The sequence below is a fragment of the Haemaphysalis longicornis genome, unplaced genomic scaffold (genome assembly GCF_048455015.1).
Source record: "Haemaphysalis longicornis isolate Haplotype H1 unplaced genomic scaffold, Haemaphysalis longicornis Haplotype H1 scaffold_8, whole genome shotgun sequence".
Lineage (NCBI taxonomy): Eukaryota > Metazoa > Arthropoda > Arachnida > Ixodida > Ixodidae > Haemaphysalis > Haemaphysalis longicornis.
Window position 1 is genome coordinate 82,948,895 of NW_027526445.1, and position 72,089 is coordinate 83,020,983.

Here is a 72,089-nt window from a genome sequence, read left to right on the forward strand (position 1 = left end):
AGGTGGCGTTTTAGAAAACCTAAACATCTGTTTGCAGGTGATATAAGGTTAGTAATTTGCATGTGCCAGTTAAGATCGTTCCATACGGTGATAGTCATATGAATATACGTGTTCTAGGGCAACATTATAAATTACGTACGGGAACAGAAAATGGTTGTAGTGGCGGTGAAATGACACTGTTTTGCATTTCTTAGGATTGAGTTTCTTAAGCCAGCGGTCACACCATTCGTGTACGTGCTTCAGGGCATCAGGGTATTTTGGAAAGCGGTGTTATGAGTGGGGTTAGTTATTCAGCAATAGATTACACAATCGGGAGCAAGCAAACTGATTCTGGAGTGTAATGATGTACATTTAAGGATCTAAGTTTTATTAGCTGTCAACTATGAGGGACCCTGTCAAAGGCTTTCAAGGATTGAACAATATTGCGTAAGCCTGCTGGGTATTGTCAAGACTTGTCAAAAGTGCAAATTGGATTTCGCAAGAGCAACATTTACGGAACCCATAGTGATCTGGATAGAAGAACTTCTTCGCGTCAAGAAAGTTTACAAGTGAGGAGTAGCTGACATGTTTCATGACTTCGCAGGGTACACTTGTTAGAGCGATGGGACGACACTCCTGACTCCGTACTTTGTACTGACACCCGCAACGTTGGTATTCGTGCCATCCATGTGCAGTAGCGAAACGTTGCGAAGAAAATATTAGCATACACTAGTCGCACTCATTCCGAAGCTGAAAGTTATTGTTCCGCGACACAGATAGAATGGGAGGGGAGGGGGGGTGTATGAGCGAGTTTTGCTCGTACATGTACGGCACACAGTTCCAAGCTATTATCGGCCCCCTATAAATCTGCTTGCTCGCAATCCTCGAATATCTCTCTGGGAGACTTGCTCAATAGACCTTACGGCTGCTGCAGCAGGGTAACACGCTGGTATAGAAGTCGGGCAGAAAACATTGCGACGCTGATTTTTTGGTGCGAGCTGCTATTAAAGCTGGTTTGTCTGGGATCAACACTGACCGTTGGTTCATCGCAGTCATTGATACTATGGATATGGCAGCCCAGCTTAAGGCCGGTGCGGAACAGCGACGACTTTTCGAGTACCTTGGGGGAATAGTGTCACTGCTCGACGCACCTGTCTTTGCGGACTAACTTTGTACTGCCTATAGGTCAATGTCCTTTACAAAAAAACCAGGGCAACACCAACGAGAAATTTCTCTTTGCATTCAGCCTTACGAACCAAAATGTTAGAGTGCTGCCAGAATTACCCAACCGCAGGTCACGTAAGTGTCATCGCACGTTTTCTAGAATTCTTCAGCAACACAACTGATCAAAACAACTAATTACACTGCAGCAGTACCTGAAAACCTAGCATGACTACCAGCACCGCAAGAGAACAGTAGCGAAACCCGCAGGCATACTATATTCCCCAGATCTGCCTGACGCACAATTTCGCCAAATTGGGATTGATGTGCACAGATGGGCAAAAGGAAATCATTGCCGCAATGGAGCATTTAAAGCGGTAAGCTGAGACGTGGTAATTCCATAAGCAGCTAAAGAAAAGATGTTGATTTTTTTCTCTACAACTTCGTCTTCCACCAAGGCACCCCCATGGGTACTAAAACGGGCAGCGGTAAAGCTTTCCCAACACATTTTGTGTAAAAGGTCTTCTGCTTGAAGCACAGCCCTCACAGCTAAGGAACCGCCTTGCCCTCCAAAAAGGGCTTGGGAGAACACCGTAATGGACCTTTACCAGATATGATGACTAAGAAAATAAACTCTAACCAGAAGACATAGGATGAAATTCTTATACACGTGGTGGTTTGAGAGGAAAAACGCATTGTGTTATCGGATACGTGAAGCTCGCCCAGAAGGTGTTTATGTCACAGGTCTGAAATTGTTTTCCTCCTGGTGACGCTGTGCGTGATGCTTCTGCGCTCGGAACTTGTGCCTTCCGTTGTTGATCTCGTAGCTACGTAGTTCTGAGCCTCCACATCTTCTTTTTTACCGAGTACCAACATGTCGGTGCCACGCACAAAGGGGAACAGTGCCACCGCTCGTAATGTGCTTGAAATTTAGCACCCCGTCCCCGGGCGCGCATCAGACAGCTGCTGCTGTTTCTGCCCTGGCCTAAGTGGAAGGGACAAAGTGAATAACGTATCAAAACGAGGATGTTGCTTAGAAAAGATGAAGGACAAAACGTTTGAGAGTTCGGCCACGGCTAAATTTTGCGGCTGGCCTGTCGGCATTACTTCGTTTACGTTAACAAATGTAATTGCGAAGTGTGTTGTTTTTATTGTGACGATGTTCTGTCAAAGGATGTATAATATATCCTAAACCGTAGAGGACCCTTTGTATAATAAACAAACCATCGTACCGCCTGCGCCTCAACCACATATCTGTCGTTAAACTTGCGTTTTCTTTCTTAACGTTGTAGGTTCTTCAGCGTGAGTTATTTCGAAAAATTCAGCATCATTACACGAGACTCAAAAGTGTAGCTTTTTACGAGCCGTCGTAAATACTCAGTTACTCATCAGGAATGCAAATTGGTGCCTTCTTCGTGCATAGCAACCTAATATATTACTTTTTTGCTTCTAAGACATCTAAAGAGCTGAATGACGTGCCGTCCCTATTTGCAACTTTTGCGAATATCCGTGCTTATCTGCTTTCAAACCCGCTGTCGAGAATACTATTGAGTTTGATTGACTGTATGTTTAAGTAGTATCCGATATTGTTCTGTTTTCGTGGGGTGTTTGCGGTTTTTAATTTGATTTTATATGTATTGCTTTCATTACAATTGCATCTTTTGCACATAAAAACTTTAGTTTTGATATGTTTTTACCCCAAACACTCCTTAAATAATCCCCTAAGCAGATTAAAGGGGAATAAATATTTAATGATGATATAAATAATACTACGATGGTTGTTCGTCAGCCACAACACACTAACAATACAACAGTGTCTAAGAGTTTCCAAAAAAATAAGAAAAAGGGTTTGAAACAGAGGAGGTAAAGGCCGTCGGTGAAGCCGGGTGCTTTTCGTTTGTAAGCGTGGAGAGCTCTCTGTTGCATGGCGATGCCTAGACACAGCGATAACCCGGAGCCTTTGGCGAATACCTAAATTCAGAGTGGCGTGCTGATTCTTCTTTCCGCGGCATGATCCTCAACCTCCCATTAGAGGCGCACGTTTCGGTGCCAGGTCTATCCCACCGTACTGCAAAAAAGCGGAAGGACACCCCGACACTCACTGTGTCCGGGCGTCTTCCCAGACCCCATGGCCCTCAGCCCCTGGGCCCACAGCACTCAGCCCAAGGTTTTAGACCAGGACACTCACGGCCCTAAAAAGAAACATATTCCTTTTCCCTCGTCCTTTCTTCACTATATAACAAGGTCCCTAGCAGGGCGGGTATTATGGCGTGAAGCACGACACCCCGCTCCGTTCTTACTCTTGGTCACTGTTTCCGCGTACGAATAAAACTTGTCACGGTGATGAAATTCCCAGATCTGCTTGTAATATTTTTTTGGTCAAAGGCACTGTGGTGGACTCCTGTACGCAGTTATGCAGGCGCGTGCATGTACATTTGTACTGTGATTGCGGTCGTAGATGACCTTCGGATTTGTTACATTCGTGTTCCTATATATACTAAAGGTCCTCCTTAGATATTTTTTGCGATTTTAATTTTTAATTTTTCATTCCACCAAGCTGATTTTTGGAAGTTCCTATTTACTGTGTCTTTTAGGGTCACACACCAGGAGGATAGTCACCTTTGTACCTACGCAATTTGGCGTCCCCTCTAGGAAAACTCAACAGCAATCCCGAATACATTGATATGGCAAGTATCTGTTAAATACAAAACTGGTTTCGAACGGCTGTACCCTTCTGTGTGGCCGTATTCTTTTGTGGACCTGCACTTAAAACTATATTGACAAAGACCTCTGATTTGAGAAGGAGAAGCCCGGAGTACCACGTGAGGCTAGCCCCGCAAGAATCAAAAATACAAGTCTACTCTTGAAGCCAAGGAGACGGAACTAAATAAAATGCAGTTTCTAAGAAAGGAGTTGCCAGAGCGACGACGGGAAACTCATAAACTGCCATCAAAGTCTGCCCCGCGGGATTCTTATGACAGCGACAATGAGGAGCCTAAAGAAATGAGGTCGCGGGGCATGAACCAAAGAAGAGCGCTGGAAAAGATACATAAAGGCGTGCGATGCATGTCACTTTGGCCGTAGCTAGAAGGCTTATTGCGCAACAAAGTTGTTTACGCAGCCTCTAATGTAAGCACTTACGCAATGACGAAGGCAAAACATTTCGCGAGGTATTTTGAGGGTCACACAGGTCCTAAAGGGTCACCGCCTTTCGTGTTGTCTAGCTTAAAATGCTCTCTTAAGCAAAGGAATTGCTAAACACCAGTCCAACAATACTGCAACCAGGGACAACTGTTCTAGTAGTGGAAGTGCCTTTGCCTGCCCCTTTGCGGTTACCCTGCAACTTTACATTACCCACGTTTTGGTTTCGAGCACATGGGTGTTTCACGCACGAGCAGGGGCATAGAACATTTAGATCATGCTAAATATATATAATTAAGATGTGCGGAGGAGGCACGGCTAACAATGTAAACGCACTTGTGCATTCAGAGCAAGTTTAATTTTTCCTGGCTGCCATCAGTGATTCTCATCTTACCAGGACAGAAACTATCCTGTTCGTCATCAACGTCTAGAAATATTGCTGCAGAGCACCCTTTCACCTTTCGCGTGCTAAAAACAAGTAAAAAAGAAGGGACAACAACAAGTTGAGGTAAAATGCCCTTGCGAGCGCGTCGTTTTAATGAATGAACGGCGTGATGCATTGGAAAGCGGGCTATTAGAGAACTATTTCACCCAGTCTAGTAGAAGAGTTCTGCGGTGCCTCTTCAGAGAGAGGGAACTATCATTTAAACTTAACTTGTTTGGATGCTAAACATGCCTGATCGTCACTGAAACACACAGTGACCATGTGACCTTTGAAGCCTGCAGCCAAAAACCTGCCAACGCTTTTTTCTGGAGCAAAAGTCGGTAGTCACTCTGTAACCATTTTTTCAAAAAGAAGTGAAAATGAATGTCATTGCTTGTAAACATGCTTAACCTTGGCGTGAAGTTGTACCTTCTTAAAGTAAACAACACGACAAAAGCACGTGTGTACTTAGCTTAACCTCTTTTCTCTATCCCTGCATTGGGGTGCAAATTGTCTCCGCCGCACCTAGAAGCCTCATCGTGGAAAGCACGAGACGGCGGTCACATGTCTCAATGCCCTGATAACAATTGTCCCACGCCATAATCGCCGCATATTGAAACACCGACACCAGTTTTACCAAGAGAGAGGGACGCAATATTCTTATTTGTTTGCCGGTAACATAGGAGTTTTCTAGATCCGTTCTGGCATGGTGGTGATGCATGTGAACGCCATTGTATGTGGCTTTGGTCCTTAAAAATATGAAGATAATTTTCGCTTACTATCCCAAGAAAAAGTTAAAAATCCAATAGGGTGAAACAAAGGTTGAGAGGGAAGAGAGATCTCTTCCCAACCGCTCTGATCGGGTGGATATAAAACTTCCTTTCTCTGCAGCACCAAACTAACTTTTGGAAGAGCCTGCACTCCTTTTTTAGAATCGTAAAAGTGAATGCGTGGGCAAAGTAGGGTGCGTGACGCGACACAGAGAAGCATTGCAGCTACTTTGCCATGTTTCTCATTCAGGCTGAACAACGGAATGTCCTCCTTATGCGGGGGTATACTTATGGCATGCCAAAAAGTGTAATTCACAATAACAATTCATACGCAAAATGTAAGTTGCGAACCCACATAGGGAGAACGCATTCACACCTAGAGGCGCCAGCAGCATTGTCAAATGTTTTCCTTTTTTTGCATTTATCTCGTCCTTACGTCTTCATAACGAGCAGCACAAAAAAATTGCACATGAGAAATGAAAGCAAACGGAATAACGTGAAAATAAATAGGGAGTGCGTGGCGAAAGCAGCAGAAATTATGGTGTTGGGAAATAGTGGCTGGGCCACTTTGCAAGGAGCGTACGATAGCGGGGCTCAGATAAATTACGATAAAAATGTGGGCTGAGGATGCGGAAAATTTGTTACTGGGATGTTGAAATTGCGGGCGTTAGTGCACCACACACTACATTGGCTAGACGACTGTTTTAAAATTTTATTCACGTCTGTGAAATTATGTTCGAGATTACCTTGAGGGCATTACCAGCCTACGGCGACGGGAGTTGTAATGTCAACAGACGAGATATTGTGATTAATGTAGCTAGATGTTTAGGTCACACAATTTGTGAGTACACGGCTAGCGAACCTAGCTCGTAGCTGAAGCGGCATAGGATGCCACATTCTGAGAATAACTGCTCTTTGCACTGCTATACCATGCCAACATTATTATATACATCTCCGAATGGCGCAATTGCAAGTGTTGGTACCTGCTTGAAATTGCGCTATTGCGGCCCGTCACACCGATCCGCGCACGCAGGAAGTTGTCGAAGCAGCGTAAATGTCATGAGAGGGTGACACTGACGTCAGCACAACGTTCGTAGAATGGCCTGAAGACCACGCGTGCGAGTTTACTTTAGATACAGTGCGGTACTTTTTTAGTCATGTTGCAATAACCTACTCCTGTGTTCTTTAAAAATAAAAATCTTGGAGTGAAGCTAGCGCTTTTCGGACCCTTCAAGATCTCCATTCAATTTTTCCGCGCTTAGACTCATTTTCTTTCTTTTGCAGATCACCGCCGTCGATAATACTGAAACGGACTGGTAGCCTAGTGGGGTATTTTTAGCAAAACGACCTTTTCAAGCGGCTAGTGGTGACCATGGGGATTTGGGACGAAGCGGAAGGGGGTATGCGACAATGACTAGGACATTTCTCGTCGGGCGCAAGAAACAGGTGCTGGTGCAGGGGTGGTATAAGCCGTCGGTGACGCCGGTTGTGTCTCATTGGAAGAGGTGGAAGACACATATTCTCAGGGTAATGCCTGAAGCCAAACCAGACCCCGGCCCTTCAGTGGACGCTTGGACCCTCAATCGCGAGTGGCTCCAGCACACTGTTACATATAGCTGCAACTTTGGTGCATTGTCCAAATTTTCAGGACCAGGCCTAACTCATTGCTCTGCAAGGGTCCCATGGTAACGTAGACACGGACTGCCTGTTGGCCGGGAGGAACCTAGACGAAGAGACTTCATTTCTTGCAGAATTCTTAAAGCCATCATCGCTTCTTCGCTTGGAAGCAACCTCGGTTGTATATGTCGCATGACCGCACACTTCGATTCTGCGTTTCATTACTCTATTCTTTCTGTGGTTAATCAGTAGAGCAAAATATTAAAAATTGAAAAAATGCTCGTTTATGCATTTAAAATATGGAGGCAATACCGCGTTTTAGGCTTCCAACTTCGAAAATGTACGTACCAAAAATTTTCACAAATTTTATATAATTTCAAACGAATACGTAAGCGACCTGTATCTTCGAAAGGAAAATCCAAACTGATATTCATAATGATGGCACAAAGGTTCACGCAGTTGAAAATAGCTGGTCGGTTAAAAACCGCAAACCTGATGGTGACGCATAACCGCAATTCAACAAGGCAACTTCTCAGACTTGTGTTGGGAGGCCACTGTAGCTTGCTTGGGAGTGCGCTTAATAGACAAAATACATAAAATAAAATACTTGGGAAATGGGAATACTGATTAAGGAAGCACTACCTAATGTCTCCCTGAGGGAATTTACTTACGATGCCACAGAAACATACACAAGTAATAAACGCTAATGAGAATACAATTTATCATCAAATTAATATTCTTTTTCTTAGGACTGTTGGGTACATTTGTAGCAATTTTTGTATTTACAATTATATCCTAATTAAACAATGAAGATTTCCCAACATTTCCCAATATACTTCCACACACTAAAAAAGCATTTTGGAAAACATGTTTGGCAGACGAAAGGATTTGTGGGGGAAACGCGCGTTTCAGAGCCTATCGGCAGTTTGAATTTTATTGTGGAGGAAAATGCATCTGTTCAGCTATATTTCGCCGTCGGGTCTTCAATATGAAAGTGATCTCTTAACAAAAGCATCCTCGGTGCTGAAGCGCTGGGTTGAAACTAGAGTTAGACTTGAGTACGCTTCTATTTACGATGCTGCTACTTCTGATTGAAGAAATCCTTTTGGAGAGTACGAGGAATGTAGTCTAAAAACAATATGAAAATTGTGGAAACAATAGCGAACACCACCTCCACATTTTTTCATTGAGAATGGCGCCTCTTGTCCTGACAATGAGCGTCCCGTGCTACTTGTCTCTGCTGTTGTTCTCCGGGAGTTGGTTGAACTTTAATTATAGGTTGATTGCAATAGAGTTCTGAACAGTCAATGCTGCCCGATATCGTGAATAAAGATCTCTGAGTGCACCCCAACTAGTGTTCTTCGTCACCTGCAAAGCGGTGACACGGTTACTACGCGCCCAAAAATACCTTTTCTGGGCGTTACAGGATGCGCCCTTTGCCCAAACCCAAAAAATAACGCTTCTATGGTAAAATGAGAGGGTCACAAAGGGTGTGTACGTCGTGCGCGTGGAAACAAGGCCCCATGTAACACACACAAAAAATGTGCAGTCGGTAAGAAAGCTTTACACGCTGGCTAAAACCGTGTGTGCAGCGCTTTTGCTTGGGATAATGGCCGTCTAAGAAAAACGAAATATAATAAGAAACAGAAGAACGAATGAACGAAGGCCATCGAGCACACTTCCGTATTACCTGGTGAGCATCGGCATTAGTTTACGAATCGCGATGACGTACCACTATACCTGTGGGCAGCAATGGAAAAGTTAACTCCCTCTAATACTTAACTGTCACGGCAATTGTTCGGCCATTAGAAAGATATTTAACAGGACAAGTTTCAATGGACAGTTTGTGGTCAAAATGAGAAGGCATTTTTTTGCTTATGCAAACTGGTACAGATATCGGTGTAATAATTAATACGGGCATTAAGCATATACAATTTACAAACGTTGAAATAGTCATTTCGAAAGTGATACCCGTTGAAAATAACCATAGTTATCCTGGGTATTTATTAAGAGCAGCAATACGCGATGCTTATAAGAGAAATTTAGCTCTGAGAAACTGAACTTTTTGTCATATTAGCTCTACACATGTTCAAAGGCACATCTGGCAAGAAGAGGTATTGAATACCAATATGGGTTTCCTAGAAATTTTTCGGGAGCAACAGCGTACTGTAACTGATATATTCCTTTGGCTCGGTTTTAAAGAATCAGTGTACTTACAACCACCGCAAAAGTGCTCGCATGCGCTCATTGAAGCAAAGCCATTCTTGCTTAATGAACAAAGGCCAGGCAAGTGTTCTTTGCAACGCCAAGAAGTTCTACTGAAGTAAAACCTTGTATTTCTCTTTCCACACAACCAAGGGAAAGGATATCTGAGGCACTCCTTTCTTATTTCTGAAAAAAGTACACAACAAAAAATTCGCAATTTTGGAATATTTCAGGTAAAACTACCGGCGCATTGAACACACTTCGTTGAAGCTATTGAAGGCCGCGAAGTTAGCCTCAATCATCCTTAGGAGCAACATTTTCCCATCACAAAATAAGTGAAGCGTGGGTAACTTCGACATTTCAGTGTCTAAAAGTTTTGCGAGAGGTGGTTGGAAATTGCGGGCGTCTTTTTTAGTCTTTTAGTTGTGTTGTTTCTGTAAATTACACATAGAACTATATTCTAGTTTCTTTTTATCGCCTCTTAAAGTCTTTTTTGAATGCGTAGTAATTGTTGTATTATCATTCGCACAAACAAAGAAAACATGAATTGTTGTGTAACGTAGTGCACTTTCTGGGTGTTACAAAATGACTCGCCCAAACTATGACCAAGGTTATTTTTGAACTGCAAAACGAGGACATCTGGAGCCACAGCAAGAATGATTTAATCAACGGTAAGATCAAACCTATTTTGTATACATTTCCAGGCATTTGATCAGCTTTGCGTCGCCGCTTAATAAAGAATAAAGTGAGAAACTAGAATTGGTGACCGACCAGAATTTTCGCATCCGAAGAAAGTCTGTAAGGTGGAATGTACCAATGAAGTGCAAAAATAATGCGCTTCTAGTTTAACCTGCGTAAAGTTGTGCACTCAAAATATACCTAGAAAGCAATTTTTACTACTTTAGGTGCCAAAAACTACCTGCATATACAGACCTCGCATAGTATCAAACGATGGCTAGTTCGATTTGTTATTATTGTTGTTAAAGTACCTTCAACAGTTCCTTGTATTAGGGCAACAGCTGCAGTATACCTTTATACCCTGGCAGTCTATCTTGCCACCCTTGAAGTATAGCAGCTGCAGTGCATCTTTATACCCTTGAGCTGATTACCTTAAGGGTATAAAGATGGATTCCGCTAATACTCCAATTAGTCGTTACACCTAATTGGAGTATTAGCGGAATCCATCTTTATACCCTTGAGCTGATTAGCTCAAGGGTATAAAGATAGATTCCGCTAATACTCCAATTAGGTGTGACGATTTTTTAACCGGAGAGCTGAAGCCAGGCAAAAGACGGATTCTGTGCCTGGCATGTTCCCTAGTTTAAGTTCGTTGTTGCAAAACCTATTCAGTTTATTCTAATTGAAGGCAATACAGTAAACGAAAGGTGACAAAATCCTTTTTCACAGCCTCGGAGTGAACTGAGCCAATAGTTACGATAGGGTCCTGTCGAAAAATGAACGTCCATGGAGATTTTTCGTCCTTTTTCACACAGGCCCATTTAGTGACCGGTGGCTACAATGAGGTGAAAAAATACAACACCGAAACTGCCTCTTACACTAAACGTGTTCCAGATTTAGAGACCGGTGGCTACAATGAGGTGAAAAAAATAGAACCCTAAAACTCTCTCTTGTTGCTTCTTAGAAATGGATATCAATTAACTTGTCACCATTCACCATTTTTTTATTGCTTGGCAAACATTAAACCCAATATCCACTTCCTATGAATTTCTGCGCCACCTGCTTATAAGGTTTTACAGTAATGACGGAGAAAGTTTTTTCTCCAATCAGCCCTTAGGTATCATTACGCGGGCACAAGATCCCCAATTAAGTGCGCAAAACAAAGTACGCGACACAGCTTTGTGCGAACTTTAAGTGTCTTGAACACTTAGGAGTGAATTTATTTGAGGTGGGAACATATCCTTCTTAGTGTTTGTCTTTACTGAAACTCAGCGTGCATGGTGTCTTTCGCTTTCTAGTGTGTATTACTGCAATATTGAACGAATGATTTAGTGGAAAGTTCAGTCCTTTTTTTCCCACATTTTCCTTTGGGTAAAATCTTCAGCACAAGAGATGTAGGCGCTACTTAGATCCATATTTTTGACTGGACACATACGAATGCAGGCTAGACCGCTCCCCACAAGCTATTGTTTGCTGGATAAGTGGGAGGCGCTCCTGACATCACAAAAATGAAAACAGCCGTCGTGTTCTGAGATTTCGCGCTGAGGCTCTAATCGTTTCTGTATAAGATCCGATATCTAACAAAGTTTGGACTAGGGACAGATGAGAAGCAAAGCAATAGGATTAGGTCGTGTATTTTTCTTTAATGTTGTAGAAAGAATACAGATATTTTTAATGTATCAAACGGCCAGGTCATAATCAGTGCCGGTCATAACGTGCGGGGTGTCGCCTGACATGCTGTGTTTTCCTGTCGTCGCCATCTTTTCAATTGAATACCGGCGTATTATTGGGGCTTTGCAACTCTTGGTCTGAGTCTATTCTTGCATTTTCTGCCGATATCTGTAGGAATGCCGTCATACATTTCGGAATCCTCTCAATTTTTTCCTCATGAGGAAGCCCCTATTTGTGGCGAAGCACGCAAAAAATAGTTGTGATAGACCAAAACACGGTGGTGCCACCACAGTCTACCGACGCAAAGGAGTAACGGGACGCCGAGTTACCCTCATGTCCGAAGATTTCCCTTGTTTAGTAGAATAGCCATTCCGTAAACGACGAGAGAATTGCCGCAGAGAATCTCGAAATGAGAGGCGGGCTACCTCGGCATCGCTATTTGAGTTTTTCTCTCTTTATGATGCGCATTCAGAAACTAAAGAAAAAAAGAAAAAAAAATACTATCGCGCAAGGCCTGTACACGGATGCAAAAATATTCTGGGGCTCCTTCGTAGTGCCACGTGACGCATGCGATGTACGAAAAAGTGAAGTTGAATTGATTTGATGGAAAGAAATTTGAACCTTTTATTGTTATCGAAGACTGAGACCAGACATTTGCCGCCAAACGGATGCCAAAAACGATTTTTTATCTTGAACTATTGCCCTATGAATTATCAACACAAACGTGTGACACCATACAACAAGGCCGACATTTTTGGAGTTTTTAAACTCCAAGTTGCAGTACCAGTTCATGACGTTGCAGAACTACCACCGGGGTAATATAAAAATCCCTGTGAAACCGGTCATCCTGTCTGATACGTATTCTCTGTCAGATTTCTCAATGCAAGCAGAACGTGAGCAGGCGAACCCTCGTTTCTCGCGCTTCTCTTTCGAACTGAAGAGGGGTTACTGCTGTGTCCATTTGAAGGGTTTGCTGAGGCAACCACAAGCAAGAAAGGCTGCTCGTGAAAACCCATAACAGTGCCCCTAGCACTGTTTAGAGGATGTCTCGAGCATTAGGTGACGAATGTATTATTTCTAATACTGAAAATTGAGAACGAGACACAAGTTCTTCAGATAATCGACAAATGATGCACAACTGGAAGTTCGGGATACAGAAGATTTTGAGTTACATCCAAAGAAGGTGGCTGTTGCCCTCAGACGAGAAGGCATTCTAAGAAAATTATGGGACAGAAAACGTGGGAAGAACCAGAATTGCAGTCCCCCTACAAAAGTTCAAACGCTCACAAGGAAACACGAAGGAGCTTAGACGCTCGCTAAGACGTAACGTACCTGCATTCCACGAATACAACGCTTCTATTTATTTACTTCTTTACGATTTTTATTTATTTTTTATTTATTTATTTACGTATTTATTTATTTATTTACTTATTTATTCATATATTCATTTATTCAATTATTTATTTATTATTCATTCATTCACTCATTCATTCATTCATTCATTCCTTCATTCATTCATTCATTCATTCATTCATTCATTCATTCATTTATTTATTTATTTATTTATTTATTTATTTATTTATTTATGGTGTTACCTAATCATAGAGAAGGTAGCAATAAGCTTTTATATGTATTGTATTGAATCATTAAAGTCAATAATTTGTGATTGGGACTACTACTAACTGTTCAACACATTCAAGGTGCTAAACAGTGCTTTTATCAAAAATAAAAAGTTACCATTCATTAAGTAAAAATATATACTCGCTACTCGACGCGCGTCGTGAGAGGTGGCAGATGTAGTAAATTACCATGGTAGTAAACGAATCTTATGACGTGTATTTATATAGAATAAAGCTCGTGGCCCTCATTTGATTATCACAAAAATGTCAATTTGGTATTTCTTCGAAGGACCCGACACGATTCAGGCGTATTGTCACAGCGGGCGAAAAATGGTCATGTGGACCGTCAACTTAGATTTCATAGTTGCTTGAATAAGACTCCTTCTAAAGCACCACAATTTCGAATCAGCAGCGCAGCCTAATTTATTTTTAGGCATTTTCTATTTTTGCTTTCAGAAATACTTGACCACAGAGACTTGAGGTGAGCTACCTGTTTAAATCTCGTAAATAAAGGAGAGGGCCCACCTTGTTTTCTTTATCTTTTCAAAACTGTTTTGTCATAAGTAGTTAGCATATCTCAGTTTGCTCACCATTAGTAAATTGTTTGCAACCCCGATTTAAAGTATATTTGGTCATTCTGACTGGATATCTTAGAATAAATTGGGAAGCCGTCCAAAAAAGGCGAAACGTGACGTTTTTGATAATGCTGTCTTCAAATCCCTGATAGAAAACATACGCAAAACGGGGACAGGGTCACTACGCTGTGGTCACCTTGGACGGGCGTCCAGATACTTTGATTTCTCTTTTAATCTCAACATAGTGCGATCTTATGTTGAGGTATGATTGAATCCAGTTATCGGGATTTTAATAACATCCAAGTGAGTTTAGGAATTGGCAAACCATGACAATCTCCACCCAGCTTGCAAAATAGAACTAGTGGAGCTTTCGAAGTTAATCAATAGGCGTAACACTGACAAAAGGAAGTATAATATGGAGAACATCGAATACGCTGCAAAGAACGGAGGTAGACTGAAATCACTGAACAGGCGTCTTGGCGTGGGGAAAAATTAGATGTATGCACCTAAAGATAAGCAAGGCACTGTCATCAAAAATAGGGATAAAAAAATCACAGCGGCTGAGGAGGTCTATAGGGATCTTACAGTAGCCCGGCATCCAGAATAATGTCGAACAAGAAAGTACTTCAGAGGAGATAGACATCCCACTTGTAAAGACCGAAGAAGTAAGGAAGGCTTTGAAAGGAATGAAATTCGGAAAGCAGCCGATGAGGATCAGATAACAGCAGACCTCTTGAAGGCGGGCGGAGAAATTTTACTTGAAAAACTGGAAAACCTGTATAGGCAATGCCTAATTACAGCAAGCGCACCGGAATTTTGGAAGAACGCGAACATCATCCTAATTCATAAGAAAGGTGACATGAAAGACTTGAAAAATTACCGGACGCTCAGCCTATTGTCAGTCGTCTACAAGGTACTTACCAAGGTAATCGCTAACAGAATTTATGCAACCTTGGATTTCTGTCAACCCAAATAACAAGCAGGGTTCAGTAAGGGTTATTCAAAAATGAACCATATTCACAGAATCAATCAGGGGATACAGAAGTGTGCTGAGTATACTAAACCCCTATATGTAGCCTTCATAGAATATGGGAAAGTATTTGACTCGGTTGAAACCCAATCAGTCATTCAGGCACTACGGAACCAGAGGGTAGACGGGCATTATGTAAACATACATGAGAATATCTACAATGGGTCCACAGCTACCATCATCCTGCATAAGGAGAACAGTAAAATATCTATAAAAGGGCGTCTGACAAGGAGACACAATCACTCCAATGTTTTTCACAACGTGTTTACAAGAAGTATTCGGAACGTTAGATTGGGAACTGATGGAAGTAAAGGTTAATGGAGAATGCCTCAGTAACCTCCGATTTGCTGATGACATTGCCTTGCTAAGTAACTCGGGGGATGAATTGCAAAGCATGCTTTCCGCACTAGACGAACGGACTAGAACCGTGGGCCTGAAAATTTTTATGCAGAAAAATAAAGTAATGATCAATAACCTCGAGACAGCACAGCAGTTTGGGATAGGGGCGAAGTAGAAGAGTGGTAAAATATTATATCCACTTAGGGGAAGTTGCGGCCCTGGATCCCAACCATGAGGAAGAGATAATTAGAAGGGTCAGAATGGGGTGGAGTGCATACGGCAGACATTCTCAGATAAAGAATAGCAGCATACCATTGTCCCTGAAGAAGACAGTGTATGACAGCTCCATCTTAAGGGTTCTCACCTACTGGGCCGAAACTTGGAGGCTCACTAAGAAGGTTCAACTTATATTGAGAAGGACTCAGAGGGCAATGGAGCGGAAAATGATATGTGTAACATTGAAAGACAAGAAGAGAGTGGAGTGGGACAGGGAACAAACGCGTGTTAAGGACATACTAGTAGAAATTAAGAAGAAATGAACGTGGGCAGGGCAAGTAATGCGGAGACAAGGTAACCGTTGTTCATTAAATGTAACAGAGTGGATCCCTAGATAAGGCAAGAGTAGCAGGTGGCGGCAGAATGTTAGACGAGCAGATGAGATCAAGAAGTTTGAAAGGATAAACTGGTCACAGTTGGAACAGGACCGGGGAGAAAAATGGGAGAGGCCTTTGCCCTGCAGTGGTCGTAGATAGGCTGGGGCTGCTGCTGCTGCTGCTGGTGATGATGAGTAAGTTGAAATGATCTAATGAATTCGATATATATAATCAAACTGCGCGTACTTGACCAGATTTATCTATTCCGCTAGCGCAATCATCTGAGATCCTTCGTTCACTGCTGACAACCTTTGCCTGAAGCCACGCTTATTCGAAAAAAAGTAACGTGGAGCTTTTGAGGGGTTAGAAAAGTTTCCATATATTATCCTCTAATAATTAGCAACAAGCAGAGGTAGTTGATGCTGGTCTTTAAGTTTAAATATCATACTTACTGCCACCTTTGTGTACAGGTGGAAATTTAACACTTAGCCAGTCGTTGCAGTTGGCTTCGGGTAACTGTCGCCCCGAAAATAATCCATTAGTGCTTAGACATAATCTTTGAACACCGCTTCAAATATTCGTTTGTAATACCATGTGGTCCTACTGACTCTTTGAAATCAAGGTTCAATAAAACCAAAAAAAGCCTTGTTGGGTTTCGGCAAAAACCACTCTAACAGGTGATCCGTAAGAGCTAAGTGTGGAACAAGGGCTTACAGAGGGTTGTTCGGAATTAGTGAACACCGAGAGGGAGTATTCGTCAAATTTTCAAATATATTTCTGATTCGTCAGTTGTAATGTGGCCGTCGACGAAATGTATTGGACGGCGTTTTACGCGTGCATATATCACGCCAAAAGCAATCAGGCCAGTTAATCATAAAGTGGGTACGATTTTCAGAATGACATTTGTTTCTGTCTAGCTGAGAGTTATGTTTTAGCGTACGTAAAAGACCCCCATGGCCAGATAATCGCTCGCTCGATTTCTTCTGGTATTTTTCTCGTATTAATTGGATTGTTTCTCTTTTAATGCAGGGACTGAATTTTCGAATGGGTTTCACTTGTACAGGAACCAATAAATGCAATCGTTGAATTGGCTCGAACACACAATAACATGAGACGTCCATTCGTAGGAGTACGAAGACATGTTTAAATAATCTACAAAGCTAAGGCCGTCAGCACTGAGAAACGTTTTGCAATTTATGGTTTCTTTCCAGCTAATTTGTGGTGAGAAATGGCCTAATCAATTGAGGTATGATATTTCAACAGCCGGCTATTAGAAATGCAAGATCAAGTGCAGATTTTATGCAGAACCTACTCAAATTACACCATAAACAAACTGCGTAAATCGCGTACGTCTAGACTATTTGCTATATCAAACAAAAACTTAACAATTTTGGAAATTTCCGCAGTTTATGGAAAATTTATTTCATTGCAGAACGAGAATATTTAAATCAGCTGGGATAATTTACCGAGTAATATCACAAGTGTTTACACACAGAACGTCCTGGATTTATTTTAAAAAGAAACAAGGAACATATGGTCATGGGTAAACTACTCCCACAATGCAAGGCCTTCGGACAAGTCCTGTTTTGTACCGCATACTCCATTAATCATGGCTGTTGTGCGTTTGTTGAAGCTCTAGTGTTTCTTGAGAAATAATGGTGACGCAACGACCCATGTATCCTTCTCTTGGCGTATCGTGTTATGTGCGGCAGAAAGAATTTCACAGTGATTTCTGGTTTCAACCAGGTTTTGGCTTCCATGACCGTATCCCTGTTCTAATAATTGATTATGAAGTTTAAAGCACCGACGCAACGCAAGCGATGAATTGCGCCGTAGTGGAGGGCTCCGGATTAATTTTGACCACTTGGGGATCTTTGACGTGCACCGAAATGTCGTACACCCGGGCGTTTTTGCTTTTTGCCTCCATAAGAAAAGCGGCCGCCGCGGCCGGCAATCGAAACCGCGACCTCGTAATCAGCACAACAGATAATTTTCAGCTCGTTGGCTCTGTTTTCTTAGATTAGTATTTAAAGATATTTAATCGTTCGCCAGGTATAAGCGTTCGCGCGAAAGAACAGGGAGCCTGGTTTTGTGTGTATCAAACGTAATTAAGGTAATTTTGGGTCCCCCCAAACGTAATTAAGGTAATTTTGGGTCCCCCTCTTTACTAATATGCTAGGTACGAATTAAGAAAATGGTTCTGCGTTGGGGACGATAACGGTGCCACTTGATTGATTTTACAAGCCGTCTGCGACGCAGGTCCTGATCAAAACATTTTGAGCGCACAGGCACTTTCTTTTCTTCATAAACGTCCACACATTACCTAATAGTAGAGAAACCCTCTAAATGTTTGTCAACAGGTCGCATTCACGGCAGTGAGATGTTTATGGAAACATCCTATAGGCAAGTGTGCACCGCTGGGTGTTGATATTACTCGCAACAGTACAAATATTTTGAGGGTTTTTTACCCCGTCACCAGCGATGAACACGGACTGAAGTCTTTGAAAGAAAAAAACAAGCGAGAACGATACTCAGACTCGCCTTCATCGGTTCAGAATCGCTACAATTGGACGGCAGTGTTCCCTTTGCACTACGGGCATTCTTTCTGCTAGAGCGTTGCCATGCAGGTTATTCCCATTGCGGCCATTCAAGCGGTGCAGGTTGCGCCTTCATCCCGTTCCGTACTTACCCACTCCTACTCTTGAAGTTTGGCTCAGGTTGCTGCCTTGAGCAGCAGCCCATGAGCGTAAAGATATAACCGTTCAATGCTGTAACGCCGGTCACAGCGCTGTCCATTGCCACGATCCCCGAGCGCACTCCACCGAAGTTTAGTTGTTTTTGGGAAGATAATATTCAAGACTAGCCTACAGCGATGGAAAGGCCAGTTCGTTCAATCGTTGCTACTACAAATAAAGCTGCACAATAGCATTTTTACATCTCGGAGTTGCCGCAACGTGGAATTTATTCATTAACGAACCATGCCCAGCCGGGTCGAATCAGTGCTCAGCTGCTTGTAATTTTCGTGTCCACGTATACCGTTGCGATGATGGGAAGTTCCGTAGGGTACTCGGTGACATTCGCACGCGACGTATGATTCGTACATTGAAGACCACCTTGCATTTCTTTATTGGTTAAAGAGGACTTGCAAGAAACGTTTCGGTTGCCTCACGGTCTGAAAGAACCGGAATGTTGCATTCTCCGCGCTCGTCTTCCAAAAACTTATACAACCGTTTCGGATGCGGCCGCTATATTAATACCTCTTGCCAAAAACAAAAAAATGTATCTCCAAAGGTAGGAATACACAGTGCGCTATAGTCCTTGCATGAAGCCAGACTCTTTGTTCGCTATGATTTCTTTCTTCCTCTGGGGAACTTTCCATACGTGTGTCTCAAATAGGAGGCGCCGTTCGGCACTGCCGAGGGCTTGACAAGTTTACTAATTGGTTATTACAGCGTACCACTGTTCACTCCAACTTTTAGCGGATGGCTTGCGAGGTAAGAAATATAAAGTTGTTCTGTAACTCGACAACATAATTTGGTGCCCCAACGCGGGAAACTTCCTATAGTGACAAACTTCACTTTCGACGTCAACTGAAAGAGCTTGGTAGTTTTAAGGGCAAGCGTTGTATTTACCACACTCATCGGTTTACTTTCGCTAGTCGGTTAATAGGGAGCATTGGGGGTTGAGGAGAAATGTGTTGCATACGCTCTCAGCCACCTTCTGAACTCAGGCACATGTTATGTAAGGTAGGGTAAGCACCATCATTTATTGGACGCTCTTAAATCTGCCATCCCGTATGGACAAGGGCTCCATGTTTTTGAAAAGACAAAGCCCGTGATGCTCTACTCAGACGCAAGTGGGCATAAAATAGCGGTACCATTGTTCATCACTGAGGAAAAAATGAAGGGCTGCGGCTTTCAGCGGCGGCTGACAAGCGCTGGCATAAAGAAATAACATAAAAGCGTAGGAGGAGAGTGTCTCCGCCTTGCGCAAAGTACGTATGTTTCGAGCTCATTTTCTGGGTCATATTTTGCTGCTGTATGCCCCTCATGTGATTTGTTGGCTCACCCTCACTGGCAATAGACCGCGTATCTGCTCCCTCCTCTATAAATGTCGTCGAACGACGATAGCCTTCTTCCGCCCTTCCACGTAAATCCCGGTGGCGGTGCTTCTTCACTTCTATCGCGGTGCCCGTTCACCTCCCCTGCTTCACTGCTGTTCTTCTACTCCAAACACAAATTTTTTATGGCATCCGTTGCCTCTTCTGACACCGTCGAGCTTCTCGGTTTGGTGCCTTCTGCAATGGGCCTAAGCCTACACTCGACCCATAACCAATCGTAATGCGGTACGCGTCTTGCCTGCACACAGCTCAGAACCGTGCTATACCTTAAACTGAACGTAAAAAAACCTATGAGAGATAGAAAATAAGAAGATAAACAATGCTCCCTAGAGGGAGTCATGATCCCACGACCTACGGGATCTTCAAGACCCCTGTGCAGCAGGTGCGGAGAGGCTCTATCCGTAGTTCACCTACTCATTCAATGCAATGCACTCAACACCACACGACGTAAACGTTTTCCTGAACTGTACAGAACATCCCGCTACACCCATCACACTTCTTGGCCGACCACCCAATGTTTTCTAACGAGCATGTTTTTCAGTTTTTACGGCATGTCAAGTTTTTACAGCTTCTTTCATATCATGCATAATCACACTGGCCGTCTCCACCAGCCATCTTCATGCATTCGCTTCACTTTTGTTTTTACTCGACAATTTAGGATGTTATTGCAAATCAATCCTTTTCAAATAACTTTATCTCTGGCGCTGTTAGCCCTTGTCCGCATTGCGCCATTCCACTGAAACCATCATCATCATCATCAACAACGATCCCACGACCTTCGCAATACCGTTTCGATGGCAAAATAACTATGTCAAAGCGGAGGCTGGGCTCAGCGATGGGCGTAAAAAAGGAAGGAGAATATATATTAACTCTTTCAAACGGGTACCTAAGACTTCACGAGTGCTCGGTGATATCAGGCGGACTTTTGGGCACGTGTCGCCATTTCTTATCTGCTTTCATTTGTGCATTAGCTGTGCGTCGCACCGTTAAGTATTTGTGTGTGTTGTCCGGTTGTGTTCAGAAAATGTAAACTTGTCCACTTGGAAGATAAAGTTAAAGGCTGTCATGGAGCCACCTAAATATAGTCTTGTAATGGTTGGCATTCTCATCCTCGCGGTTGGCATTCTCATCGCTTATCTCATTCTCATCTCTCATCCTCGCAGTATACCATAATGCAACACCTAGCTTCCACAGGCTCCCACGGGCGGCGCTGCATGTACCGGCGGCCACACGCTCGCATGGTCGCGTTTCAATTCGTGAGCAGTGTACACTTTCCTTCTTATTACTTGCAAGCAAAACGGTACAATATATAAAAAAACAGTAAGGCCAGGGGGCAACCTTACTTCTGAGACGATGTGACTTGGATGGGTTCAGATAGGGACATGCGAACAATAAATTCGTGCGCTGCAATCTGTTTACATCCTTGTCACCCCCTGCAGGATCACGTCACCAACGTTGACATACTCTAATATACGCAAGAATCTGTGGTGTGTCACTCGGGCGAAGGCCTTCGCCAGGTCAAACTATTGCATCGCTACTCGACCCGCGAATCCATCAAAACATTTTAAAACTATTCGTGCGACATGAATGTTGGTGCTTAAGATCGATTTTGTATCCCACAGGCTTTGATGATGCCCAACCAATTCCTTAATCCCACTTAGCATCTGTTTAGCTGGATTGTTTATAAAATTCTGTAGTCGACGTTGATAAGGCTAACGGGTCGATATGCCTCAACGGACTGCAGCTTCTCCTGAACATCTGTCTGGCATGAGGACGATGTGCGCAGCCTAAAAAGAAAAGGACACTTATTTTGAGACACAAGCTCCAACAAAACCTCGGTTTAGAATAATGGCAGGTGAACATAAAACATCATATAAAATGACGCCCCGAACCCGCCTCGCCCAGGCGATTTTCCTGATGTCAACTCGTTTGTCGAGGGCTATTCTCCGCTTCGTTTTCTCAGGAATTTTCGATAAAGTAGGAAGTGCCATAATCGAATAGAGTCATTGCAGGACAATGAAAAGCGATCTGGTTCGCGAAGCAGCAAGCAAAAAAACTGTTTACAAAAGCAGGGAGGAATAGAATACATCACAGGTGCCAGGAGGTAGTGGCCGAAAACACTAGTATGGCCGAACAATACATAGGCTGTAAACACATAAGCAACATTGCCCAATTTAACACCTCTTAGGGCTGCTTTATTTGGGTATTTTGAGTCGCAAGCACCTGTATTTTGCAAGCGTGTAGCCAATATCAAGTTCACCAATTTACTGATTCCGTCTGAATAGAACGGTGGCCCTATCGCTTGTCCACTGCATAGTGAAGATTGAAAAGGTGTTCGGTGGGCGGACAGACGTTTACGCTGAGAAGCACTTAAGTAGGAAGACACGAGGAAAGCACAAATATCTCGTGTCCTCGTAGGCGTTGCATCAACCTTGGCCGAACCAGGAAGCGTCACTGCGGCTCCTTGACTTTCCGATGAACCGTAAGCTCGCTTTGTACCTTCCTCATCCGCTGGACAGGCTCCTCTCCTTGGTTCTCCAAGACAAGAGCGGAGTGGGGGAGAGAAAGTGGCTGCACGGCAAGCCGTCATCAGCAAAAATTACGGAAGCATTTCCAAATCTACCGTGATAGTCTACGTGAGGCGCATCGTCCCCAATGCTTCAGGCAGCGATAACTCTTTGGGCTTCAATGTGCAAACCAGAGATGCCTAGATACCACTCCGGAATCGTAATGACTCCGTATGCAGTCACCCTTTTAGAGGTACCGGAATGAAATGGGAATGGAAACAGGGCTAATCTTAGAGGAATGGAATGGGAAGGGAAATGGGGGTGTATTGTTCATAATGGAATCACCATTAAATGGTGTTTTTTAAGCGACAGCGTCGCCATCGCTGACGCCCTTCTGCTACTTAATTAGCCTGTGGCGACGTCTGCTTTGCTAGGTCTAAAAAGGAGCACCGGCGATGAAAACAAGAATGCAAACCCGGTATTTCGCGTAACCCAACCCTCGCAGCAGGCGGCAGCGCGTGTGAAAGGTAATATAGAGATTCGCGAACGCGCGGTGCTAACATTCCTCTACAAGAGACGACTATGTACAGGCCTCAGAAGCGGCAGTTGCTGTAAGTGGCTTCAAGTAGAAGCCCTACAACATAGTACCCTAAGTCACAGGTTGCATTTTAAAAGCTCTTTCATACTCCAAAATATAAACTGTTCTTTGAGGTTTATCCTAGGACCCCACAGCACCCTTTTTTCTATCCTTAGGGGCCGTTTGCACAGTAGAAAAATGTGTTCTGTTGCTTACACTGGCTACTGCGCGTGTAGACAAATTGCGCGCGAAGAGGAACAGGGGTTTTGGAAGAGATGTGTATAAGCTAGACCAGAAAAATGTGTTCGACGTTTGTGGTTTCTCGAGCACCCGTTCTTTCATAATGTTGGTATATTGTTCTGGCTACTACGGCATTTCCCTACAATGCTGTAAGACTCTTGTACCTGATCCGATGCAAGTACTACATGTAACTGATTCGTTGCTTCAGATTCACGAAATTCTAATTTTCACACTTTTTACGTCTGCCCATATTGAGGAAAGGCTTATATTCATAATTCCGCTTGATAATTCTGTTCGTTCGCACCCTTAGGTGAGTCATTCCTGCTTTGGCGGCTTTGTAAGGTATACAGTTTTGTGCAGAACTGTCCGTGGCGCCTATGGCAGACGGGCGTCTCAGCGTCAAGCGCCGTGTGGCAAAGCCACCAGGCCGGCAATAGCCTCAAGAAGCATGGGGTGGGGAAGACGAACGGCACGCAACCGAGTGTCGTAGTGTTTCTCACCGGGAGCTTATACTGCGAGAGCTTGGAGCTTACAATATTATGACTCATTCGCGCATGAGGCATGAAACAACGAGTGTGATTAGCGTTCTCCTCCCTCCCTCCGCTTTCGGCGTGCACATAACAGGCAACAAAATCAAGGCAACAAAAGAAAATTGTGGGTGTTGTCCCGTCGTACTTGGCACCAACCATGACCGTAAAAAGCAAGCTTGGAATGTGTTACTGAGCTTTACACGTCCATGCTCTGGTACGGTAGTGGGCACCTGGGAATACCATTATATTAGGTATGGTATACATCCATGCAGAACAAGCAGCTGCGATAGGGTGTTTGCATGTAAATGTTCAGGCTCCCTCAGAGCCGTTGTTGTCGAGTGCTTTAACAGCTGTCAGCTGTGCGACACTGTGCTTTGTTTCCAACTAAATATGCGGTCTTCTCGTCGAGTTGAGCCAACCTTGATCGAAGTTTGACTTCTGTGTTTCTGTGCACGTGGTCTTTATGTGTGAGTAAAAACTTATCAGACTACTGAAGACTACTCAAGGCTTAGTCATCTTGTTGAAAGTTGAAGCAACGCCACTATTCAGGAAGCATGGTCTTATTTCAAAATTTTGATCCTGTCCTCTTGCGTATAGTTTCCCTCTTTATTGACACAAACTGCCGCAGCAATCTTGTTTACTTTAATAGGCCTCCCTTCAAGATATTCTTCTGTCACTTTACATGAGGGGACATAAATAATGTCCTATATTGAGCGGACTTGATTGAGGCTGTGCCGGGGCAATTAACCAGCGAAATAGAGGTCATCGTGGAGCGGTGGCTACATTTCTATTGTCATTGCAAGGTTGTTAACTCTGTTCCTTTACTTTGCCCTCCGATATCTCGCATTGCTGCCGTAGCGTTAGTGCGCAATGCTCCAAACTCTCTTGAGATCTTTCAAGTAAGCATGTTGAGAACGTGTACATGTGAGCAAGTTTTGCGTGACATGCCTGTGAGTTATCCACAACATAATAATGCCGCTGGTATGGCGGCTCATAAACCACTTTGCAAGATAGCACGCGACTTTCTGTGCAACGAAACAGAAAAAATAGTCATCAACGTAATAGCTGTTTCACCTCGCGTCGCGAAAGAACAAACTTCTATAGCATGCTAACCTTCAAATATTATAAAAGGTAGTGGAATCCCGCTACTTAAGCAAAAAGGGGCAGTGTGACACTGCATGTTTCAAAAGCGAACACTTTCATAGTAGAACCCATGTTGTCCTATGAAAAAACTGCCGCTTTTCTACAGAGACCTGATGCTCGACCCAATAGCTCAGATAAGATCCCTTGACACACGGCGCGTGCTTGAAGCCGGGGAGCGCAAATAGCCTTCCTCTTTTTCTCAATCTCGTAAAGAGGGCTTACGTTGTATCAAAACGCCTACTTGAATTTCGAAAGAGTTCATGTTCTATACAACACAACAGATGCATTGATTACGAAGAAGTGCAATAGCATACCGTTGTCTGATGAAACAGGTATCGACATGGATTAAGATCGCCCGTAGATGCGTGTACTTAGTGCCCGAGAAATCATCGCATGGGCTTGTCTGCAGGTGCTATTTCGGTGCTTGAATGTTTACGATCGGTAGGGTGCACTTTTTGCGAAATCTGGACGCACTTTTACCTTTCGCACTTCAATCTACTTTCGTTAAGAAATGGTGGTAAACTGTGCTTTAGAAGGGTGGTTCTGTTCTGCAAAAGATATGTATCCCAGGTGCTACCACCTTCGAACTTCAGTAACACATGACAGATTTTTCAGATGGTTGTAGTTTTCAACGCATATAATTACGACAGATTCACGTTGCGTTCTCAGGTACCTCCATAGAGCATGAGAGGCAATTTTTACGTTGAGGAATTAGGTGATTACACTTTAATTTTCCGCCCATCACAGGAGTGGGAGTGGGTAAACTCTGTCCATCTGAGGAATAGCAAGGAATGTAATCGCGATAAATTCTAACTCTTCGGATTGGAATTGGAACAGAATGGGGATGGCCATTTCGCAACTCTTCTCCGAACCCAAGTTTCCTGGCAAACCTAACAATCAACCAGAACTAACGCTACCTGCGAGCTCATGCAACGGGAATTCTCCGAGTGCACAGGTATACCTAGGCTCCGCAAATTGCGCCTACAATAGCTCAACACTGCGAAGAGTGACTGTGGATCTCTGCAGCCTCACGTGGCAGGGGAAGTGTCACATGACTACCACAGAAAAAGCACTGACATATAATGGTTCGTAAGCAGAATTGTCAGACTTAAAGAAACATTCAGCAGATCCAAATACAGCTGTTACAAGTAGTTTGTATGCTTATTTGGTTGATAGTACAATGCTTCCTCGCGACTTTCGAAACATTTAAAGGGGTACCGGCACATAAATTTGAAAGCGAGATGATACATTGCAGTGAACACACATATATCATCTGCCCAATATCAGGGGCAAGATCAGCCTCGAAAATATTTAAGATCAATTTTAAAGCGTGCGAAACTCCACCGAGCAGCAATCGGGAGACTTCGGGCAGTGGACATTTCCTGGATGTTGATTAAATGAACAACATCCAAGCACGTAGCGAGTTTGTGCTGGCCGTGTCCGCGCTACCGGTGTTCCTCGCCGGCTGGACGCTCCGATAGGAGGTCGGAACTTCTCCTCTCGAGCAACCACGAATCCAGTCGTCGGCGGTGGAGGCGCTGGGATTTCGTTGGCTCAACGGGCAGCTGGCCTCCAGCTGAGTTCTACAGAGATTTCAGGAAGTTCATACAAATTATTTTTATTATACTGAACGCGAAATCCCGCCTGGGATACGAAAACCCCACTGAGCGATGCGCGCGGCCGCCGCGCCGTCGGCGGTTGCTTCGGCGAAAAGGCGCAGGCCGGCGCAGGCAGTTCAAGCGACAACCTGTTACGGCTGCATGAAATGGGTCTAAAGCCCCAAAGAGGGAAGCAAATAGCAGAAAAAAGTTTAATCATGCAATTATGATTATTGTATTAAAATCGTTATCTGTACGGCTTCGCGAGCTGCAATTGAATATTCCCCACAGTGTTTATTCTGAAGCATCCGTAGGCGTACCTACAGGCAGACCGGCCGGCTGTTCCCGGAGCGCGTGTCTCCACCCACTGCCTCGGGCGTCGCGCGTGGTTCTCTAGCCTCGACAGCAGTTTGTACTCGCAGCGCCTGCGTCACGTCCACGATCGCTTTTTACTTATGCGGCTGATGAGACACAGTACGCAGGGGCATTCGCAGAAACCTCCGACGATTTAGAATCGAAAGTCTACGGCCGCTCTGCTCTGGGATGTCCGTTCGACGGTCACGTCGAGAGCTTTGCTTTCACAAAATCCCACGTTTCACGGCACCCGCTGAAAACTCAACTGCGACTGGCCGCATTAAAAACGTATCTTATTAAAGAGCCGTGGTGCGCAGAAGCAAATTATGTTGCCACACATGATAAGTATGTCATCATATACTTATCGCAACCACCAAAAAACACGATGCAAAATTTGTGTGTCAGTGCGCCTTTAACACTGTCGGTGTGGCTACTGATATGAACTACTTGAGATTGTGAAAAGATAAAGGTTTATTATACTAAAGAAAATGTGAACGCAGAACAAGCCAATACAACTGAAAATTTTTTACGACAGTTTATTGATGTGATTTTGTTCTGACTGTTTTTGAATGTGTAGTGCATACGCAAGTATTTTAGCAACAAGCGTATCTTTACTCCATTTTATTGCAACATACACTCTATGTTAATTTCGCGTGGTGCATTATTTGACATAAGGGGAGGCTTTTAAAAGGCGCAAGCACCTCGAGCGAGGACACTTTCATACCGCACCTGGGCACTTGACGCCTTACTCTACTACAAAGAGCGCGGGCTCGCAAATGCAAACCAAGTACTTGTGTTTTTCAGGTGTAAAGCATCTGGTGACGATGTAAACCACGTGCTTGTGTTGCTACTGCCAAAGACAGTTCCAATTGCACTCTCTAAACAGAGGTCTGTTCCAGAGTATTCAACAAGTTTTGGTGCCCCCAATTAGGCAGGTGGGCCAAATAAGAGTATGTGGAACAGTTAACAAACCAATGCTTGGTATTTTGTATTAGTTCTTGCATTTGAATGTTTTGAAGTTGTGTATGTAGCAAGGAAGACGCCGAGTAAATGAAACGTCTTGTGTAAAGAGAGCTGGTGCCTGGGGTGGGGGAGCAGTCCCCCCCCCTTCCAGAACACAGGCTGTCCTCTCACAGCTCAATTTATGTACCAAGAAGTGTACGTTATTTGCATTCGTGTTCATGCTGTGTTAGTTCTTGACTCATTTCGTATCTGCTTTGTTAAAAGCAAGCAGAGATGTCGTCCTGGAATGTAACGGACGGACCGAGTATGTGAACGTGGAAAAGCGTAACCACGAGTTTTTTGTACCTGCTTTTCTTACAGGAGAAAACTAAAAATGACTACAGAAACATTATACCATAAAAATTACTTTTCGAAAGGGAATACTTCTTTTATGTGTCATTAAAAAGTCGTTAGGATGCAGTAGTAGACTTACAATAGCATATCGTTCATTTAATGGTGTTTCTCCCTTATATCACTTTTTATGGACTGTTCTGAAGAAGGCGAAGATTAAAACTTGGAGGTGTAGTATTACAGTTTTGGTAAGTTTCATTTCTGTTCACAATAAACTACACTCACAAACTTTACAAAACGTTTTTATATAGCATAGAATATGAGGAAATGTTAACAAAGTGGGATACAATATGTGCAGAAAGTAAAATCGGGTGCATGGTACAATAATTACAGGCTTCAATTGATTGTAGTATTTAATTCTCACTTTAATCTAAAGTTTTTCAATGATGTGGCCCGGAAAGTACTTATTTTGCTTTCACAAGTATCTAGCTGACAAAACTGCTTCTTTAAAACCTACATAAGCGAAACGGCTTGAAATATAGAGAAGATTTGCTCTGAAATATTTAGAATGCGGAGTAAATACCCCTCCTTTTTTACCGTGGGTTATTTTAAGAATATCCAACTTACCATTGCTCGGCCTTAAAACGCTTTCCATCGGCTCTGTGAATTGACATAAACGATTGTTTTTTCAACAATATTTTACAACCTCCATCATTTCTTATAACCGGCAAATGTTGTGCATGCATTTATTTTCGTTCATCCAGTAACAAAATTTAACAATTTATCGGAGATTGTCAATGATAAATTGTTTAATATTGCTCTTAACGCCGAATTTCACTGCATACTGTAGGTGCCGTTTTATTACGATCACCTAGCTTTGCACTCACACCATATACGCCTTAAGTAGGCCGATAACCAAAGACCGCCAAATGTTGTTTCACAGCTTTTATCAAGTCATCATGATCATGATCAGCCAGCAGGTCCACTCCAGAACAAAGGCCACTCCCATAGACCTCCACAGCACAACCCTGTGCGCCTCGAGACCATTCGTTGTCTCTGTAATTGATAATTCGCCCCTTCATCCGCTTATCGAATTTGACCTTTTTCTCTACTCGTCTTTCGGTATACAATTCGCCACCCTCGTGGTCCCCCCTTATCATTTCACCTGACTTGCGAGATCATGTCCACATCTTTTTTTCTTTTTTTTTAAATGATGATATCTTCTACTCAAGTTTGTTCTGCAGATACAAAAAACTAGTCACCCTTCCCATAAAGTCATTCATATCATTCTTCTTTTCATGGTGCCCTCAGCCGACCTAAGTTTGCTTTCAAGTTTTTTTCTAAGGCTTAAAGGTTCCGTTACATAGTGCGAATTGGATGGGCTCTTTATATTTCAATTTTCGTATCACACGCATGATTTGTGTCTGCTTAGTCGAGCGGACAAAAGGTACTGGTAGTCCTTTTAGCTCAATCGTTTTGCCGTATCTGCGAATGCAAACCCAGTCTCGCTCTATTTCAAGCGCTGTTCTGACCAAAACGAAAATCTCTATTGTGCAACAGCATGAAGTTTGGAAAAAGTCCTACTCTTCTCCTGCGTTATAAAGGAGAATCGTTTGAAGTATTCTCTTTCCCGTTCTTTGTTATTTTCACAACGTACTTTGATCGATTTCGTCCTCGCGACCACCGCCTATTTCATTGTCTGAAGCAGTCTGCTTTTACTTTTCTTCATCCTCCTACCGTTCAGTGAGTTGGGCTGACGGACGTTGCACAATCGCGGTAACGGGTGCCTAAAGGTGAATTAGGAAGCATTCATGATGAGGATGGAAACAATTTTATTGAATGCTGGCAACCGACGGTTTAAACCGCCGTCACATTGGCGAGGCCTCGACCGTTGGCTGTACCTTACTCTGCAATACCCCAGATCGGCTAGCTTGTGGCGGGTCGTGACGCTTGCACGCGTGTGCATCTTGAGCGCACACCGTGCCTGCTGAACGGCCGATAGTTGAGTGTGCTTTTGTGTAGACGGTACTGCAACCTGAAGATCGCGCGGGTATTTCCTTTAGGGTAGCTTTGTTGGGGGACCCGGCACAGTCCTACATGATATGCCATTGTTCCCGCCGGACCCAATGCACCAATACGGCACACACCACTCGGACAGAGTTCCGGTTGAAGCATGTGCAGCACTACCGGGTGGGGAGTGACCCGGTCTTTAGCTGTTTTAGGATGTGGGCCTCCTTCCGACTGAGTGCCGAGTGGGGAAGCGCCATTGCCTGTTGAAGTGGGCGATAACATTTGGTAACTTCGCCGTAACTGGTCAGTCAGTTCTTGGTTTCGAACCGCCGCACGGAACGGTTACTCTCGGGGAGCAGAGGGTAAGCGCTCACGCCACCCATTGGGCCGTATTGTAGAGGTTTAATGAGGAGGCGCACTCGCCAGCACGAGCGTGGAACCACTTGATACGGATGGTGCAACAAGGTCGAGAACTGGGCTAGTTGGTATACATTCATGATTTACCAGCGCAAATTAAACGGGACGAGAGAGGAGTACACAACACGAGCGCTACTAACAAATGAAGGTTTATTGAAAAGAAGGAAAACATATAAAGAGTTCAGCCTGCGCACTAACCACAGCCGTGACGTAGACCACGCGCGATACACACTCTCCACAGCCCAGATAGCTGAAGCTGAAGTTCTGTTGAGATAAGCAACTTCACTATCCAGCAGTGACACCAAGGGCGAGCTAATGCACGAGTCAAAATTCTTTTTTATCAAGAAGGCTTCCCAAATTTCTCTCGTGCGTGTGTCATTGTGTGTAAAGAGAACGCTTGTAAGGTTAAACTTGAGGTAACAACCATTCTTACAGCAATGCGACGCAAGATAGAACTCGGGTGTGCCCTTTAGTGTATTGCGATGTTCCCGCAAGCGCTCATTAATGCACCGCCCCGTCTGCCCAATATATATCTTTTTACACGACAAGGGAATGCAATACACAACTTTGGTACACAGCTTCTATCTGAAGTCTACCCTCGTAGCCTATGGAGAAAGTGTTTACATTCAAAAATCGGGAATTTGTATTGGGTCTCCTGTGGCTCCCGTCTTGAATAACTTTTTTCTGAGTGTCATGAACATAATTCTTTAGAAAAATCTGGAAAACGTGACTGTGAAAGCCTTTAGGTACGTGGATGATTGCCTGCTGGTTGTTCATCACAGTAACTTCAAGCAAAAAAATGTCTGACATTCTTCTTGCTTTTGAGAGAATGCACACGGCCTGGTTTTCACCACAGAAGTCCCAAAACGAGGTGTTGTTCAGTTTTTGGATTTGTTGCTGAGGTTGCAGGGTGAGCATGTTTGTTGGACCTATTCCCCAAGGTCAAGGAAGCCTGTGTTAGGTTTTTCATCTTGCCACTCGAAGGTGGTAAAGTTGGGTATTGCGGTTAACAGCCTCAATTCGTCGTTAGCAAAGTCGTGTATTCACAGCATGGGTACCAGTTTCGCTTGCCAAGTTACCAGACTAAAACAGGCAGGTTTCCCGGAACATGTGCTCGTTTCTGTGGCTAACAAGGTTTTCTCAAAATTGAAAAATTCCGGAAGATCAAGGTGTCCAAAGGATGAACCACAGCGTTTTGCTGTTATCCCGTATATGCACGCAATTTCGCATAGGGTGAAAAAGATAGCTGGGAGGTTCAACGTGGGTGTGGTTTTTTCAGCAAAAAATAAGTTAGAAAAGCTTTGTCCTGCGATCGACAGGAAGTTAAATAGCAAAACAAGTGGGTCTTCGCACAAAAAGGGCTGTGGTGTGAAACACCAGTCACAGTTTGTTGAATGCAAAACCAAAGTTGTGTATTGCATTCCCTTGTCGTGTAAAAAGATATATATTGGGCAGACGGGGCGGTGCATTAATGAGCGCTTGCGGGAACATCGCAATACACTAAAGGGCACACCCAAGTTCTATCTTGCGTCGCATTGCTCTAAGCATGGTTGTTACCTCAAGTTTAACCTTACAAGCGTTCTGTTTACCCACAATGACACACGCACGAGAGAAATTTGGGAAGCCTTCTTGATAAAAAAGAATTTTGACTCGTGCATTAGCTCGCCCTCGGTGTCACTGTTGGATAGCGAAGTTGCTTATCTCAAAAGAACTTGAGTTTCAGCTATCTGGGCTGTGCAGAGTGTGTATCGCGCGTGGTCTACGTCACGGCTGTGGTTAGTGCGCAGGCTGAACTCTTTATATGTTTTCCTTCTTTTCAATAAACCTTCAGTTGTTAGTAGCGCTCGTGTTGTGTACTCCTCTCTCGTCCCGTGTAATTTGCGCTGGTAAAACATGAACGGATGGGGCTGCCACAGTCTTCGAGCTTGAGCTTGCCGATGATGGCGGCAGCAGGCGCGCTCACTCGCACCTTGGCAAAGTTGCTCACGGCGTTCCTCGAGTAGTTGAGCACGTTGCAACACTCGGCCTCGGAGGTCTCCCGAGCCATGGCAACCTCCTCGTAGTCTGTAGCGTCAGTGCACAGCACACTCACTGCCGTTCTGTTGGTGCTGGTAGCCGCCCCAACGACAACTGCCGCAAAGCCGTCTCGTTGGTGATTTGATGCGTGTACGTAGCGGGCGTGCTGGTCTTCGGCGTGTTGCTCCGTGAGGGCTTGACACGCGCCTGCCGCCGTTTTTGGTTGTACTGGGGCTGCACGTTTTTCGGGATGCGGACGTCGCGGATGAGGGCTCGCACGTCCTCGCTGATCTCGCATGGTTGCCCAGTGGGAGCTGCTCGGGGGATGTAACCTTGGGACGCCAAGATATTGCGGCCCATGTTGCTGTTAGAGAGGGACTCCATTTGTGCGGTGAGCTGCGCCTCGGCTGTTCCATCTAGGGTTTTATAGACACCGAGCTACAGTAGCCGAGCAATACTGGTAGTCTCCGTTAAGCCTAGCTCCGGCTTGTAAGCCCGTCTGATCAGAGTGTTGACCTGGGTCCTGTCGGAGGCATGAAGTTCAGGCGACCCACAATGTATGCGATGCGACTGGTCCCAAATTACTGGACGAGGCGCACGACACTGTCTTCACGCATGCCCAGCCGTCATGTCGAGACTCGGTTGATGAGAATGGCGTCCATTGCTTTGGTGATAAGCTTGTTGATGGTTTCATCATTGCGACCGTTCCTGTTAGCAACAGGCCCAGAACCCTCCTCTTGGTAATTCCTGGAATGCGTTGCCGCAATGCAGTCACGCTCCTAATGTGTTCGCACTTCCGTGGGGTAGCGCGTTTCTGTTCCGCTCGTTTAGATGCGAGGACGAACAGCTTCGATTTGGTGGGCGAGCACACTAGGCCGGGGACTTCAAGGTGCTACTCGATGGTGGAACCCCCCCCCTCCCCTTCCAGGTGTGGCTTGATGCTGTTGTCGGTGCCGCCGGCCGCCTATCGGGTAATGTCCTTGGCGTAAATAGGGTGCTGGTGATGGTGCTGGATGATGATGAGGTTGAAGAGCAACGGCGAGATCACTCAACCCTGCGGTGTACGCATGCTGCCGAGCATGCTTTCGGTGAGCTGGATGTCTCCGGCGTGCAGTTCCGCCGTGTGGTTCGTCAAGACGTCTTAGGGGTAATTGTAGCTGGCTACTCCCACGTTGAGTCTAGGTACTTTTGCTAATATGGCTGTATGTTTGTAGCTCGCTACGCCCATGTTGAGTCTAGATTCTTGTGCTAATATGGCTGTATGTTTTATTTGGTCGAATGTGCTTTGTATATCGACCCCGAGACTTACTTTGCTGTCGTGTGGCTTGATTTTGCTGATTTCTTGTTTGCGTTTTAACATAGCATCTTGTCTGCTGAGTCCTTAAGTGAAGCCAATCATTGGGTCTGGATAGAGGCCTTCCTTCTCCATGTAATTCTGCCATCGGGTGGCCGCCACGTGCAGCAGCACATTGCCCATTCAAGACGCGAGCGAGTTCAAACGTAGGTTGCCAATGTGGGATGGTTTGCCCGGTCTCGGGATAAGGATCGTCCTTGTCGTTTTTCACTTTCTGGGGAGCTTGCTCAAACGTTAGCATTTGTTAAAGTAACGGGTTGTGGGCCTCGATCGATGTATCATAGAGGTTGCGTAGCATCTCGTTGGTAAAGAGATGAGAGCCTGCTGCCGTGCGGGTATTGAGGCCGTGCAGCGCTACACGTACCTCTGACATGTTAATTTGTTGGTGGAACCACGCCTTGGGCAGCCCTTTTACGGCGGGTGGGTTTCCTTTGGCGTCTCCGACCGATACTTGGTTTCCAGACTCTTGACAACAGCTTCTCTTCTTTGATGTGGTGTAGTGGTATGCATAAGGGGATCCAGGTGGTTGCACTCGTGTCTCTTGCTCTTGGTTTCATCGAGGAGGTGCCAAATTAGATATCAGGTGAAACGGCGGTGCAGTTGCCCGTCAGATCGGCTCCATATTCCGTTCTGCTGCTGGCGGCACAGGACCTTGCAACGGTGTTCAATGGCCCCGTTCAAGTCGGCCACGTTCTTTTTCAATTTTCGGTTCAACCATTGCCGTTTCCAACGCGCCTGTATTGAACGTTTCTCTTCGATCAGATGGGCCAGACGGTTGTCCATGGCCAGGATGTCCTCGTCCGTTTCGATGGTCTAGGTCACCGATTGCACTGCATTGCAGAACTGTGCGGTTGATGTTTCGATGTCTGTGATGTCTTGTGCTGTAGTTGGATGTTCCTTACGGAAGCTGTCCCAGTCGGTCCACGTGGGTGCAATAATGTTGCCCCAGAATAGGTTGGGTACTATAATTTGGAGGATGTAGTGACCCCTGCCCATGTCGACACCCGTGTTGTGCCAGGCTACTTTGCCCATGTGGTCGTCATTGATAAATGTAAGGTCTTGTTTGATGTCCCGTGCTACGGAGTTGCCGATGCGGCTGTGGCCAGCATGATCTGCTATCAGGACACAGGTGCGGTCCAGGGCATCCTGTAACATGTCCCGTCCCTTGACCGTGTCCTTCACGTAACCTCACGCTCAATGGGCGGCGTTGAATTTCCCTTTGATCAGCAACATGTTGTTTTTGGTTTGGTTACTAGCTGTGTGTAGCACGGTTTTGAATTTCTGTGTTTGGTGCTTGGAGTAACTGTATATGCTGGGGATGAACAGGCTGCGTTTCCGTTGTTTACGGGGAGTTACTTTGGTGAAGTTGTATTCCTCCCTGCTGCGGCCGTGTTTGAGTTGGTGATTGATGAACGTTACCCCATAACTGACAAACTTGCAGACGCCTCGTCGCTCAGCCGGAAAAACGTGAGTGCAATACCTAGGGAGGGTTGAGGTTACCATCGCCCTTTCTTGCAGCAGGGAGACGTCGGGTTTCTTAGGTACTGTGGTGATGTATTACTGCAGCCCTGTTCTCATGTTCGAAATATGGCAGTTCCAATGCCGGATCGTAAGGTTCGACAGCGATACTATTGTGGATTGGGGCGGGACCATGGGTGTATCAGAATTGGAGCTGACGTTTGTTCTTGAGGTATGGGTGTTTGGTGAATTGAGCCTCATAGATGAGGCTACAGTCTATGGGTTTGGGGGTTTGTTGAGTGATGTCGAACCGCTCATTTGTTTTGCGGAAGGACGCGGGGAACAACTCCTCCAGCCGCTCCAGTTGTTGGCCTGTAATGGAAGCAGTCGTGGCGTATGTGCTGGCGCGCTTCACTTTTTGCTTGGATAAAGTTGACGCTTGGGCGAGTTGGTGTTCCATAATCTTAATCATGGTAAAAACAGGAATTGGGAATCTCCGCCTGAGGAATTCACTTGTGAAGTCATGCGTTCATAAGTTGCGCTCTAGTTTTATTGATTAGGACAATCGCCTAATTAGTGCAGGTTATCCTCCATATATATTAACGTCGGTTTCAGAGGGTTTGTTAAAGAAAAGGAGGGCTAAGCAAAAAATGTTTGGAATAACAAAAGGAAATGGCAGGTTGCAGTTTTGCCGCACATACATAAGGTATAACGTAATATAAAAAGAATTGGCAAGCATGCCGATGTGAGTGTTGTTTTTTCAGCTCCGGAAAAAGTTTGCAGATTTTGAAGAAACGTAATAGCGATAACCCAAGTTCTCAAGTTCGTAGGAAGAAGCAAAAACGACAGTTCATCCCATGTGCAACAAACGTATTTTAAACCACAACTTTATTGTGTAGCAGAGAATATATCGGGCAACCGGGGATATGTGTTAACGATAGGCTAGAGGAACACAGTTATCACGGGGAAAAAGTAAAAGCGGTCATCTAGGAGTACATTGTAGGGACTGTCCTGGGTGCCAGCCTATCATCACTAGTACCGCAATATTGTGTAGGGAAATTATTGAGGCTTATGAAATAGCAAAAAAGGAAGAAAAGTGTGTTGAATTGCTTGGGTTTGGGCGAGTTGGTTTTTCATATCGTCTTAAAATTGCAGCTTGAACAAAAAACGACAGGACAGAGGAAGGAAACACGGACACAGTGCTGTGTCCGTGTTTCCTTTCTAAGTCCTGTCGTTTTTTTGTTCAAGCTGAAATTTTAGGTCGAAAACTGTGTAAGCGTCTCTGCTGTTGCGCTATCCTGCAAAAGAAATCACCTATCTGGGCGGTGTGTAAGCACTTGGTAGTAGTGATGTGGTGGATTTGTTATATTTTATTTTCACATGGAATGTGTTGATTTCTTTGTAGTTTTGAATTCTGCTATATTTATACCAGACGTCACAGCAATAAACTTCAGTTGTTAGTCAGCGCCTCTGTGTCGAGCTCTCGCTATCGTCCTCGTTCCTTGCTTGCGCTGTGAAGTCATGATTTTTCTAGAGATGAGTTTCGAATGGGGTCAGTTCCGTGTGGTTTTGTGATCACGTGCATGCTTGTTTTTTCAGGGGTTGGATCGGGGTATTCTATTCTTGCTGCGTGTCATGGACGGTGTCTATTGATTGTGTGCCTTGGCGGGACGACGTGTAGGTGCTATGCTCTTTGGTAACGGTGGATGCAGGTATCTCGAGTGACTGACCTGGGTCAGTGGTTGGCTGGGCTTGCTGTGCTTGGAGTTCTTTTTTGGCATCTGCTGCCTGTAGGGAAACACTACCCGTGGTGTTTACCAGCGTCGCGTTGGTTGCGTGGAACCTGCCAGCTGCTCGGAGTGCTTCGGCGACGCGTGGCGCTGTTAGAGCTTACGATGCTGCCTAACTTTGCCCTTTGCTAGGTCCGCCCAGCTTTCTCTCGCAGACTACTCACAACCGCGGGATGCGCTGCGCCATGCACGACGGGAAGCGTGTCGTGAGCCATGGCGCGACGCGCCGCGTGGTCCGCGGCGGAAAGCGCTGCGTGAGCGGGAGCGTCCAAGGCATAGAAACTAGCTTTAGTCGAGTGCTTGCTTGTGCTGTTCTTCGGCGTTACGGCACTGCCATTGCCTTTGCCGCACGGAGTATGGAACCCTGAAATTGGCTCTCCAGAAGCGGCCCATGATGGGGTGTTCTCCGCCACAGAGTTTGCATCTGGGGACACATTTGTGACCCTCTCTTGGATTACAAACGCTACATGTTAGGCAAGCACGTACGTTCGCTGTGGGGGGCACGTCACGCCTGTAGCCGACCTTGCCGCTTACTTTGAAAACTTCTATTTGCTTCCTGTAGAGACTGCCCGGGTAGAGTGAGGATACCTAACGCACATACGTGCGAACCATATTACCGTAAACACTACGATTGCTGTCGTCGCGTTACCGATACGCTTCGCCCCCACGGCAAAGGGTTGTGCTTGGTAACAATCTGCTACATTTTTTCGGCTTCGCTGTCCTCGAGCCCAATTCCACTATAACGCCCTTGACAGTGGCCTGGGCGGTCGTTTCGTTAGCACTCACTTCGTATATTTTTCCTCGAAAATTGATAGTTTGAATTCGACCGCACTTCTCCGCGCTCTCGCCGCTTAAAGTGGAGAGCGGCACACTATTCTGCTCGGAATTGGGACATGCCACATCTTCAGTGCGATCTGCTTTCCAATTACCACTGCCGCCATGGTGGCGGCTGCCAAGCATGCAGCTCCTGCCTTCAAAATATCGAGTCCTCAGCGGGGCCGCACGACGATGTTAATTTCGTATGGTAGAATGGTTGGCATGAGAGCCTCCGAATAAATGCTGTCCTAAGGTTCTTGTTGAACTAATTTTTCTACTAAGAGCTCAGAGTGTCGGCGCAGGACGTCGACTCCCCTCCGTTGCTCTCTGGCGTGGTAGGCTCTTGTGCCCGCCGAAGGGCAGCGATCCGGGCGAGCGCAGAAATTCAACGGTGTAATTTCTCCCCCGTCTACTTGCGCGCACATTTGCGAAACTTCCGAACCGTGCATCGAATAGGCAGATGAACCCTGTTGCCGCGGAAGAAAAACGGCTGGATAGGCCTAGCCAGCACTGGGTTCGCTTAGGCTTGTTGGCTCCTCGTGGCGATGAAGCAGGAAATGTCCGTAAATCGATAAAAAACACACCTTTGATGAAAAGTCGGGAATCGGTTGATCGAGAATATCTTTTCGAACCCAGTGGTAATTAAATCTTCGGGATTTAAACTAATTAACCCTGCGAAAGCGGTCATTAGGCACGGAGGCTTGCCGGCCGCAGCGGCCCACTACATAGAAGATATGCATCTGGATAAAATATGCGAAGCAAACTATTGTCTCTATTATTCATTGCCAGGAGCACCGTGACCTTAATGTAGTAGTGGAACTACATGCACGCAGCGTGTGAATTGACCTCTAAAAATGGTCCTACTGCGCAGACTGCACAAGTTACTCCTTGAGTGTGAATGATGGATTTCCTGGCGTATGAAACTACAGTATGTTATCTTGTGCGGACATGTAAAAAACACTGAATCAAAATGAATAAATTTACTGCAGGCTATCTCTAAAACGCAATCTTGAGTGCTATAAGACTTTGAAAACAAATAATATTTTCACGTGAGGAGAACATGTTCGCTAAAACTATGGACTGCACAGAAATCCAATAAGTAAAAAAATTATGAAGGTGTTACCTATGCATTCGAGTACCACAAAATCTGGAATAGACTTCTTTGTCTAGTCCCACGGTTAAAGAATTATGAGAGGCGGACTAAAAAAACTGCTTACTAATTTTAGAGCTGTTCTTGTCAAGAATACGTCATTTCCAGGCGGCTTCTAAATATTTATTTGACTCAAGCAAAAGCATATTTGAGTACGGTTATATTCGTACCAAGGTAGAAATGTTACAATAAAGCAAAGTTTCCACTTAATTTCTCAAACAAATGCGTACAACAGTTTTTCATGGTGTAACAGTAACTATAACATATTCGTATCCTTCCGCCGTATGTTTTATTCAAATTAATTCTTGCCACTTGCTTTCCAAAAGTTTATTTTGTAGTCGAATATATATGTTAACAATGAAAGTTGGTAACTTTGTTCGAGTTATAAGTATACTGATCCAAAAATGTTCCAAAGGTGTGCATAACCGTAAAGCTTTGTTCATCTTTGAATTTTTTTTATTTCTACACAACAAACAACGTACATATTGCCGCGAACCATACATTGGGATTGTTTATTTGTGTTTTGCTTTTACCGCCCGGCTGCGCCGGTCTGTGTTATCTCTGCGCCAAGGGAAGCGCGTGTTCCATTCATTCTTTCTTTCTTTCTGTTCCTCATGTGTTATCTGTTGTGATAGGGAGAGCATTCCGATCTAACGTGAACAGCCCAGAATAATCTTCTTGGATCTACTATGTTCTCGATGCGAATCGACGTTTCGAGAACCAGGCGCGCCAAAAGATAAAAAGCCTGCAGTGCGGACGCCGGGGCATTCGATTCTGCGACGCTCGCCGACGCACGTACGTCACTTTGTTGACCACTGCTTCGCCGCCTCTGTATTCTTTTCAGTTGTTAGGGGAGCACAAGTTCGCTCCAATAAACTTGTTTCTTTTCCAAACAACTGCTTCGTCCTTGGCTACGTGACATCTGGTGGAAGTGCTGGGTACGCACCCTTCATGCCCACTACAGCCTCTGGAAGCCGCCAAGCCAGCCCAACAAGAGCCAGCCTCCGCGTGCAAGATTTACCACCCGAGTTCGGTCTACTACCGGAGAAGACGAAGAAGAAAAACGTCGCAACCAGCACCATGCTCAACCAAGCCAATCCTCCTGTCGTTCTGCAGCAGCCACGGGAACCGCCATCATTCCGAGGAGCCCCCGCAGAAGACCCAGAAGAATGGTTGGAGAAACTGGAGCGCGTCCGGAAATTCAACAGGTGGGACGACGCAGAAACGTTCCGGCACGTTTTCTTTTACTTAGAAGATTCGGCTCGCACTTGGTTCGAGAACCACGAGAGCTCCTTGACAAACTGGGCTCAGTTCAAAAGCGAGTTCACTAAGGCCTTCACTACCGTCGTGCGGAAAGAAAGAGCCGCCCTTTTGTTGGAAACGCGCACGCAACACCCCAACGAAGGTGTCGTGATCTTCGTTGAGGAGATGAAGCAGCTATTTCGCCGCGCGGACCCCGAAATGACGGAAGAAAAGAAGTTGCGCTTCTTAATGCGCGGAGTGAAGGAGGAACTGTTTGCTGGACTTGTCCGAAATCCGCCCAAAACCATCGCCGAATTCGTGACCGAAGCCAGCACCATTGAGAAAGCCCTCGAAATGCGTGCTAAGCAGTATGACCGCAACTTTGTTGGCGCGGCCAATGCAAACGACTTTGGCAGCACGCGGATCCCGGCCGACAGCCTACGCGAGACTATCCGCGCAATAGTGAGAGAGGAGCTGCGGAAACTTCTCCCAACGCCGCCGCAGCCCCAAGTCGCTTCCCTCGCCGACGTGATTAGAGAAGAAGTGCAACAAGCGTTGGGAACTTCTACGCCATCCGAGGTACCCCGAGAGCCACAAGCTATGACCTACTCTGCGGCTGTTCGTCGACCCCGCCCTGCCCCAACACGCCGTCAAGAGGCCCCGCCGTACCGCCGCCCACTGTCACCCGCCCGACCCCCAGTAGCCCAAAACCAGAGGTTGAGGAAGACGGACGTATGGCGAACTCCCGATAATCGTCCTCTGTGCTACCACTGCGGAGAGGCCGACCACATCTACCGTCGCTGCCCATACAAGAGACTCGGACTGCGTGGTTTCTCCGTCGACGCACCTCGCCCTCTCCCTGGCCAACGACCACGTGAGATCGACGAGTATCTATCTGAAACCAGCCGTGGCCCATCCCGTTTCAACCGCTCGCCATCGCCCTACCCGTACCAATCGCCGAACCGTCGTAGCAATGCTGACTTCGCCCGTGGAAGGTCCCCCAGCCCACGCGGGGGAAACTAAAAGCAGCAACTTCTGGAGGTGAAGTTGCAGAACGGCGAAAAAACGAAAACCCTCCAACGACGCATGGCCGCACCGAACACCGTACCTGCAGCCCAACGACTCGATCTAACCCGGACGTGACTCCCGAACCCGACAACAAGACGCGACGCTTACCCGAAACGACAGAGCCTGCCGCTGAGAAGATGACGAGAATGACGACGCATGGTGCCCGCCCGTCAACACGCACAAGCCGAGATACAACGCCCCGACGCACCAGAAACTCCAGGAAAGCGGCGTCCGACGTCCAGCTGTCCATCGACGGATTTGACGTAGTCGCCCTCATCGACACGGGAGCCGACTACTCGGTAATGAGCGGCTCATTCGCGTCGAAGCTGAAGAAAGTTACGACAACATGGGACGGTCCGCATATACGCACAGCAGGAGGCCATCTCGTAACGCCAAGTGGAACGTGCACATCACGCGTCACCATAGGCGGCACCACGTACCCTGCTGAGTTCGTTATTTTGCCTAACTGCTCCCGCGACGTAATTCTCGGAATGGACTTTTTGACGGACAACGGCGCAATAATTGATCTGCAGACCAAGTCGATAACTTTTTCCTCGGATTACTCCACGACGCCGCAGCCGAACCACGGTCACCGTGCTGCTGTCAGGATCGCCGACGATCACATCACCCTGCCACCCCGCGCAAGCTTGATGATCGCCGTCTACTGTGAGGATGCTGCTTCTGACATCGACGCTATCGTAGAGAGTGATCGAAGGTTGCTTCTCGACCGCGGTGTCTCCGTCGCAAGAGGAATTGCGCACTTTAAGCAACGCCAATCTCACGTTTTGGTCACTAATTTCACCGAAGAGTACCAGCATTTAAACAAGGGAACTGCAATTGCGTTCCTCGAAAATACGCAAGAAGCAAGTGAAGTGATCGCGGTCGCCGACTTTGAACGCACACCCGATGACACCTTCAAGCTTCCGCAGCCCTTCGACGTAAATCCGGCGCTACAGCAAGAACAACAAAACAAATTATTGGCTTTGCTGCGTCGCTATAGCGAATGTTTTTCGTCGAGCGCAAAACTACGTCAGACCCCTCTAGCGAAGCACCGAATAATAATCGAAGATGGAGCCCGACCTACCCGACAGTCACCGTACCGCGTCTCTTCACACGAACGGGAAGCCATCCGGACTCAAGTCGACGACATGCTCAGCGACGACATTATACAGCCTTCGAAAAGCCCCTGGGCTGCGCCCGTCGTACTCGTAAAGAAAAAAGACAGCACATTAAGGTTTTGCGTTGACTACCGGCGACTGAACAAAATCACGAAAAAGGACGTGTACCCCCTCCCCCGAATCGACGACGCCCTCGACCACCTCTGCCACGCGAAGTACTTCTCATCGATGGTCCTGAAGACCGGCTACTGGCAAATTGAAGTGGACGAGAGGGACCGAGAGAAGACTGCATTTATAACCCCAGACGGCCTATACGAGTTCAAGGTGATGCCGTTTGGGCTGTGCACAGCACCAGCGACGTTTCAAAGAGTCATGGACACTGTGCTAGCTGGCCTTAAGTGGCACACCTGCCTCGTATACCTCGACGACGTATTGGTATTCGCCCGGACTTTCGACGAACACCTTGCAAGGTTGGAGTCTGTACTCGAGGCCATTCGTACGTCGGGGTTGACGCTGAAGCCTGAAAAGTGCCGTTTCGCATACGGGGAACTCAAGTTCTTGGGCCACGTCGTCAACGCCGCGGGAGTCCTACCTGACCCGGCAAAAACATCAGCCATTGCGAACTTCCCAAGGCCGAAAGACAAGAAGGGCGTGCGAAGATTTCTCGGGCTGTGCGCATACTACCGGCGCTTCGTCGCAAACTTCGCACGAATTGCAGAGCCACTCACGCGCTTGACGAAAGATAGCACCCCTTTCAGCTGGGAAAACGACCAAGAAAAAGCATTCGGCGAGCTGCAAAAACGCCTGCAAAGCCCGCCCGTGCTCGCTCATTTCGACGAAAATGCCGAAACGGAAATGCACACGGACGCCAGTGATATAGGCTTGGGTGCCGTCCTTGTCCAAAAGCAAAGCGGCTGCGAAAGGGTAATCGCCTATGCCAGCCGTGGTCTGTCGAAGGAGGAGAAAAACTATTCTGCCTCTGAGAAAGAGTGCCTGGCTATTATATGGGCGATTTCAAAATTTCGCCCATACGTGTATGGAAGGCCATTCAAGGTTGTAACCGACCACCATGCGCTGTGTTGGCTCGCCAATTTGAAGGACCCCTCTGGCCGTCTTGGGCGGTGGAGCTTGCGCCTGAAAGGAGTTCGACGTTACAGTCGTTTATAAATCCGGCAGGAAACACTCCGACGCCGACTGCCTGTCCCGCGCCCCCGTCGACCCACCACCACAAGACTCTGATGAAGACAGCGCGTTCTTCGGGATCGTGACGGAGAGCGACCTAGCCGCCCAGCAGCGTGCCGACCCCGACTTACGCGTCATAATCAAGTACCTCGAGGGATGCAACGTTGCCGTTCCTAGGACCTTCAAACGCAGCTTACCAGCATTCAGCCTGAGAAACTCCGTCCTTGTGAAGAAGAATTTCAGCCCCGGAACAAGAGCGAATTACCTTCTCGTCATCCCCGCGGACCTTCGTGACGAAATTTTGGAAGCGTGCCACGACGACCCGTCTTCCGGACATCTGGGCACAGCCCGCACTATTGGAAAAATCAAGGCGAGGTACTACTGGCCCGGCCTTACCTCTGACGTCACCCACTACGTCCGGAGCTGCCGTGACTGCCAGCGACGAAAAACTCCGCCGACAAGACCCTCCGGACTTCTGCAACCGATCGCCGTCCCATCGAGACCATTTCAACAGATTGGAATGGACCTTTTAGGCCCGTTCCCTACGTCACGATCACAGAACAAGTGGATTGTCGTAGCGACAGACTACATGACGCGCTACGCAGAGACCGCCGCTCTTCCGAGGGGGACTGCACAAGAAGTGGCGAAGTTCTTTATAAGTCAAGTTGTGCTGCGACATGGAGCCCCGGAAGTCCTAATCACTGACCGCGGAACGGCATTTACTGCGGAGCTGATGCAAGGAGTATTACGCTACAGCAACACGGATCACCGAAGAACGACGGCGTACCACCCCCAAACGAACGGACTAACAGAACGTCTGAACAAGACAATCGCAGATATGCTGTCAATGTACGTTGACGTTGAACATAAGACTTGGGACGAAGTGCTCCCGTATGTCACGTTTGCGTACAACACGGCTATCCAGGAGACGACGCAGCTGACGCCGTTCGAGCTTGTCTACGGTAGAAGGCCGACTACGATGCTCGACGCCATGCTTCCGCACGTAGATGACGACGACCTCAACGCCGACGTCCACGGACATCTTCAACGTGCGGAGGAGGCCCGCCAGCTCGCTCGAGTTCGTATAACGGACCAGCAGCTGGTGGATGCGGGCCGCTACAACCTCCGACGCCGAGACGCCGCGTACCAACCAGGGGATCGTGTGTGGGTTTGGACTCCCATTCGACGACGCGGACTCAGTGAAAAGCTCCTGCGACGGTACTTCGGACCCTACCAGATTCTAAGACGTGTTGGGCAATTAACCTACGAAGTGATCCCCAGTGGTGATTCCGGCACATCACGACGACGCACGCGACCCGAAGTCGTCCACGTGGTTCGCCTAAAACCTTTCTACGGACGATGACGAACTTTTATTTTCATTTGTTCGGACTGTCGCTTATGTTAGCATCGGGTCGATGCACTCTTAGAGGGGGGGTAATGCCGCGAACCATACATTGGGTTTGTTTATTTGTGTTTTGCTTTTACCGCCCGGCTGCGCCGGTCTGTGTTATCTCTGCGCCAAGGGAAGCGCGTGTTCCATTCATTCTTTCTTTCTTTCTGTTCCTCATGTGTTATCTGTTGTGATAGGGAGAGCATTCCGATCTAACGTGAACAGCCCAGAATAATCTTCTTGGATCTACTATGTTCTCGATGCGAATCGACGTTTCGAGAACCACGCGCGCCAAAAGATAAAAAGCCTGCAGTGCGGACGCCGGGGCATTCGATTCTGCGACGCTCGCCGACGCACGTACGTCACTTTGTTGCCCACTGCTTCGCCGCCTCTGTATTCTTTTCAGTTGTTAGGGTAGCACAAGTTCGCTCCAATAAACTTGTTTCTTTTCCAAACAACTGCTTCGTCCTTGGCTACGTGACAATATAAACTGCCATATGTCGAAAAACACGGAGGCAAAAAGCAAGCTCCATAGTTGAGTTATCACCTTGCCTTACACGCGAACCTCAATTTTCTTAAATGATCAACAACGGGAAAATACGGCTGTCATAAACAATGTAGAACCTACACTAAGCTTGCTTAATGTGATAAAGGTGGGTAATTGGTACGGTATCCTTATTCTTCAATGTAAAGCACACTTATATGAAGTTAAAAAGAACAAAGTTGGCGCCCAACATTTATGGCTGGACATATTGGGTACATATAGTAACAACAGCCTAACATCCGGTGTTTTTTACAAATTGTAGAAAGGAGATTGCAAGACGTTTGTTTCAACTTGCTTTGAAAACGAGATATACGTAGACCCGAAAAGTATAATGACCTATAAAATAAATCTTTCTATGCAACTGCGATTGTGACAGGTGTTTCATCCGGCTTCCAGCCCTTGAGGCCCTATTGCGGGTCATTCTTGGGCCAGAACCATGCTTGAGAATTCACTATAACGTTTGTGATATTAAATGCTGTGCGCACGGTAATATGGAAGAGGCTCCAGAGCAATATTAATTCTTATTGCACGCCCCCCACTATACGTGAGTTCTTTTTATGAAGTGAGAATAACTTGAGAGATCAAGGCTACATTAGTCGGCAACCGTTTGGGCGATAATATAGGAGGGGAATCTAAAAGCACCTAAATCTTGCAAGTATTGCTTTACCATGTATTTAACATGTTTATTAGGTGAGAACGCATGTATGATGTGGCAGGACATTCTAGAAAGAGGTAGTTTCTGCCACTGCAAATCTTCGCCTAAATGACTTCCAACTGTTTTCACTAGGAATACCTTGCCTTTATTACATATATTTGGGATGGTTCGTTAGTGGAAGACCAATATTTATTTTAGAGTCCTCTACACGCTACCGTGCCTAGGGGATTGCGCCACCGTTAGGTAGGAAATAATGGTTTAAACAGAAAATGCCGTGAACCGGCACTATAGAATCAAAGAATTGTGTTGAATAATATCTACCCGCCATGAATCTATTATTTGTTTGAGCTTATATATTCCACAAACACTGGGAACTACGCCACAAAAGTTTACCCTCTATAAAGAAACCGAAATTTAAATGATTGAACCAAAGTAGAACCTACAAGTGAAGGCTTCTTACTGTTGCTTTAAACTGAGAACGTGTGACATAATGAGTAATATCTTTTATCTTTACGGCTAAATCTTAGTAATCTTACACGCAGACGGTCACAATGTCAAATCGAAACATGGTATGGTTAGCAAGATAAAATCAGGCTTTCATGTGTACACAGAAAAAACACTCCCGCGGCTCCACAACGTGTGCGAGTAACCGACACGTTGCTGAAGAGTAGATTAGAAAAGGTGATAGCGATAAAATATTTCACTCATAGAATAGTGCGCCCGCAGCAAACTACCTTCGGAAGCACAACTTAAATGATAACAGCTGACCGGCCCTGCTTCGTTGCTGACGCAGCAGTGCCAACGTGTCAATCAAAACCACCGGAAGCACTTTCCATCAATATGCGCAGGCAATGCATGCATTCTACTCAAAAGGGATAGGCGGTCAGGCGATGCGGCTCTGCTCCAGGAACGAAAACAACCTCCCCTACTCCGTACCGACCCGCAAGCTAAGCACATAAACAGGAATTAACGGACCGCAAAGGGCCCCAAACAGCTAAGCACAGGCGCACGTTCGCGTCACTGGTCACAAATCTGTAGTAAGTGCATGGAAAGATTTGCTATTATTTTTTATATTTTACATAAATGGGTGCCTGTTGTTGTCATACGATAACCGCGAAGGGAAACTGGGGCGCATTCAATAATGAAAAGGAGAAGAAGCAACAAAAAGCAAGCGCTACATGTGACCAAGAGGAAGAAGTAGGGCGCGCGGCAGGGGGAGCTATCAAGACAAAGCTTCGAACCACATACAAGGCGGATGTAGGGGTAAGGCGAGTTGTCTGCTGTTGTAGAGGTTGTTTTTGTTCTGAGGAGGGTGCACTGCACCGGGCGGAGAGTAAGCGAGGCAGGTTTGGCGGCAGACAAATTCACGGCGTAATAACCGGACAATTTCAAGATAAACTCGGCAAAGGAAAATCAGTCTAATCCTGTAGGAACCGCCATACAGAAAGAAATAGTCCCTTGAAACAAGTCCACCTCACAATCGTTCCGCATACGTGGCCCGGGAGCGAAGTCCGTGTGCTGGAGCGGTGCCCTGGCGCAGGGCACTGGCCAGTAGCGCAGCCGCCGGAGAAAGGGTTAAGCTCGTTGATTAAAAAACCGTCAGCCTCTTGCCGATGCTGCTAGTTGACGTTGCTCGGAGAGATTCCAAGCAAGATGAAATTGTTCGACGCGACGTTATCCGTTGCCTTCACGCACAGTCCAGATCTTCTGGAACATAATCACCGTCTGCTTCTAGGACTCGCAACGTCGGTCCGTTTACTAGCTCCTTCGTTCCTCTTTACTGCGCGATATCCGCCGAAGAGCCATGTGCACTTCTGTGCCAGATCGTCGTGCAGACACCTCTCCCGTAATCAGTGCCTCCTTGCATCTACGCACCACATTGAAGCAGGATCGTCGCCAGGGAGCGCCACGTTCGTGGGAGTCGTCGCCAGCGCCGAGTCGGCCTGTTCGACAGTCTCTGGCGTGCCTCATGGCGCGTAACCGGGCGCCAGGCGCAGCTGAACCCTTCGGCCCGCGCGACTGAGCTCTGCTCCGGCGCTACAACCCCGCCCCAACGCGTGGGTGCTGACTGCACGAGTATCGCTAGGAGGGCAACTTCGGCGGCACGCGTCCACGCCAGCCTTCATTGTGAGCTTTCCTTTTATTCTGGGTGTCCACGGGACATTCGTGGACCTTCTCGACGAAGCCGTTGTAGCAGACCACTTGTATTATTTCATTTACTCTAGCCTTTCCTTATGTCTGTGGTGTGTAACGTCTCGTGTTTGGTCCAAATCTCTTTATTTTAGCATCGCCTGAATACAATGTGTCCTAGTATGCGCAACAAGCATTACCTGAGTTCCGCAGCGTGATCCCCTGCCCAATCATTACAGATGTCGATACGATCTTTCGCAATGCACGGACAAAAAATTTTGGGCACACCAATTACTATTCCGGATATGTTTCCACAGCTAAACACCTACTAAATTTGAAGGATGAATGCCAGCAAGAACAATAGGTGTTGAAAGTGTAATTAAATACTCACCATATGCTTCAGTCGCGACTAGCACAAGCAAGATGAATACTGTGCCCCTCATGTTTTTTTCTATTTGTGGCCGGTCAATGGTAACAAAATGGGTGTTCAAGAAGCTTCGTGTTTCCTCACGGGGTTTTATACCAGTGAGGCACAAGCGATTTTGTTGTCTGTATCTTCATTGAAAACGTGTCATACGACAACACCACTAAGCCCTTCTATGGGAAATGAACTGCTATTTTCGGCTTTGTAAACCCACAAAAAATCCAATTTTTGTCATGCGTATATCTTGCTGTGATATGTAGGCTTTTATGTTACTGTGGAACAATACAATTTTTTCAACACAAGAACTCTTCTGACGTATGTCTAATTTTTCTTGCTTTATATATGGTACTCTAGGGAAGGAGACCCCGTATTTGAAGAGCGTTCTACATTGTGGTCACTTTCAAGATCTGCATTTTCCAGGAAATAAAAAAAAAACCACGTGATTTAAAAAAAGACCACGTCATGGAGGTTGCACTCGCATTTGGAAGCAGCGCGCTCAAGAAGGCTGATCACAAACAACTTCTTTGCCTAATACACCACCCAAGAAACAGCGCTTCAGATTAATAGAGGCATGGTAGGAGCAGAACGGCAAGTTTTTAGAGGTCGATAGGGAAGTTAAAGCATAAGCTCGGTCGCAATTTCTTGTGTCTTCGGTATTTTAGTATGAAAAATGTGGAGTTATCTTTTCGACGGCACTGCTTCATGATGCTGGCGAGAGCGCCCTCACATGTTGTTTTTATTATTTCGGAGGGTTTTTTTATGACGATGAACAATGAATACGCAAATAGTAGGTCGCTCAAAATACCACCGCTTGCCGTCCCCCTGGGCACCTACGTTTCTCATTGAAACATTGTTGACTGGAACCGTACTTCTCTAGGTAAGTAATAAATTACTGTTATTCAAAATAAAGTTTTTGAACAATAGGTGCTGGTACGGCTCGGCTTGTTTTGAAAACATGCTGGAATAGTTGTGTTTCGAGTAACGGTATTTCTGTTTCACAAAGAAGTGCTGCATGATAGTTTGGACACTGGGTATAAGTTCGTACGAATAGCGAATACTGATCCTCTGAAAGAAGTACATGTGTTTTGTTCGCCAGCCCTGCCTTTTTTTGCGTGGCAGGGTAATGAACAATCACAACGTGGTTAGATATTTATTAAGACAATCACGTGGAAGTTGTTGCAAACACAATCGTAGTTTCTGGAGAGTAAAGGGTATTGTTGCACTGGTAGTATATTCGGGGTGTATGCAATGGTAATACTTGTTAGTACAGTAGACCTGTTGTCATTACTATCGTAGATAAAATAAAAAAATAAAAACATTTACAGGAACAAACCGAAAAAAGTTTTACAGTTTGCCGGCAGCTAAAAGGACTAAGTCTTCACTGCTCCGTATTGACGGCCGGTGACGTTCCGCTTACAATTTACGAAAAGCAAATAGAGAAGCGGGCGCCCACTGTAGCGCCACTGTCGCCACGGTGGCGGGGCGTTTGTTTGGACGATCGACTCTTTCGCCTTGCAAGAACGAACTACCTGAGTTATACCTCGAGTACGTGGTACCGGACAACAGAGCTAAGTGAGCGGCACTCGTGGATAACAAAAGCGAGTATTCAGAACCAGCTTTGGCTTAAAATATTTAAAGCGAGGCAGCGCGCCGTACGCCTAACGTGCCGTTTTGAGAACTGCCTCGCCTATCGGTACAAGGGATCCTGCGCTGGGGTTTTGGCTACATGCAGAGCCCCCTCATGTCCGACGCCTCTGGGTAGTACAAATGCAGTCGACCGTGGAAACCCTCCAGGTATTTTCAGTAACAAGCCAGAGCTAAATTTGGCTATGCATAGTTTATTCGTGTTGTGGTGCGTTCAAATGACTCGATCTTAAATTGGTTGCAGAGGCTAAATAAAATAATATATTATACGACAAACCAATTTATGGGTTTTCTCTTCAGCTTGCTCTCGTGATCGTCGCAAAGCGGGATAGCACCGCCAGGTTGGCTGGCCTACCTTCCCAAGAATAATTACAGTTCTTTTTCCTTCGACACAATCGACAAAAAAACAGTTGACTAGTAGCCTAAACACAGCACGCTGCTCATCCGATAGCCCGAAGAAACAGTAACCGAGAGTTATGACCTTCAGTGGGAGCATGAAAGTGGATGCGACAAGCGCCGCTGACCTGACCGACACTCCTGGCCTGGCAACGCCTTTGAGAGAACTGGAAATTTTGTTTTGTATTTTCGCCATTTAAATGGTTCTTCCATAACATTTCCCGCAGCACGATTTACCAATGGCATATTACAAGTACACTAGCAAAGTGGGCAAAGCAATAGCGTCAAATAAACAAATGAAGCTCAAATAAACGACGCAAAACAGGCAGCATATCGCATGTGCGCTATTGCAGAGATGTGCAATGGTATATTTACATAACATGACACAGCCACACACACGGTGCGCGGCACCAATCTTTACATGCGAGCGACACTGGATGTGTTGGTTATGTCTACTGTAGGGGTCAGCAAGGTACAGCCTACGGGCCGAATGTGGCCCGGGGGTTGTATTATGCGGCCCCCCGCACGTCGACAGAACCCCCCCCCCTTCCCCCTGTCACTAAAAATCTGAACGCCAACACGTCAGTTTTCACCTCAAAAAGTGTTGCACAAGGAGACAAGGAAAAAAAATTGATTGCTTTTCTCCATTATACACTTTGCGAGATTAATGTGAAACAATAGGAAAATGCGCTGATTTTTTTCACTCTGCCTTCAAAGCCACCCCTTCCACTCCCACCTGATTTGCCATCCAGCCCTCCGAAGTGTCGACTTCATGAAATCCGCCTATAAACATCAAAACGCTGCCGAAACATACTCGAGTGTATTAAATGCGAACTGGGAATATATCATGCAATAGCAAAGTAAATGAAGTAACAGGAAACAAAAAAACTGAACGGCCACACAGTTCGCCCTACGACTTTGTTTTACGGCTACTACTTTCGGAATCACAGATCAGATTTCCAGCTTCTGACGCTCGCTGCATTTTCTCTCAGCCACGCAAAAAGGTGAGCTAGCGCTGCACTATGCATTTGTAACGGCGACGCAAAGCAGTAGTGTTTAAAGAAAGTGCACGCACAGTGCGCAGGTATACGAAAGCGCGGCGCACCGCAGAAGACGATCTCTCGTTTTGTCGGCCTCGTTGACTTATACGCAGTATCATCGCCAATCGCGTTTACTCTGCTTTTTTTGATCGGCTGTTGTTAAAATGCCCTCGTCACTAATTGTATTAATTTGAACAAGACGCTTTCACGTCAAATTTTGCTTCATAGGACTATCGATCGGTGAACCTGCGAATGGCAGAGCTGCGTCTCCGTCCAAGTACTTTTGTCGGCGCTGTAAACCTATTTCGCGCAATAAAGCTTTTTTACGTTACGCCAAGCGCCAGGGATGGGTTGGGTATCTTGTCTCAAAATAATCGGTAGTATCGAGCTGATTTTGCATCTGCTAACACGGGACCCTGTGGGACACCCGAAGGTTTGTACTACGCGGAAGTACTACAAAGAAGTCGGTTGCGCAGCGCCCCCTCGGCAGCGCAGGAGCCGTGCAGTGAACGGTACTGCGCACAACGACGTGAGTCATGCGCCCTGTCGGTGAAAGAAGAGAGTCGACGCAGTCCCCAACTGCTTCCTTCCTGAGTGAGAGTGGTCCACATGGTTGCCCTTCCACGACTACCTTCCCATCCAGCCGCCGTGGTCCGCCTGGTTCTCTGCGCCTTGTGCCTGGCTTCAGCCGTTTCAATAAAGATGGTATTAAGTTACCGTGCTGCTTGTTTTGCGGAAAGCCTGTTCACCATGTGTGCTCGAGCCGTACTACTTTTGTGCCTCTGATTATAAGCTCATGCTTTTTGGCAGCAGTACTAGTTGGAACCAGCTTCGCTACAGTCACCACCTCTTTTCGCGCAGCCACGTTTGGATGGAAGTATTTCTCTCGCCTGGGTACCGGGATAGTCAGCTGTTATTGTCGCCACCGCCGGATATAAACACCTACGCGGATACTTTAAAGCAATGATTTAGACTAAATTACTGCTGCATCTGTAGCAGCAAAAAACCCAGCGGGATAACCGAAGTTCCTTGATGGTAATGATGGAAGATCGTGGGTGAAGTTAAAACACGCTTTCCGTTACTAGAATCAACCCACAGTTCCTCGCATTGTGAAGCCGGCATCCACCGATTGATGCAATTTGACATGGTAGAAGTGGCTTTAAAAACTCGGATGACAACCAAATAATCTGTAACGAGAAAACTTCGCGTTCAACCATCGTTGTCGCAAGAGGAAGGGTTTAGGGCTAATTTCATGGGCACGTCATAACAACGAGAATGGGTTATTGATTACTGCTGAATTTACAGATTTGTCACCTTTAGTGCGGTGTTTGTGTCAAGAGGGACAATTGTGTTTCGGTTGGGCTGTGGTACCCGGCGACGTTGTTCGATTTGGGAGGCCAGCATGGTGTCTCGCGGCACTCCTGTTCCTTGCGTTCTTCGAACTATTGGTCATTATATTTGCTGATATCGAGATTAAACCTTGGATAACTTTGCAACTAAAAGCTGCAGTAGTTTTGGAGGTGGACGGCAAGCTAAAACCCGTGGAGGCAAGGGCACATAGGGTAGCGAAAAGTGTTCGGGAAAGGCAACACTCGGTTAACAAGAAGACTAAGCAATTCAAAGGAAATGCTATGGCCTTAGAAACCGCAAAAATGACAGTTTTTTGTGCTGAAGCTTCCGTTCCTAATAAGGCGTTGCGTGTTAATACTGATTGGGTACAGTCCGTAACGACGATATATCGCAAGGCACAGAACAGGCAAAGGGTGGGAAAATCTGCACTTTTTCGTAAAGAGCACGACGAAAAAGATGTCTTCGCCACTTCCCAGCATTAAATAATCTCTTTTTGTTCCAACAAAGCTTAGCATATCTCTACAAAACAACAAAATTTAACGGATACATTGGCTGGGAAATATTAACAAAGGTAAGCAGCCTCTAATAATAGCAAAAATTAGCTCCCTTAAAGGCAAACAAAAAGTTATTTCTGTCGGTAAGAAACTAAGGGGTACCGGAATTGAAACTGACCAGGACTTGTCCTCGTTCAAGCGATAAGAAAGGAAGAAATTAATTTGACAAACACCTTCAGATGCCGATAAATGTCGATTCGAACAAATCATCTGTTAGTGAACTGTCTACCCCCTCATGTAAAACCCATTTACTGGGGCCCTTAATGTATTATAAATAAGTTAGTAATTAATAAATAAATACATATTGAGATAAAAAATATAAATAAATAAATAAATAAATAAATAAATAAATAAAGAAAGAAATAAAAACGTATCACGGGACAGAGTGCGCGTTGAAACAGGTTTTGCTTGTACGATGACTCGACTTACGCAGTTTTGCTTCATTACACATCAAACACAAAGCATGAAAACACAACGGCACCTAAGTATTCTGAATAATCAAACAAGTGGCCATTCATAAAGTTAAGCGTTACCACGATACGCAGCCTTCCACCAAAAGCAATCCGTTTGGTTGCCTTAAAAGATAGTAACACTAAACATGTAGTAATAGCGGTGACTTGGCTTCATTCCGATATACCGGATAGCAACCTTCCTCACCAAAAAACACAACATAGTTTGGCATGACCGTAATAATAGTATATGTGGTGGTTTCTACTGGCTAGAAAACCCTGGAATAGTTGTGTGTCACCACGGGTTCTGTTCTTCACATCGTATTGACGCATGCCTCACGCCATCAAGGAAAATATGGATGAATATGCTATCGCCCCCCTCCCCTGGTCCCCCTTATCTACCCAGAAAAGATGAGGTGTTAAGGTCCCCGATGTGCAGGGCTGATGCGGTAATCAGTCGCACGGGCTCCGCTTGATTTGGCAGGAGCTTCGCAGGGTGATGGTGTGGAAGTTCTCAGAGATCGTAGCTGAAATGACTGAATTGACGTACTGGAAGCCTGTGTATTTGATGAATGGAAACGAAGATATTATGTATATCCCTTCCTAGTAGAGTATCTTGGTACATAGGTAACAAAAAAGAAAAACTTCCACTTTTCATTCACATCCGTCTCACTCTCCTTTGGTTGGAGCCTGTAAAAACCACTCCAGCGACGACGGCCACAGTCCGTTCCCGCCGCAGGACCAGTATAGTTGGCCCATAAACAGACCTCCCCACGTTCCGACGCAACCCCCAAATCTCGCTTAGGCGACTCTCAAATCCCAACATAAGTTCAACGTGCGAGACCCCCTTCATTCGCCAAGAACTACCTGACAGCTATGTGAAAAAAAAAACAATTTTTGCGGTCAAGTTCGACTTAACAACACCACGGTATTTCTCTCTCTCTCTCTCTCTCTCTCTCTCTCTCTCTATCAGGCAGGCCCCTCTGGCTTTTGAACACGCGTAGGGGAGGGCCCAAGTTCCGGGGGACAGGTCTGATTCAGCAGTCTGTCAAATTAGCAACTAGGCGCCACATTTATGGGTTTAGAGCCAGTGCGAGGGCAAGCAAGCACGAGGCAGTGACAGCCCATACAGACTCTCACAGTGTGGAGGAAAATGCCGCCGCTAGCAAAGAGCAACCGTTCGCTCAGTGAGGCGTGACCGAGGGATCTCCCGACCAAAACCTCCACTGCGCTGGTGCCCCACAAGAATAATTATCCTTCCGTTATCCGCTACGTACACAATCCTTGGGAAGCGGCGGGGCTGTCTCCCTTCGGATAGGAAGCTGTCCTTGCGGAATTCTCCCCCCCCCGGAAAAGCCGCCTTCCGAACGTGCCAGTGATTTGGCGACACCAACAGCATTGTATTCGCAGCGCTGCGCCTCCACACATATAGGCGGAGGTATTTCCCTTACATGCAAACGGAGAGCCAGGCCGCAGACGCCGCAAGTGGACCTTCAATTCCTCCTTTAAGAGAGTTACTGCACCTCTTGATACCGACAATCCCAAAACCATTAAAAAGTGCCACTGGGTTCATCATCCTTTAAAAAAAAGAACAAGTCAGCGGAGCCGCTAGGGGAAACCAGAAATGGGCCCCTATAAGTTTAGCACCTAGGTTAGTGCGAACAGTACTCTCTCACATAGGCTCCAAATTCATCCTATCCAATAGCCCCTCCAACGCGGAGGAGTAATTTAGCAAACCAACAACACAGAAATACCAATAACAGTAAAAGCGAGTGGACAAGTTGGGTCGTGTCTCCGTGATGCTTAACGTAACAAAGAAGAAGTAGACGACTAAAGGCATAACACTGACGTTACCTAGAACTGCGAACACAGACATAATCACTCTTGCAGTCAATAAAAACAACAAAATAGAGAAAAACGCACTGGCAAAAACACAATTAATTTTATATTTAAGACAATAAAACTGTTAAAAAGCTTCCATTGTCACAATGCGCACAGAGAAAATATTCTCCCGGGCGGCGTAGCACACAACGTCCCTTTGAGATGGTTCAGCTGCGCTTCGGCTTAAACGCTGTGTACTAACAGTTGAGTTCGGTGTGCGGATGGAGCACCAAGGGATTATCTCGAGCACAAATACCCCACGCAGACCACCCTGAAAAGGAGGACAGGTGAACGGAACCTTGCCTCTGCTGTTGCGGGGTTAATGCTGGGAGAGCCGATTCTATGCAAGTCTCGCCTAGCAATATTACCAAAACTCGGCAGCTCATCCGCGCTATTCAATACCGCGCTGCCAGTTGGCCCGACCTAGAGAAAGCTTTCGCAAGTGCAGAGCAGTGTTCCGCCGAAATGCGCTGCAGCGCCGTTATCCGCTCACGGCTGCCAACCAACGCCCTTGAAATTTCCCGCCTTCGCTCTGCTCGCGCTTCCCTGCCTAAAACTCGCCAGCGGGAGTTTGTTCTTTTTGTGCTTGTTTTAATCCGTATGCTGGTGCTGTTTTGCGGTATTTCAAATGCTATATTTTTTTTCTTGGGCGGCTGGAGCCTTTCTGCGGCGTTACGAATGCGCCATTCTTTCCTTGCACGGCTGGAGCCTTTCTGCGTCATTTCCAACGCGCCGTTTCTTTCTTGCGCGGCCGCCCTTTTCGCTTACTATCGTAAAAACCGAACAACCGAGCATTGCTAACTAAATGAACGCGGGGGCTGCCGGGTATATGCACAGAATTTTTCTTAAATATACCTGCAGTTTTCTTGCGCTAAACAATGGGGAAATGCATGACAAGCGACAGCGGTTCACGAGGTTCGAACAGTGATGACTACTTACAACGCGTGGTTTTTCGATGACTCAGTGTAACTCCCTCACACCGCTACAGAAGGCTCTACTCGGGTCCGTTATCTCGCTGCGCCGCCTGATTCCTGCAGTCGCACTGACCGTTACCGGGTGAAGACAACAAGCCGGGCCCATAAAGTGTTCTGCCCTAAAAAGAACAAGTCCGCGGAGGAGCTACGTGTAACCACAAATGAGCCCCCTACCGGTTCAGCACTTCGGTTAGTGCAAACAGTACTCAATCATCTAGGCTCCTAAATAGATCATCTTCAATACCCCCACAAACGAAGAGGAGTACTTTTGCAAACCAACAACACAAAAATGCTAACAGCAAAAGCGAGTAGAAAAAAAAATTTGGGTCGTGTCTCCGTGAAGCTAAACGTAATAAACAAGTACACAACTGAAGCCAAAACATTGACGTTACCTATGTCTGCGAAGAGAGACAATCATTGTTGAACTACATAACAGGAACATAATAGAAAAAAAACACACTGGCTAACAACACAGCCAATTTTATCGCTAAGAAAAGAACACGTTTAGATAGTGTGCATTGTCACAGTGCACACAGAGAAAATATTCTCCCGGACGTCGTAGCACAGCAACGTTTCTTTGAGAATGTTCAGCTTAGTAGTGGTGTAGTAAAATTGAAGTTGGTGTGCCGATCGAGCAGCAGGGAACTACCTCGCGCACAAACATTCCCAGAAGACCACCGTGAAAAGCAGCACAGGTGAACTGAACCTCATGTCTGTTGTGGCCATGTTAAGACTGGGAAGTGATTCTATGCTAGTATTGCCTAGCGATATACTGAAAACTGGACTGCGCATTCGTGCTATTCAAGAACACTCGACCGGTTGGCCGGACATAGTAAAAGTGGACGCCTTGGTCATTTAGCCCTGTGAGGCGTCCACGACTTCATGGACGACAAAGTGTGCTGAGATGACCCTTCTATTTCTGTCCAAAAATGCCAGTGAATATGCCTCCCTGATGCCCCAACGGTACGCAATGCTCCGCGATGGCAGACTGAGTGAATGGTTGGTGGTGGAGCGGAATGGAAACACGCGAACGCGACGATCTTTTCAGGATCAACGGTTCACTTGTGTACCATGTGGGTGCCCACAGCTAAGCCACACACGCGCCTGTAACCGGCAATGTCCGCTCGTACACGTTATGGATGTTCCGTGTAGCTGCCAAACTGAAAAATGTTTTCAGCTGCCGCAAATCGCACTCAGCCTGGCTTATCGCAGAACTCGGAACAAACACAGCTTGCCTAGTTCCAGGGATTGGTAGCATCTCGCCTTCCGGCGTGGTTTCCTATTTACTCTCTGTATTGATCGCGGCGAACACAAAAGCTACGAAGCCTTATCTCAGTCGTTGGATTTTCTATATCGATGATTGTCTGCCGTTGCAATGTTTCCTCCATCTCTGACTCCCCGCATGGTTTTGCTCTCTCCCTTAAACACCGCCCTGGGAAACCATTCTTTCTTTCGCACTCTCCACAAACGCGGTCTCTTGTTCTTGATTACCCTCTCGTCTAAACTCACACCTTGAAGATAACCTCACCCATACGCTCTTTTCCTATACTTACTAACCTCTTTAAGTCACTCAGCTCTTTTTCCTGCGTCTTCTCGTCTTCGCTCTAACTTTCTGTTCCGGTTACTTCAACATCTCTCGACCCTACATTCTAAGCTATAATATATAACCTTAACTTCTCCTTTTATTCAGTATGATTTTGAACTCCGTATATTTTCCTGTCATCTCGTCTCATGCTATTTAGTCTCCTCACCCTTTCCTTTCCGGACGGGATGCTGAATTCACCCTCCACAGGTTACAGTTCCTTGAGAATTTTGTACCGAGTTCGAACAGGCGATCGCAAGAAGACGTTTAAGTGCGACTACGGTCTTTCCCTCCGGTTAGTTCATTCGAATCGGGGTTTTGCTATAGCAAGTAGGTTCCGTCTCTATTCGCTGTCTCCGTGGCTATTGCAGCGTGCGGCACTACCTTTGTAGCAGGAGGAGAGCCCTTGAACACTCAGGTTTTCCTTGACGCACTGGCTTAAACGCTCCTCGTGTTGGCTTCCGTTTCGATGCAGCTGTTATCCACTGAACAGCTCGCTTCTTGTGCACAGTCAACGCCGCTTAAGGTGATTTTGCGAGGCTTCAAATTGAAATTCCGCTGGCCCCATTCAACTTTCCCGTCAGTACATAACTGGGCCTTTACGAGGTGTTCCTTCTGTCACTCCAGTGCGCTCCATATATTTTGCTTTCAAAGCAACAGTTTCTGACATCGGCCACCCTGTGTATAATGTTCAGGTAATAATCAATTGGTTATTGCTTGATAGATGTAATATTCGCGATTCGCTTCATTAGCCGGCTGTATGGTATCAATATAAGCGCTTATCTCGACGCTCCACATCTTAACTAAGGTCAACCAACGTTGGACCCAGCTGCAATGGCTAGCCTCCAGTAGGAAGTCACGGGTTTGTACTTTGTCATCGCACAGTGGCACATTGAAGCATTCACCAGCGCAGTGCCACTTTGCTATCGCTTTACAAGTAAATGGACCTATGCTCGATTGTTTCTTTTCGATGGTGTGCGAACCACGAGGTGCTCCATCTTCCACGCGCCCGCACCAATTCTAACCTCCGAAGCCGCCTTTCAAAATAAATCTTCCCTTTTTCTATGCGCCCCGACCATCGCGTACCGGTCGTCTCTCCCGCTCCTCCGAATCAAGCTTCTGTGTCTGAAATTGCAGTTGAAATTGTGTAAAAATTATCGCCGCGGATTCGTCTTGCAAACCCCCTCTGGCCGCGGTACATCTTTGAGGTGGTGCCTCCGATGTCTGACTGTTTCCATCTCCTTCCCGTACGTCCGACCGCATGATCCCCGTGAATAGCAAGCTCACAATGGCTAAGCCTACACCGCTACAACGAAGCCCAAGACATTCCACTGGCTCGCACCTTCGGCGGTCGGCTGCCGCGTCCGTCGAAGCTGTGTTCCACCGATTCCCGTGCTTTTGCTTGCTTCGAACGCTCATCTCCCGGCGAAGCTTGGCTGATCTCCATGACGGGCGACTTGGGTCCACTGGCGCCTTATAGCTGTAACCTGGTGCTTTCTTCTCCCAAATCTTGTGGGCTGCCTAGAAAAACTGTGATGTTCGTTGCACCGAAGTCCGGAGCCCATCAGAAAAACAGGCGCGAGGGCTCCTGTTGATTTGGCAGGATCCTCGGAAGGCGATGGTCTTGAGGTTCTCAAAGGTAGTTGCACAATTGACGAAGTCGAGGCGTTTGTATTTACTGAAGCGAAACGAAGAAAGTTTTACAACTATTCACATACAAATCAATGGATACATGAGTACCAATAAAGAAAAACTTTGAACTGCATTGAAGCGCTTGCTCGAAGCACGTAGAAATCCCTCCTGCTTCTCAAACTGCGTCTGACTCTCCTATGCCTGGAGCTTACACAAACACTTCGAGGGACGACGGCCGCACTTTGTCCGGCCACAGGACCGTATAGTTGCTCCGTATACAGCTGTACCCTTACCTTCCGACCAGATCTATAAACCTCGCCAAGCAGGCTCACAAATCCCAAACTAGCATAAACTGCCGGGACACCCTTGTCTCTCCGGAAACTGGCTGACAGCAAAGAAACGAACGTTCTAACGGCGATGTTCGGGCTGATAACACTTCGGTATTACTCGCGGTATCAGACATGCCACTCCTGCTTCTGCACTAGGGTGGGAGATAGCCGAAATTCAGGTAGACAGCTGTAATTCAGCCAACTGCCAAATAATAAATTAGGCGCCACTGCTTACCGGTCAAGTTCCAGTGCGAGGGCAATCAAGAAGGCGGCAGCGAGAACGCATAGCGACTCAAAAGTGTCTGGAAATGCGGCGGCTAGCGAAGAGCAATTGCTTGCTTGGTAATGCATGACCAACGAATCTACCGGCAATATCCGCCGTTGCAGGGATGCCCGATTACAATAATTACCCCTCCTACATCTGCTACGCACTCAAACCTTGGGACTTGGCGGTGCGCTCGGTCTTCAGGAAGGATGCTGTGATTGCAGCATTCTCTCCACCCAGACAAGCCGTCTCCCGAACGCGCCACAGTTGAGTTACGACGCCAACAGCGTTGTAATGGCAGCCCTGCGCCCTGAGACACATGGGCGTGGGTCTACCCATTTATACGCAAGACGTCGGTTTCCGGCTGCTGACCCCGGTAGTGAACCTTTCAACTCCTCCTTTAAGATGGTTACTGGACCTCTAGATGCAGTTAATCTAGAAACAGTTACAGGACCACTCCGTTAATCTCCCGTGTTACAAAAGCAACACAAATCAGTGCAGGAGCTAGGTATAACCAGAAATGAGCGCCCCGCTAGTTCTGCAGTTCGGTTAGTGCGAACACTTCATTCTCACCTACGCTACAAAATATCACCCGTTGGAAACCTTTAGCAAAAGAACGACACAGAAAAGTTAAGAACACTAAAAAATTACGCCCACCTCCCCTCGCGTGAACCCTGTGTAGATGCGACGCATCGTGTGTTTCCCTCGGCGTTTACGTTGGGCTGATTCTCCCATCGTGTAAAACGTGCCATGAACGCGTACGATGCATTTCCGTCTACTACGGGGTTCCCGCATCCCGTGCACGTCGCTTTGGCGCCTCATCGTCGGTGGTGCTTGCAGTTCTGTTATTTGTCTGGCAGGGGCTTGTTGCGGTTGCGCCGACCATCGCGATAGCAGGCTTGTTAGTCTCCATTCAAAGCAGTGTTGGAGATCGGAGCACTGGAGCTGGAACGACGGAGCGGAGCGGCGCAGGTACCGCGTTGTATACCGCCGCATAACGGTGAGGGGAATGAGAGAGATCAGCGCTTGCGCATGCGTTCACCGAGCGCCTGCGCGAGCCGACGCACAGCTGGCATTGCGAGGAGCGAGCGCTAACCCGCAGATAACGTTGCAGTGAGAGCGGCGGAAAGCGCATGCGCAGCTGGAGCGGACAACGACGACGCCGGATGGATGGAGGGATGCATGCATGTATGGACAAGGCGGTTGAATGAGATGGGTCGCATCTAAAAGCCTTTGGCAACCAGTTGGGTATGGGTCCCTGGCACGCTAAACGCATCAAACAAGTATACATGTTACTGCAACCACACGCATGATCATTCTTGCACTCAAGAACAACCAAAAACACACTGGCTAAAAATAATGCCAATTAGATCACTACGAAAGGAATATGTTTAGAAGATTTACATTGTCACTATGCGGACGGAGAAAAATTCACTTGGACGGCGTAGCACAGCAACGTTCCTTTGAGAATGTTAGGCTGAGCTTCGCGTGACTTGCGGTGCAAAGAAACTCAAGTTTGGCGCGCGAATCGAGCCGCAATGTCTTAAGTCGCGCACAAACACCACTCGCACACCACACTAAAAAAAGAATGAGTTAATTTGAACCTTGCGTGTGCTGTGGCAATCTTAAGACTGGCAGACGATTCTATACTAGCTCCAAATAGCGATAATATAAAAACGGGACAGTGGGTCCGGGCTCTACCAGCCGCCTATGCAAGTAGCCCCGCTCCAACAGGAATGAACCTTCTGAGGTTCATTCCTGCTGGAACGGTCTTATGGATACTGCGATGGGATGCAGAAGTTCATACGGTCTCATCGGCGGCCGATTGCACCATTGGCAGTCCGGCAGCTCCGATGTATTGAGCGGCATCGATATTTCGGCGGTCCTAATACTATTCGCTTTGATTTTCTAGTGCGCTTGTCGTGCCGATGACCGAGGTTTCTGGAAGACGGGTCTTCGTTGCACGAATCCATGTCTTCTTCGCAAACGGCTTCGGAAAATGCAGGGATATAATAAGTTTTATTTCAGTGTTGAGGTTCTTTTTCTAAATAATGACGTTCGTCAGGATGCATGCCGCCATACTTTGTTTTCAACGCTACAGGCATGTCGACGTTACGTTGTTCGAGATAATCATGGTAACTACAGGCTAAAGCACATGGCTGGAGCAAAAGCTGAAGCAACAGCGTAAAGCTGAAGCAACAGAGCGGTTGCTGAAACTTTCAAGCGTGACTGGGATTCCGGTAATGGTGTACGAACCACGTTTGAGCAAATGGGGTGTAGGCGTAATTTGGTGTGCACCCACAGAAATCCTAAACCGTGAGATTCTTCAGGTTTTTTTTTAACGAATACCCGTAAAATTTGTCCGCAGGCTGAGCAAACCGTTCAAAAGCTTCCAAATAGTATTTACTGAAGAATGAACCCCTGAAAGCATCATTATCGGTTGCCACTACGCCGTGTGTAACACAAAAACAGCGCTCTAAATGTCTTCGGTACCGCCACGTGGCAGGCGTGTGCAGGCTTACAATGCGCTACAGTCAATGCAGTGGTAGCTAGTACCTTCCCACGTGCGAAACCGATACCCTTCATTGCGCTAACTGCGCGGAAGAACCGAACCGGTGTCTGGGAAGCGGTCGGCCCGCCGTGATTAACGAAACATATACATATTACAACACCGCTAGTAACACTCGCTATAACCCTGCCAAAGCTATCATAGAAGAGCAGGTCATTGCTTGACGAGAAAAAAGCTCCAACGAGGCGTACGCAGAAGGGAGACAAACACTTCTCCATGCACGTCGAAAAGACTACCCGGCACTACTCTCCCTTCATAGCAAGAAACCGCAAAAACTCAAACCAGTCGTAACCCTCGAGGCAACTACATCTGCAGTTACAATTCCTCCGAAGACAACCGGTGGTCCTGCTCCGGAAAGAGCTGGCGCCCCTCTTCCTTATACAACGGGTACCCCCCCCCCCCACGAACCCTGCACATTTCCCTCCTTCTGATCCAACAGGTGTCCCTCTGCCACCTCATTGAAAAAAACCGGTATCTAAGACCACAATTTCGGTGGCATGAGCCACAGTTCTTGCAGCTCAGTCATCTAGAACCACTTCTCCTGCGCACTGTAGAGGACAGCGCGGATCGACAGCCGAGTGCAGCTCCGGGTCCCTGGGTTCGTCAATCTTAGTCTAGTGAAGTCTCGGCGCTTATTTCTCAGCCCCCTTTCCTCACTAGTGGTGAAAGCTGTGCTCGTGATCCCCAATTTTTTCTACCCCTCCTAGCCCAATGGCCGTAGCGTCAACGGCTGTGGTACGGGCACTCTAAGTGCAACGAATTCGGTTCAAAATAACAATTTTCAAGTGTACGCACACGGACATAGACCGCGGCTCCCAGATTTCCATCACTTTGTTGAAGAATGTCTGCTCCCGTTTATCGCTTAATGGGAGTACCAACAAACCGCAGATATACGCATATTAGGATACGGACTTCGCGCTCAGCCACTTGAGCACCAAATAAGAGGGTTTTACATGGAGGTCGAGGCCGGTATTCAGAGAGCTCCTTTCCGAAATGCTGACGGCATTAGCTACGTGCTTCTTAGCCATCTAGCTTCTAATGCGAAGCGGTGGCGTCTTTCAGTGTTTACCCTTTCTTGGGAGACCGCCGAGTTTGAACGTGAGTGGAAGCACGCCCGGCAACTGCCAAGCTTAAAATCTGTCAAAACGCCCACGCGCATTGACAGGAGTTGACCAACTGCGCTCTTCAGGTGTATTGGAAAACGGTAAAAAAATGGTACTGGTGCGCTTGGACTGGAACCCACATGCATAGTCATATATCTATCGAATGTCACTGCACCGCAACGTGCGTCGCAGCATCGGTAGCGTCATTGCCCTTGCAACACATCATAAGCCGTCAATGGCTCCAGGGCAATTAACCATCGGAGACTTCTTTGCCATAAAATCAGTGTATGAATGTGTGCGCTATACATTAAGTCTCTGCTCAATAATGCGGTCTGCATGTACCGCGGTACGCATGTACGATTGAATCAGTGATTACCTGTCCGGCCGAAGAATCAATATGGGGGTAGCAGACAGTGACGCTTCATTCCACAACGTTACGCGCAGGGTCCTCCAGTGCGGCGTACAGAGCCCAAGTATTTTTCAGCTTTCTCTGGTTGGTTGCCTTGTATGTTTGCCAGAATTTGTGAAAATCGCAAGGTACCGAGGCGACAATACGCTTTGGGGCTCAGGCAACAACCGATGCGTGATTTGAAGGAGACTACAGTGTGTCTGTACCTCGGTTGCGAAGTTTCTCTCAATTCGCGGACTTGAGATATCACCAGCCATGTCCGCCAAAATGGCTTCCACTGAACCGGACATATCCAAGTACCACTTAAGGGGTACTCACCTCATTGCAATGCTATGGGACTTACTATTTCATGACCAACGCTATTAAGAACCATCGTTCACGAATATAAAATTACGCCCAGGTTCATGAACCTTACATAACCGGCATAATTTACTTATTTAAAAAATATATGACAGATGTATAGAAATAACAACAAGAAACAATACATGATCATTTCTTCATACAAATGCATATGTAGGTGTCAGAATGTACTTTTTTATAAATCAGGGGGACGCTCACAACAATATTCTAACGTGGCGGCAGGTTACACGAACAATGAGGCGATGAAACGATGTATTTACACGATTATTTAAAGGCACCGATTCCGAGCCCGGGCTCGCGGCGCCCTGCACCCATCATCTTCCTTGTTGTCATTATTGGTGGGCCATGCCGGCGCGGGTATTGTCGTGCACGTGACATCCCCTCCCCGGTCGATGTGAAGCATCCTGGTCGACGACGAGGCAAATTGGGGATTTAAAGCGGATGAGAATAAACGGATGAGGATGGCGACGTTGATGATGCCTCGCCCACCAATAGCAATGGCGTCAGCTGTGACAAAGCACTGAAGGTCCTCGAGCCAAATCAGATGGAAGGGCGGGGGAACACATCGTCGGCGAGTCTGGGTGGGCTGGTCTGGGTTCGTCTTCATTCGGGTCCTTCGTGCTGGGAACACGGGGTGGGGGACATCGTCTTGTTCTGGTCTCGACTGGGCTGGGGCGGCCCTGGGCGGCTTCGTTGTTATTGGCGGCTGCGTCCATGTGGATGCTATGCGGTGCTGGGGCCAGGATGGGGATGACGAACATGCAGACTCCACCAAATGTATCGTGGCGGCAGATGACATGAACCATGAGGCGATGAAGCGATGTATTTACACGACTATTTACAGGCAGCCATTCCGAGCCCGGGCTCGCTGCACCCTGCACCCATCCTTTTCCTTGTCGTCATTACCTAAACCACGCCGAGTAGCTTGTAACAGAGGTCGAACCATGTCTTTTTCAAAAGGTACGTGTAAAAAAATTGTTCCTGCGATAATGAAAGCTAACATCTCAGTTGGTGTTGCTTGATCTCAATGGTGCTAGCCGCGTAGGCACTGTGTTTGCTTGTGTATTTCTCTTCTCTGTTTTAGTATTTTCTCGTTTCGTCGCCAGAGCCTCTCCCAAGTCCCTCCATAACTTTATGGCTCTTGTTGACGGAATAATGTGGCGCTTCTCGCGTACCTCGGTTCGCTACCTCCTGTAGATTTCTTTTTCTTGCGAAGGCTTTCCCTACACTTCTCGCTGCATTCAACAGCACACGAAGTAGAAACAGGGCAGAGAAAGCTCGTAGGTTTACGATGGTTTGGGGTTTAGCTAGCGGGGAAGTCTGTGTCGGAGGACAGAAACACTCCCCGTTAGGGTTCCAAGCCTTTTCAAGGAATGAATCAACAAAATTGCACGCAGGATCGTAAGCGCTACTATGCGGTGTACGCAATAGATTTTATTGGCGCTCATGTTTATGAAAAAGTGGAAACTGTATCAGCAACCCGTTTGTGACATGCACAAATCCGTTGATGGCACGTGTCACCGTTAGCCTCATGGATTTTGTTTCAACTTGGTGTACTTAGATTTACGTGTGCGTAAAAATAGATGTGATATCTTTTGTAGCTATTCCCATATACTGCACAAAGCCATAATGACGCACAGTTTACAGTACGCGCCTGTAATGTCCTTCCTTTCGTCCCCAATCCTGCGCTGTTTTACGAGCATGTCTGAATCCAGGCATCACAAAGTCTAACTCATCTCAGGACCAACCATTTTTTTTTTCAGCTCGTGACTTTCAGACCGATTGAAGAGTTAAGCTTTTGCGGCCACCTGTCACGTCTTGTGGATATTTTAGTCTCGAAAATGCGGTGACACAGTCCTTCTAGGGTGAAATGTAGAGGCTAGTATTCCTTGCCGAGTACCTCTCGCGTATTTCCCTGCATTTCCAAAAAAAAGATATTTGGGAAGTTTTATATTCAATGGTTATAATAGCGTAGAGATAATTGGTACACCGAAATTGAACACCTGAGAAATACGAAAAATAAAACAAAATTACTGAAATTCGCGAACTGCGTAACGCACTTCATTTCACACAAAAATGCACACTTCGCGAGTGTTCCACCTGTAACAGCAATATTAGCCTAAATGAAGAGAATCGGTAGAACAAAACTTTGAAACTAAAAAAAAATTATTCAAAATTGCGAACAATATAACGACCTCAATTTCCAAAAGATTCCAGATTGTGGAACATCCGCCTTGTAATCGTTATCAGACCGTAAACGGAGACCTTTGGTCGAAGAACTTCTTAAAAATAAGAAATAACAAAAATAAAAAAAATTATACGGAAAATAGCGAACCGTGTAAAGCCCTGTATTTTGACACTAACGCAGATTTCGCGGAAGTTCCACCTTGTAAGCAATCTGATAGCGTAAACGAGGGAAAGTTGTGAACAAAAATTTTGAAAAAAAAACTTTGCGGAAAACTGCGAACCATGTAAGAACACCTTGCACTTAAACACTAAAGCAGATTTCGCGGAAGTTCCACCTGTAATGGCTACAGGAGTGTACATAGAGGTGATTCGTCGAATTAATTTTGAATATATAAAACAGAAAAAAAATTACGAAATATGGGGAGCCATGTAACCCTCTGTATTTACAAAAAAATTCACCTTGTGCGCAAGTAACACCTGTAGTCGTTATAGTGAAGGAAATGTACATGTTTGTCGGGCAGGATTTAGAAAAACAAAAAATGGCGGCATCAGAATTCTACGTGTACTACCTCACACCGGCAATCAATAACCTACACATGGTGAGGCGCGTTCTTCAGTTCTGCCCTAAGCCTCTTTTGTGCTTGAGTGTCGCAAGGATTCAAATGATCGGCGTGTCGTTCTATCGTCGCACTCGCCAGGTGCTTCACTGTCTCGATGTTGGCCTTTATAAACGTTCTTAGATCCGCACCATTATTTCCCTCGAAAGGTGTCCGATCTTTCGATATAGTTTGAATTTTGCAGAACACCGCTTCACGACGCATTTCGCAAAAACCACCTTCTTTACCAATTAACCGTTTGTGAGTCCGATTTGCACTGAAATATGCACAATGCTTTCACCATATCCAATCGAAATTGCGTACCGCAAGTCCAAGGCTTCGCTCTCCCGGAAACCGTACACAATGACATTCCTTTCCATCATTATCGAAAAAGCTCTACAGTTACATGAACAGTCGTGCTTTCGTGGCTCCTTTGCAAGCTTGGCAGTGATCTGGCAAACCGTACAGTCTTGATTTCTCACTTCAATGTGGATGATTGGACCACTGTATCGACCTATAATTGCTAGTACGCCGCGTTTCGCACTGTACTGCTGTCCTTATCACCGCTTGGACCATTCGCAGGTATGTTCCAGAATCCTGCCAAATGTGAACCTCATTTCCTTCTTCGGCTAACTTGAATTCCGCCTGTGATTCCTCCTTATTGATTCCAGTGGATGTGACATAATGCTCTGTCCCAAGTTAGTCTCGCACTTGTAGAAACTATGCGACATGAACCGAATGTGTATATATGGATGTCAGCTGTTGGCGTTGAGAATCGCTAATTTCTATTTATAGCCCGCCTTTGAGGAAGTCTTTGCTCGCGTTGCGGGCACGGTTTGTTCTTCGAGACCCACCTGCACCTTTCATACTGACGTAGTGTTCGAAGGGACAAAATGGCGTCACGGAGCAGCAATAATCATATGTGCTGACTAGAACAACCCTAAATTCTCTCGAAAACGCCAACCCTCCTGCAATTACAACCTTCTGAGGATGTTCCAGTAGGGCTGCAGAGTGCTCCTCGAGAATTCAAACTAGGTCAGTTAAAATACGCCTCGTTGGAACACCGGGCTGGATAGGGGGCTCAGAGTGGGCTGGATATTCGGGTGATATATCGGCACCTCGGGGTTTGTATACTGTCGGCTGTTTACACTGGCCACCATTTCGGTGCGTCTTTCCGTTGAATTCGTACCGGCGCTGAAATTTCGCTATCAGAGCTGCAGAACTCTCCTGAGGTTGACGTGATTTATCGCTATAATCTGGTGGTCCTTGTCTGAATGAGCGAAAGACAACATTGGAAACGGTGGCCAGTGAATGAACTTTGAAGCTATTATAAGAAGCTGCGGACTTACTCCATAGGAGCTAAAGGTCAGCAATCTCGGGCCGCATCATGCACTTTTGCCTTGCTCGTGGAGGATATTAACAGATAACAATAAAATACCACTCCTGGTAGTGCATAACAGGAGTCTGTTGAGCGCTTTTTGATACAGGTCTTTTCTCAGAAATCTCCTATGAGGTTCCCCTTCGCCCAACGCCGCCAGATAAAGCCAGCTGTCAAGAATATAAAAACAGCAATCTCTCTTTCTTCCAGCACAGAGAGAGAGAGAGAGAGAGAAATAACTTTATTGGGAGAGGCTGGGGATCCTAGGCGCGGGCCAAGAGCCCTTGGTCTCTAGCAGCGTCTTCGGCTAGCTGGACGGCCCAGACTTGATCCGCTGGGTCGTGGCTGAGCAACACGGTATCCCATTGCTCCGCCCGAGTGATTCTGCGCGCGGGTATAGCCGCCTGCGGGCAGGCCCATAGGATATGTGCTAGATCTGCCCTTTCTTTACATTTATGGCATTTATACGAATGTTGCCCTGGATAGCAGTAGCTATACATACCCGGGTTTGGATATGAGTTTGTTTGCAGTAGCCGCCATACGACGGATTGCCTCGTGTAGAGTGACGGGTGAGCGGGGGGGAAACGGGCCCGTTCCAGACGATAGGGATTTTTTATGTCCCTGTAGGACACGAGCCGATCCCTACCCAACCATCGGAGCGAATGGGCGAATGGGGTGTTAGGGTTGATGTTAGCTCGGTCGGTGAATCCTCGAGCAGCATCGTGCGCGCACTCGTTCCCGGCCAGGCCGGAGTGGGCAGGTGCCCATATCAGGTAGATTTTGCCGGTCCGCGTATCGCGACGGAAGCCAGATGTGAGAATTGCAGACGCTTCTGGGGAGATCCGCCCTCTCGAAAAATTTATAATGGCAGATTTAGAATCACTGATGACATATTTGATATTATTCTTTTTTTCGTAAGCCCTAGGTAACCTGCTTTGTTAAGATCTTGTGACGGAAATTACTTAGAACAATAGCATATCATATCCCGGCGACGGAAAACACCTGGAACCAACCAATGTGTACTTTGCTCTCTAAACATTGCAATAAATATGAGCAGAATAGCTCACCCATCACGATCTAAGCGGTGGCTTTGTACAGAGCCGACAGGAGCTATATTGTCGTTGTCTGCTGCGGTGACGCTGAAATGAAATTGATAAATCAAATGACTGTTTAACCGTTGCGTGTATACGTTAGACGGAGAACAAATGCAATCGTGAAAACATCTTCCTACAAACGTATTATTCGCAGTACCTTCAGCGGTAACATATTCTGTCCTTCGTTTCCATAGCTGCGGCATATTCTTGTACCGCTGGCCAAGTGCACTCTTCCGCTCTTCCGCGAGTGACTGGGACATTGATTTTCTTGACCTTCAGCAATTTCTCACAACGGGTCTGCGCAATCAGAACTTTAATAACACACAAAGCAAAGAATCTGCATCCAATGCATCACGCAGAAACCAGTGTTTTTACTTGTGCATATTGAACAATCTGCGTTGCACCAAGTTTATACCAAACACAGTTTGCATAATGAAGTGCGACCAATTACTAGGACCCAATGTCTCTCCCCGCAGCGTTACCTTACCACTCTTGCTATTCTTCCAGTCGGTGCAACTCCTCTCTCCCTCGGTCTCTCTCACTCTATCTCTATAACAATATGTATATATATAATATATATATATATACATATATATATGTATATATATATATATATATATATATATAAATATATATATATATATATATATATATATATATATATATATATATATATATATATATATATATATATATATATATATATATATATATATATATATATTGCACAGGTGTTTATTAGCAGGGAATGGTAGGTGACGGTGTTCAGGTAGGCACTGAGTCTAGCCGGAGCGATGATCACGTTTATGCGAGCTATCAGAGATTGTGGCGCTTTCTCTCCGAGGCCGGTGCTACCTCCTCGTCGTCTGCACAGTCCCCATTCACTACGTACCCATTATTGCCCATGGCCACGGTATCGGAGCATACCCACACGGGGCATAGTGCATCCTTCGCAATGCCTGATAGCATACTATAAGTGGGCAAACTTTTGCACTACAATTACCCCCCGCGGACATAAGAACCCATCCTGGTGACCTAAGGGCAAGATAAAACCATCGGTTCGTGGTAAGCCTTGAGACGGTCAACGTGCACAGTTTCGCGACCGCGACAACGAAGGCCCGGAAACAATGTGAGCGGGTCAACTAAGTTGTTCACTGGGGATGCGCGATCGATTACACGGTAAGGACCTTGATATTTGGACAGCAACTTCTGAGCAAGACCAGGAACAGTCGAGGGTATCCACAGCCACACAAGAGAACCGGCAGCGAACTCAGGGGGCGGTGTTCCATCGTCGTGACGCTGCTTCTGGTGAGATTGCTCCTCGGAAGTCAGGGCCCGGGCGAGCTGGCGACACTCTTCGACGTGTCGA

General features: G+C 46.4%; 1 long non-coding RNA gene across 1 annotated transcript; it reads right to left on the reverse strand.

Moving 5' to 3' along the window:
- Window positions 1–9,315: 9,315 nt before the first annotated feature.
- LOC144148916 (uncharacterized) lies at window positions 9,316–49,108 on the reverse strand. The gene is made up of 3 exons (XR_013318103.1): window positions 48,896–49,108; window positions 28,792–28,824; window positions 9,316–9,483 (listed from the first exon to the last, which is right to left on the reverse strand). It is a non-coding gene; the product is annotated as an uncharacterized LOC144148916 (long non-coding RNA).
- Window positions 49,109–72,089: the final 22,981 nt, after the last annotated feature.